Consider the following 72,089-nt stretch of genomic DNA (forward strand, 5'->3'; position numbering starts at 1 on the left):
TGTAGTTTCTACAACAATCAAGACTATCCTCCACCGATAACCCAAAGCAGTTATTTCTAAACAGATAATAAATTTACCAAATAGATAAATTATTACATTTTCCACCGATGAGTGATTTATCAATCCAACTATACCATTCAATCACAATTTCTTCCAATTTTAAGATTTTCAATCCAATTTCATATTTCCCCCCAATCTACCGAATTGATTATACAAATTAATTATTTAAATCCAATTAGGATGTTAATCCCCCTTTCTCAAATATTGCACCCGAGGCCCAATTTCATCAATTATATACACTTAACCCCTTTTTCAAGACCTTCCATACACAATGGAGCCAAGGGTAGAAACCCCTCTTTCAAACATTTCACATTTTAAACCCTAACTTCCCAAAATCTCCAAATCATACCATTTATACAAAATGACTAACATTTATGTTAAAGCTCATAGAAATAAGTAGTTTATCCATACCTCAAATGAAGAAGCTCAAAGGAGAAGGAAAAGAAAACTCAAGATGCTCCAAACTCAAATTTCTTCGGATCAAAATGAAGCCCACGCGATACTCTACCTTTCTTACAAATGGACTAGGGTAGAGAGACCCAAGCACAAGATGTATTTGTAGAGAGAGAGGGTGTGTAGAGAGAGAGACTGCCGGATTTAAGGTCTAGAGTGAAAAGGAGATGAAAAGGTGAAGGAGAAGATCGCTGCTGCGATCTGATATATGCGAGGCTCGCTCGAGCGAAGGAGTTGTCGCTCGAGCAACCAGACACAAAAGAACCTCGCTCGAGCGCAAGAAGCTTCGCTCGAGCGCACAATTCAAAGCTTCAGGTCTGCAACGTAGAAGCATGCTCGAGCGCAAGAGTTCTCACTCGAGCAAAGGAACACAAAACATAGAGCTCGCTTGCCCGAGCAAAGAATTCCAACCTTCAGGTCCAAAATAGACGCAGACGCACGCTCGAGCGCAAGAAGCATCGCTCGAGCACAAGAAAGCTCACTCGAGCGGAAGCTGCGTCTGAAGAAAAAATTGAGAACCCACAATCCTCGCTCGAGCGAAGAAGCAAATACCCAAAGCTCGCTCGATCGCAAAAAGCCTCGCTCGAGCGAAAAAGCCAAAACCTAGGCAGCAACCATTTGTTCAAACTCACAACCAACCTGTTCTAAACTTAACTAACACATCCCAAAACTCAAATACAAAGATCCAAAGGATGGAAATGAGATATAGACAACAACATACAACCATGGAACTCGAGTTCGGAATACAGTAATTGACAGCACCAAGGATCCTCTAGAGTATTTTTTTCCTAAAGTTTCCTAAAGTGGTATATTGTGTGGTTGAGATTTAATGCTGAAAAATTGATGTGACTTGTCATTCAATCTCAACCACACAATGCACCACTCTAGGAAACTTTAGGGAAAAAAAAACTCTAGAGGATCCTTGCTCAATTGACAGGGAAAGACCAGGATCGTTATAGTGCCGATCACATTAATGAAGTTGTGTCGGCCGGCTGTATTTTGATTCCAAAATTGTTCCGAAACAAAGCACATTTTTCATTTGAGCATCCAGCCTAACAGTCCCATGTAGATGGTAGGGTGAAAAAAGAATAAAAAATAAAATTATATTTTCTCACAATCATGTTTGGATGGGTGAAAAAACAAAACATGTAAAAAAAGACTTGAATAAAATTTCTTTGGAAAAATTACAAGAAAAACTCCAGAATTCGATTATTATAACAAAACAAACCTTAAGTTTTTAATTTAAACATCCTCAATATTTTGATTTAATTTCAATCCAAACCATTAACTTATTGTCATTAAGTAAAACTATTGAAAAAATAATAAGAAACTGCTATACGTAGATTTTGTACAAGCCAAGCTACACTAATACTACTAAGAGAAATCTTGTTTTTTATTATTTTTATTATTTATCTAATGATACGATTCTGCAGAAAGTAACAAAAACTTCCTTTAATCTAATGATATTACATCAAATGAAAACAATCAAAACCAGAAAGAACACGAGACATCAAAGTAAAAAATAAAAATCGACAGCCAACTCTAACATAATAATAATACTAAGCGCTCTCTCACTGTTACTATTACTGTCCTTTCCTTTTGGTTTTGGGCACATCCGGAATACACGATGACCAAAAGAGAGGCAAGAGCGTGCATGCTGCCTGTACAATAAAGCCACATGACAGGCCTGAGAAATCATTCCCTGTCACCCCAACATATGATGCAAGTGCAACACCCAAGTATCCACTCACTATAAATGCAAGAGCAATGGAAGATGTGAGAAATGCCATTAGACATCCCTCATAGCCTGGTGGGCAAAGTTGTGCCACAAGAACACTAAATGGTAGAATCTTGAAGAAACACACAACTTCTAGTAAGCCTGAGAAGACCAGAACATACACGGAATCCGGCATCCCCATCCTTCGATATATCCCTTTCACAAACAAAACATCCGATACCATGAAAACAGCCATAGTCAACTGAATGGCTGAGATTAGTTTCTTCGGCGGAACGGACATGAGGTGTTGATTATATGCGACACCCAGAGCAACATTGCTACCTGTTCAAACACCTTAGAGACCACCAATACAGAAGAGTCAATATCCAAATGTCGCGTCTGATAGAAAAACATGGTGCCTGTTAAGGCTGGAATTATGGCATGAGACGCTGCAAACCAGGTTATTGAGTGAGCAATTTCAGGTTTCCGCAATGCAACTAGGAGCTCTGAAAGCTGCTTTCTGATCCTGACATTTGATGGACTCTTGGGGAGATTAAGTGAACTTTCACGAATCAAAACTGTTATAAAAAACTGCATAGTAAGGATTACGCCAAACAAAAAGAACATTGCTTGGGGGGAGAATCGGTCAACAGCAACACCACCGAGCATGTTTCTGAGGACTCCACCAATGGAGGAGGCTATCCAAACAAAGGATTGCAGCTCACCTAATGAAGACATATGGGAGTTCTTGGAAGAGGCACTGGGCTGTTTTCCAGTCTCTGCAACAATAGCATCATTTGCAAACTCAACTATTAAAGCACCAAAGTTCCCAAGGAGGAGATATAGGATGATTTTAAAGAATGAGTTATTGGAAGAAGAGAGAATAGTAATGGCAATCCAGGACACTGCTTGTAAGAAAGCTGCACCAACATATGAATAGAATAAATTAGCAAAAAATAAAGTTAGATAGCAAGGGCTTGAGCAGAGCAGCATAAAACATTTTTTTTTTTTTTTCCTGTCAGACGTGCTTTTTCAGCATCAACTTTAGTTGTCAATACATGAGAAGACCATGCAGGATTCACAATGCAGTTCCAAAATCAACTAAACACTGTTTCAATAATGAAGATCCATTTATTGCCATCATTTTTTCAAGAAAGGAAGGCAATCAGAGATCTCAAACTCACATTTTTCGTTTCTTTTCTTTGGTAAGCAAATTATAGACAAATCAAACCTACAAAAGACCAAGGATGCCTGAGAAGTGGACTTCCTTTTGTGCTCCCATTTTAAGCCAATACAATATTGAAATTTTTTACTGCCCAACAAGACATTATTTTCAGAAGGCTGACCATAATAGCAAAACCAATGCCATATATAACCACTCTAGCATTTAGTTTTGTCATAAGTAACCTATTTTATTAAATTGGATAATTTGTTATTAGAGTACTATCATTTTGTTTGTGGGTATGATAAAAGTTTGAGATATATATGTAGTGAGTAAAATCCATTTTACACCTTGTTATAGCATCAGAGCACTTCACCCCCTCACACTTATGAGCTCCATTCTATGCAGGAGCATTTTAAATTTGATTTCTATATATCAATTCTTTGCACTTGGATATATACTTTATCATCAGAATCTTGCGATTTATCTATTCACAATTTATCAACAATCAATACGAATATATGGGTGAATATGTTTTTGGGATAGAAACTATGGTGAATCGAATGATTCACAATCGATTCGCGATTTGATTCACTTTTACGATTCATGCAAGTCTTAAAACTATTGTGTCTGATAGATTCTAGCATTTTTTTTATAGTGAAAATGACATAATATAACTTTGAAGAGTGTTTAATACAAAAATAAGTAATACTTGTGCATCATTTGTTGTTATTTTGGTAATCAGGGAGTTTTTCAGTAGTATTCAATTGGATCCCATCAAACCCAACATGATCTTATACTTTTTTCTCAATTTTTTTCTCCAACAAATGTCATAATACATCTTCTAAAGATGTTTAAGGTTAAGGTAACAAACATACATGAATTATCTATTGCTAATTTAATGAAATAAATATGGTTCAATATTATATGGGTCAGGACCGTCAATGATTTCACTCTTCTTTTTTTTTAATTAAAAAAAAAAGAAGGCATTTTTTGAACAACAACCACACACCCGTTTTAAAGTGTTTTGGTTAAAAAAAATAAACAATTTCATTTCATTCTTTCTTCATATTACACTCTATATAAGGTTTCTAGGTCCGTTTTTTGAATGTCAAGACAGATTATATTATGGTTGGTAAGATTTGGCATACATCTATCTCTTGATATGAAGTTAATGCCCTCCCAATTGGATGGTGTAATTATGTCTTTATATAAGAATTATTTTATAACATATGTCAAAATCAATTTATTTCATTCTTTTTCATATATACAATTGTTTAACAATCTTTTTTTATAGTTTCTATTGAATCTTAACGATTCTCAATTCACAATACGATTCTTGATTTGACAACTATAGATATATATATGTATATGAAAAAAATGCAAATAAGTTAAAAATGAAGGATATATAAGTATATGTATGACACATGAGAGAAAACGTGAAATAAGAGAAGGAAAAAGAAGACGACAGAGGACTATTAAGATCATTTCACATTTGTCAGTAGCGGTGTTAGTATTGCATTTTAGTCCAAAACTACATGAAACCTTTTTGGCTATTTATAAATGTTAGGGATGAAATGTTCCAGGGTCATGCCACAAGAGGGTAGAATGAATTTTGCCTTGAATTAAATTATGTGATGCTTAAGGGAAAATCATTAATTTAAATGGCACAATATATTCAAGTTAATTAACTTAATTAATTATTTTTAAAATAAAAAATTCCATATACTGAAATCTCTGAATGACAATCGGATTAGAACATACATAAATTTAACTTAAACTCCTACTATTGATATTGTGAGTAGTTCATTGATTGCAAATTCATGTCAATATATAATATGTTTAATTATGGTCATTTTAGCTTTCATAAAGTAACAAATCCTATGTTTGTGCACGTGGACGTACAGAGCATAGCATGCATGCATTCTTGCATACGTACATATGAGTCGGGGGTAATGACTTCAACATTTGAACCAACACTTTTACAGTGTAATTAGATCAATTGCACCTATTTCTTGTGACAAGTACATGGTTTTCGCATATACAAGTTTTGTTAGCAATGAAGATCGGACCACAATCAAAAACAATTGAAGAGGAAACATAATTAATTCTTTTCTATTTCATTCCATTTTCAGTCAATTTCAGTCTTACATGATGTTGACAACTTCTTGTTACAAAGGAGGAGCCACATCAAACAACATGGGAAATGTGACTTAGCCAAAAATTTTGAGAACAAGTAGATAAACAAGGGACAAATTTAATGAAAATTATTTTAAACAAAGGGGAAGGAATCATCAATGAGAAGTAAAAATCTAAGAAAGGATATTACCAAAAAAAAAAAAAAAGGTGTAAAAGTATTAGAGCACTTAGTAGCAGGAACTTCTACTTGAGTGGTGTTTCTTACTAAGAAATGCGATTCTGCCCTCGCAAGTAAGAAACTTGCTCCCGTTAAGAAAGAAACTCACTCCCATGTGAGATAGAAACCTCTCAAATATATAAATCTCATAGAAACAGAAGAAAAATAACTCAAACTTATTCTTTAAATTTTTTGTTTATATTATATCTATTTATACTTAATAAAAACAATTTGTACTTGACATGAATCTCTAATATTTATTCATATTTTAATACATATATTACAACTAAGAAGCAAAAAATAATTGTTAGAATATCTTTATATATTTAACAAATAAATATATACACGCTATCATAGGCGCTACCAACCTAAGAAACTTCTATATACCCTCGTTCCTCAGACCCCGCTCCTGCTTCCACTCCCATCCCGCCCCCAATTCATGCAACTAAGTTAGGGCACCTCCACCCATTGCTTCAAATCCAACGTGGCATACTAATAGTAACATTTGACATCAAATAAAAGCTCCACCCGGTGCTTCAAAGGTTGACATGGCTTTTGGCAGCAACACGTCTCAAAATTGACATGCTAATATGCTATAGAGTTCATGCATTTCTTTATTTTATTTATATAAATGAAGTCCAACAACAATATCGCTGAAATGAAGTCCAATTAATTACGATGCAAGAGATGATGAAGTTGGTAATGTTGCGGTGTCACACGACTACACAAGGAAATTGCATACCATTAGCTGATATACATCAGAATTCAAAGATTTCATTTAAAGTCACTCGAGCATTCACGATGGAGGATCACATTCTCAATTCCAAAAGGAATTGGTTGAACATCTGTGGCATTTTCAAGGGGACAATTGTAGCAAGTGATTTATTATGATATTTATGTATTGTTATTTTTTATTTAAATATGTGTTGTACTCTAATTTTACTTTTTTACCAAATAAACAAAGTATTTTATGCAGCAATGAATAAAAATTTTGAATTTTATTTAAAAAATTATTTTATAGCTATAGCACTTTTTTAGAAATAAAAATACTATTTAAATGGGGATCAAATCTCATTTAAAAAGAAATTCATTTTAATTAGTAAAATAAAAGAGTTCAAAAATTATTAATTAAAATGAATTTTTACTAATTAAAAAGAAATTTTTATTATTATAAAAGCTCATCATTTTTCAATAGAATAAAAGATTTGACATATCGAGTGGAGAGCTTTTATTTAGAAATGTCGAATTGGCATATGCTAATTTGTCAACCAAGCCTTAAAAAAAATAGGCATACCAAATTTTGAAGGTTTAGATGGAGATGCTCTTAGCACAATAGCTTTCCCAAAACTGATTAAGCGTACGTTTGTTTTAGCGGGTAATAACAAATTTGGAAAGAGATATGTCAACTTTTAATGGTGATCATAATGTTGTTGAGATACAAAATTGAAAAATGATGAGCTAGGTCAGTTCTTCCTAGGTTATGGAAACTTGAAATTTTGTAAAATGGAAGTTTCTTGTAATCATTTGAAAATGAAAAGGTTTAGTTCATCTTTCTAGAAGCATGACTACATTGATGATATTTGTCTAGAATGTTTGACTATACTCCTAGACACCAAATGAAGAGCACATGATCTGATCATTATGATCAATTATTAAGTTCATATGTTCATATTCATGTCCTTATGGGTCTGACATGGTTTTAGCTACCTAATACAACCACCAACCTTGATGTAGGCTGGGGACTAGTTGTATAAAGTTTAAGCAAGCATGAAGCACATACAAGACATATTATTATGACCAACTCCTTAGTGCTTGTTATTTCTTAAGAGGGGTTTTTTGTAACACAAGTTTACTAATTAAGAAAATCAACTAGTTGAAGTGGTAGAGAGACTGATGAAATGTTAGGATGATAATTAGATTTATTAGAGTTCCCTTGGCCATAGTTATATGGCATATATTTTACGCTATGTACACATGTGCCCACCAAAGGGACAGTAGGACCAGCCTCTTTTGCTTTTGTTTTAGCATTAGCATTTGTAAAAGCAAAAAGCAAAGAGAAACCTACCGACCTTCAACTTCAGAAGGGGATATTCTAGATGTCAGACAAATTGCCATGACCCAAACTACTAAAAACATAATTTCCATCATCGAAATTGTATGATAGCTTACAGAAACGAGTTTATCATATGTAAAGGGGTTCTGATTTTTGGGGAATAAAAAATGATGCTGATAAGATGAATTGAATTTACAAGAGAAAGTAGTCAAAAAGTAAATCATGTCCATAATATACTATTTTAATTAGACAAAATAAAAATAAATAAGAAGAAGTAAGTACCTCCAATGGCAATCTAAGAAATGCGATGTTGGGAGGCAATGTAAATAGAGTCGGAGAGGAGGCCATAAATGGGTTTGGCGACCATGGGGAGATTGGCGGAGTTCTGGAGAAGCTGGGGGGTGGAAGAGTCCACCTTGAGATTGTCCTTGAGGAAGAAGTTAAACCCCATCCACGGGAAGCACCTCATCGCCTGCACCCAGAACCCTAATCCCAGCAATACCTTTCGCATCCACATCGGCATCCTATTCTTATTCTCTTTAATATTATTATTATTATTATTATTATTATTATTATTAGTGTCATTACTAGTCGTCTTCGACTTGGATCTCGACCTCAATCCCGATCCCATTTCTTTACCAACACCACCCAATATTACTTTGAACTAGGGGGGGTCGCAGGTTGGTTATGGCCGTGGAACCTCCAATCCGCCATCCATCTACCGGATTGGCAGATTGGAGAAAATCAATCCGCATCCGTCCGCCAATCCGGCAGATGCAGATTGAGCGAATGGACGGATAGATGCGAATCGATTTAGCAGTTTAAAATTTTATAAATTTTTAACATAATTTAACATGTGCACTTCCTAAAAAAAATGTGCACTTCTTTCCTCAACCACCAACTATGTGCAATGCATACGTAAACACTGTGCAGTGGGCAAACACATAAACAACAAACAAACAATAGTATTGCAATCATACAAAAAACACTATGCGTGCATATACAACAAACAAGCAACCTAGGTAGTGGGCACAACAAACAACCTGGACAGACTTCCCCATAATTTCAAATGCTCTGTATTCCCTATAATTTCAAACAATATAACAGAATCAAATGCCCAAAATATTTTAACACTTACAGTTACATCTATTAAACATTGACAACACTCCACTCTGTACCTAATGTTCTTTAACTAAGTACACAAGCCATATCACATAACAAGCTGCAAAAGCTATTGTATCATGACTCTTGTGGTTATAACCAATTCCTACAAGTTCTGGTCATGTAATTCTCAAAAACATCTATTTCTGATATTTATCATCTATACCATTATATCCCAATTCTGATCCATGTAAATATCGAATCCATAAATATTGAATATCGAATCCATGCAAATATTGGATATCGAATCCATGTAAATATTGAAATATACCATTTATCATCTACAAGTTCTAATCATGTAAATATTGAAATATAAATATATAAGAAATACACCTTCAAAACCATTACTTGACAACACACTTATATTTCTAGAAAACACAGAGATCAAGACAAGAACTCACATTTCGTGAATTAATTGACAAAAAAATAATAATAATAATCTGGGCAAAAAATCATTAACACTTTTAATAAAAACCCATAGACAAACAAGCCTACAAATTGTCAGTTTCAAAGCTAGATAAAAAGATGAAAAACGTAATCCACAAAATCAAAATTCTCAAAATAAATGATAACACCCAAGATATGAGGAATCAAGACAAACCCACATCGGCCTTGTACTCGTGTTGCTCACTAGAGGTCTCTGGAGCATCTTCTTTTTCAGCAAAGCGGCCTCGCAGAGAAGCAGATCATTTGTCGCTCGCCGTAGATCGTGTAGATCGTCGTCGGTAGATGGATAAGGTTTTGGAGGAGAGAGAGAGAGAGAGAGAGAGAGAGCGTCTTAGAAGAATGGATAGGGTAGGCTTGAGGCTTCATTTGGAATGGATTGGTTTTTTGGCTTTTTTTTTTTTTTTTTTTTTTTTTTTTTTTTTTTTTTTTTTTTTTTAGCTATTTAGCTTAGGGTTAAAAAGTTTGGTTTAGAAAAAGCTTTTGGCTTTTTTGACTTTTTTGTGAGAGAAAGAATGTAATAATTATGGATTGGATGTGATGTTTTGTCTTATTAAAAAGTCTATTTTGTTTTTTGTGACTATTTTAGTCAAAAAAATCCTTAAACCCAACTTCCCAAACATAGGCTAAGTCTGATCAGAAAAGGAGAGGGGCTAGGGTTGAGTAGTCAAGACGTACAAAATATAATATTTTAAAAAAATGGACAGAGCAACAGGTGGGTCGGGCTAAGTGGGTGTTTTGGCAGATCAACCGCAATCTGGCCCGGACTCACGAAAATAAATAATTTGGGCCTGCACCCGCCCGCTACCTATCACGCATCTATCCAAAAATGATCGGATTGGACGGGTTTGGCGTGTTGGATGATCCGCTGCTTAGCCCTACTTTGAACCTTTTTTTTTAAGAGGAATCGAATACAGATTATATGTATATATAATAGATGGATTGACTTGAACTGAACCACGTCGATTATACTTCCTAATATTTAGAATAAATGAATCCCTGTGGTAATCGTCACTACTTCAGACAGAGAGAAGAGACAATAATACGATGTAAAGGAATAGGGAGAGAGAGACTGAGTGAGTGGTGTTGATTAAATGTTCGCAAGGACAAGGGGAGATGAATCTTTGCTGGCATCGGATGGACTAGACAAAAACGAGAGTAAGAGAGATGAATTTTTACTCGTGAGTGAGAGCTCGTAGGGGGAGAAAGTGGGAGGGAAAACCAGAGAGAGGGTTAAAGCAGCAAATCCAATTCGGATCCTCTACAATCCTTTCTCTGTACTTGTTCCTGCAATCCATAAAAACGGCGCTGTTTTGATTATTAAAAAAAAAAAGAGAGAAAGAAACCTGAAACAGAAGAAGAGGAGAAACAAGAGAGAGAGAGAGAGAAAGAGAAAGGATGGGGAAAAAGCTATAACAACAATATAAAACAAATGCTCCATCAAATGATCAAAACAATTGTATACTCTGTCTAAAACAAGAACAATAAAAATCTAAAATGAAATTATTAATCCATCAACATCAATAATATAAAACTATGAAATCAAAACCATAATTTTTCAAAGCTCCAAATCAACGTCCTAATTTTTTAATTTCAAATCTAGTTTATCAATCAAAATCCTAACTTTTCAATCTAGGTTTGAAATTAGATTTGAGAGTTTGGAGGATGAACTTGATTCAATCTATGGTGTGAGAGTGGACAACAATGGCTGAGTTTTGACATTCTTCTCAAAAGATTTCTTCTTCTCTCTTCGTTTTACACCGGCTTACAACATTGGCCGACAACGGTAGACGACGGAGGATGGTGCTTGCCGGTAAAGAACGCAGATGATGGTGATTGTGCTCAACGGAACACATGCACGTCTCCCTCTCCCTTTCTCTTCGTTTCTTTTCTGCTTCTGTTTCGCGTTTTCATTTTGTATTTTTTTAATGGGAAAAACGAATGCCCTCTTTAAGAGATTTATGTTAAGATCCTCTAGAGTGATTTCCTACTCTGATCTCTTATAGTGAAGGAGAGGAAGTCAGACACACGTCATAATCATCTTTCAAGGGCTGAGATTTAAACTCATCAAAACGACATCGTTTTGATAAGTAAATTGAAAAAAAAATTAAATTTAAATTTCTTTTGTTATGGGTTTCACTTTTCAATTCGTTCTTAGGAAGAGTTAGAGAGAAAGAGAGAAGGGCTAAGAGAGGGAGAAAAGAGGAAGAAGACGTTGCCGCCCCGGTCAGCTCCTTCTCACCCCTGACGTGCTGTCACTGCCGCTGCCACGCCGTCGACGCTGTGCCCGCCATACTCCAACAGATTCAAGAAAAAAAATCACAAGTTCATCCTCCAAACTTAAAATACTAAGGTTTTGATTCCAAAAATTTTCTTTGAATGGTAATGGTAATAGAAGATTGTTTAATGTGTTGATTGAGAGATTTTTACCTGATTTATTTCAAATATGTTCTCAGGGTTTTGATTTGGGACTTTTTACATGATTTATTTCAAATTTATTCTTAGAGGAGTCAATTTGAGACCTTTTACATGATTTCTTCCATGTTGATTCAGAGATACCTAATTTTTTTTATTAGTTTGTCAATATTGTCAATATTTAGAGATACCAAAAAGTTTTATTTATTTATTTATTTATTTGTTTTTAACAGTGCAACTCTTTCTAAGTGACGGCCAAATCCTGAAGCTTATGTCATTGATTAAGCTGGGATGAAAATGACAAAAACAAAGTACGTGCATATTGAATATGTTTTTGATTAGTGGGTCATCTGATTGAATATTAACATGGGTAAAGAAGGCTAATTTCATCTCACCTAGAATAAGTACAGACAATCTAAAGTTTTTACATCTATGTCTAAACTGTTGTTAAAAATGTACAATTAAACAAAATAAATAGATTCATGATTTGTTAGATTAAATAATAGAACAACAAGTAAATCCATATTACATTGTAGAGCATAATACAGAAATACATATCATATAATATACTGAAAGACGAGGAATCAAACCAAATTGTGTGATACCACAGTATCCTTAAAACAAATTAGCTGCCTCACCGTGGGTGCTAGAGGAACGTTGACTTCTGTCTCCCAGGATAAGATGGCCTAAACCGGCTAACGTAGAAGCACCTTCTGTTAGCTTGGCGAACCGACAATGGCAACACTCTCTCTCACACAGGAAGGATTATTATACTAGTAAGCAAACTGACTATATGATTGAAAGGCAAAAACTCCTGTACCAAACCAAGGGAGATGGGTCTCCTCTTATACACAATGGGGAAGAGAGGAGGAGTCTCCAGCCATCAAGGCTGGCCACTAATAGAGGCCATTATTACTGCAAAACTGCTGGAGTAATGCACAAAACTGATGGGAATTCAAAGTGTGAGTTACACACAATATACACATATGTATATATACATTTCTGCAACAGACTTGGGCCTGCACTAAACTTGGCCCAAAAAGAATAAGTTGGTGGACCACCAATTTGGCCCAGCCCAAACCTAACCCATTCCCTTAAGCCTCAAGACCAAGCCCAAGCCCAAGCCGCAGCCCTAGCCCCAGGATCCACAATCCACGACCCAGACCTGGCCTGGTTCGGGCAGGCGGACGGCACAAGCGCGAGCGCGTGTGGCAATTTTGCCATAACCAACTTGGACCATAGTCTTGGCCCAAGCCCGTTCTTGAAGCATCCATGCCTCCATTCCTTCAAAAAATTTGGATGCTCCAAAGAGCTCATGCCCTTCTCATAATCTTGAGGCTTAAATACCCATTAAAGTTTTCCTCCACAATCAATGTGGAATTGGTAGTTATACACAATTCTCAAAACCTCATTCATGAGGCCATCTTTATGAGACAATTTCTCATTCAATTCTCAATGGTTTTTGGTCATTCTTTTTGGGATGCAAAGACCTTGTTACAAAGAATCTAAACCCATTTAATCTCACATCAACCAATAGTTGTGACCTACTTTAATTTCACATTAAAGTTTACCAAAACTTATTTTTTCTAATAATCCTCCACATGAATAAAAATTGATCGAATAAGAAAAACGGACATCGTTTACAACAAAGATGCGGCAAGAGAGCACACAGACTAACCCTGCATCAGAAAAGGTAGTTATTGGCCTTGAACCTTTCGTAGTGACAGCCTATCGAATTTACTGGCTAACTAGTGAACATGATGTCTTGAACTATTCTGTCGTTTGTGTAAATTGAGACAATAGACCTCACACAGGAGTTAACTGTCACGCCTCAAAATTTAGACAATTAAATATTAAATTAGGACTAAACTCCAATCAATATTACATCATCCAAATCCTAGGGGTGAAACAAAAAAACGAAACGCCAACCAAACCATCCACCATAATCTCATAACTATCCAATATCTCTAACATTAAAGTAACAATACATAGTGAAAATAACTTAAATAATGTATGGTTATAAACCATGCCAAATTATCACAATAATAAAGTCATAAAAAAATAATAAATACATAAACTAATATCAATCCTAAGTTCAAGAAAACAAAAGAAATCTAAGAGACACATCCAATAACTATAGTTATTCCACATCATCACCGTAGCCCCAACTGATCCTACAAAGGAAGCTCGGCTGTGCTCAAACAGAATGCACTCGAGTTGCCAAGAGACAAAATGGGTCAGTATCACTACTACAAAAAATAGTTAAAGATCACACTTTGACAAAAAAAAAAATATCTCACTTTTATTGGAAGTGTGATAAAAAAAATTAAATTGATATTTTAATCACACTTAATTTGATTGAGTGTGATAATATTCATTTTTTATGTCACTTTTTAATTAAGTATGATTACATATATATTTTTTTAATCACGCATTCTAATTAAAGTGTGATTATATATATACTACTACTTTTTAATCACACTTTTTAAATAAGTGTGATTAGATATATATTTTTTAATCACACATTCTAATTAAAGTGTGATTATTTATATATTTTTTAATCACACCTCCTAATTAAAGTGTGATTATATATACACTACTACTTTTTAATCACACTTTTTAAATAAGTGTGATTATATATATATTTTTTAATCACACATTCTAATTAAAGTGTGATTATATATACATTAGTACTTTTTAATCACACTTTTTAAATAAGTGTAATTATATATATATTTAATCACACTCCACTACAAGAAAAAGCATCTTTGGCGACTAAAAAAGCACATTTGGTTGCTGAAAGTATAGGTTTTGGCGACTAAAAAAGCATTAGTAGCCAAAAGTATAGGTTTTAGTGACTAAAAATTTGTTTGGTTGCCCATATATGGCTTTTACTGACTAAAAAAATTTTAGTAGCCAAAAGTAAGGCTTTTTGGCGACTAAAAAAAAATTAGTAGCCAAAAGTGAAGTATTAGGTGACTAAAAAGATGTTTAGTCGCCAAAGTGAGGCTTTTACCAACTAAAAAGATTTTAGTAGCCAAAAGTGAGATTTTTTTGGCGACTAAAAAAAATTTAGTAGCCAAAACTAAGGTATTGGGCGACTAAAAAGATGTTTAGTAGCCAAAAGTGAGGCTTTTGATGACTAAAAAGAAGTTTAGTTGCCAAAAGTGGTAATTTTAGCCCGGGAATTAAATTTTTTTACATCCATCTGATGTATCTCTAGATCACGTAAAGCGGCTATCGCAATCACCATGCGAATGGATGTAATCCTTGTCACAAGTGAATATGTGTAGACACCCAATTTTTGACTGTCCTTAAAACTTGGGCGCCACTGATTGGATCATTTGATGGTGTAGGTTATGCAGTGCAAAGGTTCGATTTCTTTGGCAAGAAGAGAGAGTCAAATCCCAACCTTACACTCCTTTTTGGACCAAAGCCTTTTGACCAAATGATTTTTAGACCTTAAAATCCTCTTTTTCAAAATAGTGTTTGAAAGAGTTCCTACGATGTTCTGACACACTCATTTTGTTAAATGTTGCACTTTTCGGTAAACTAAGCAAGGACAAAGTGGAAATGAATGAAAGAGAGGTGAACTCATTGAAAAAATCTTTAAAACATCTTGTTTAGAGGTTTGGAGTTGAAAAAAAAAAGAGGAGAGGGAAGAAACCAAGTTGGAGAAGAAGATGGGCATAAATCGATAAGAGAGAGTTGAGCAGCCTTCACCAAATCAGGTCTATCCTTTTTTACCCTTGGATTTCAGCGATGAGGCCATCACTGTTGGAAATAAGACTTCCGGGGCTTCATTTTGCAACCAAGAATCTCCTCAAGCCGAGGCCAGATGAGGGAGATATGGATGGTCGAAGTTAGGTATCAATCTGGTTGGACCGAAACTGAGTAGTCTTCCCTAAAAGAGGGATATCTCTTAGCACACATGGAATTGTGATGTGAGACTACCACCATTGGAAATCTTACTTCCAGGGCTTCAATTTAGGCACAAGAATGACTTGAAAATGAGTCTGAATGAAGGTGTTATGCTTGCTTGAAATCGAGGACAGGGGCCAGTTTTTGCTGTCGGCCTCTGTGGGAGTGTGCCGGCCACAAATGGAGCTTCCTGGCCATATGCTGGCCGAAAAAGTAGCCAGTCAGCCACCACAAGTGGCTGGTCGGCCACAAATGTCCAGAAAGCTCAGAATTTGCAGATATTTTGCTCTAACTGTCTTCCAAATGCTCCAGTTGTCTCTATATTCAAATATTTCGACCAAGGCTCTCATGTTTGCTATATATGAAGGCAATATCTATCATTTTAGAAGGTTGGAAAGTTTGGGAGCTTCTCTCTCTAAAATCTCTCTCTCTCTCTCTATCTCTATAATTTTGTGAGCAAAATTTCAGCCTCTCTCTCTAGAAATCTTTCTCTCTTCCTATATTGTGTTTAGAAGTGAGAATTTCCTACACTCTTGCAAAGTGACCCTAGACCAAACACCTCTACCTTGTTGCTGAGGTTCTTAGAGGTCTTATTTGAGCTCTCAAAGCTAGTTTTAGCTCAGAGTTGAGGCTGTTTTGCTGCTGTGCTTCAAGGGTAAGGATTTACCCTTTTAAGCTTGTTTTTGTACACTAGTTTGGGCCACCTTTGCATGCTGTTTTGGCCTAGTTGTTAACTATAAAAACCTCTATTTTTAAGTGTTAAAAATGGTAGTTTGAGGCCTTTTTGGAGTTAGGGGTGGTCCACCCTCCTTTGTTGCTTATTTGCTAAGCTTTGTGCCATCTTTTAAATCCTGTCAAACAATCTTGTTTTGGCCTTTTGACCACTGAATTCCAGGAAATTTTCAATGGTAGAAAGTTTATTTTGAGGTCCAAAATGGGAGGGGATGGCCTCCCCTCCTTGTCTCTCTATGCCATGCCTTTTTAGCACTACAAAGTAGCATCTTTTTATGGCTTATGTTAGCTTAGTTCAAGCATGTTTTTGGCCATATGTCAAAATGTTTTAACTCTTTTCTTGGCTGGTTTGGGCACTTGTTGCTTGCATCTTGCACTTGTAGTGTAATCTTGCTTACTAGCTTAGCATGCCTAATGAGTTAGCCTATTATTCTAGCTTGTGTTAGCTTGACTCCAGCACATTTTAGCTACTGATTTGGCCTACTTTAGCTCTATTTTGGGCTGCTTTGATCATATGGCTCATGCTTTGTATAGCTATAGTGCAAATGCCTTCACTAGCTTTATGATTTAAGGCTTCCAACATGCTTTTCTTGGGTTGTTTGCATGCCATAGCATCATTTAGCATGTGATTTTAGAGCATATATCTCTGTCACACTCTTACATATATCGCTCTTTAATTGCTTTTGAGAGTTGTGCTTTGTGTCTTGTTTGTGAGCCAACATGCGAGCATGTTTTTCTTGCCTTTTGTGCCTAAGTTTCAGTGTGTTTAGGTTACTGATTTGGCATGATTAAGCTCTATTTTGAGCTGGTTTGGTCACATGAGCTTTGCTTTACATACTTGTAGTGCAATTGTGCTAAATTTCCTAGCATGTACTATTATTTTGGCCTCTTAATATAGCTATTCTTAGCTTATTTCAAGCATGTTTTAGAACTCAATTTAGGGTGTTTTAGGAATGTTTTGGACTATTGGTCCCTTTTAAGAATTGTATTGCATGCCTCTAGTGTTGTGTCATTCACTAGTTTCAATGCTTTATGCCTTTAACATGTTGTGCATGTATTGTTTGCATGTTGTTGTATTGTTTTTCATGCCACTTTAGCACTGAAATATTTGCCATCTCCCACATTTCTTCACTTTTGATTTGTTTTGAGGTTTGGTTTACATTGTGTTTGTGTTTAAGCTTGATAGAGTTTGTGCTTAAATGGCTTTAACCCTTTTATGAGGATTCCTCCTAGCCAAAGGCATGATCTCTCTCATCCTTTAAACCATTCTTTTGGTTAACCCCTCTCTCATTAGAGCACTTTCACATTGGACAAATCAAGTAAAGAATGGTTTGGTAATGTAAAATGAGTAAACAAGAAAATGACCAAGTAAAACATGCCAAGATAACATATGTGTGTTGCATTGCATGTGTTTGGATCGGACGTTAATCCAAACACAACAAATGTGGTGCGTTTCATACTCAAAGTGATGAAACGTGTCGTGTTTCTTGGTCATTGTCACCCTTGATCATGCATGATACGGTGATGACACTTTGAGTCTTATGTGCGCATTCACTAAGCTTGTACAAGCTTGGTTCTTCGGCCATCATGCATTGAGATGCTTAATTGGTGGCTTGAGAGCCAAGTACCAAACTCCTTTGAGCTTGAGACATGATGAGGAGGGTGGTAGTACACACATTTCTTGCCAAATACATTGTCTTGGCTCTGTTGCTCTCTGTTGCAGCAAAGGCAGAATTCTGGAAAGAAAAGTGGCCGGCCGACCACTTGCACTAGCCTACCGACCACTTGCACTGGCCGGCCGGCTAGTTGAGGTAGCCTACCGACCAGAATTCTGTAGGGAAAATTGTCCAAAATGTCCCTGTGTTAGGGCAGATGCAATCTGGAAGTTCACATGATGTTCTGAGATCACCGCGAGTGTAAACAGAGGCAACTCATGGCAAGGCAATGCATTTTCGGGCAAAGCAAACCGAGCATGCATGTCTCCCTCCCTCCCGAGGCCATTTTAATGCTTTATTTAGCTAGTTAATTTACCGGTTTTGTAATTAGTTAATGTGTTTGGCTAATTTAATTCAACTTTGTAATATTCTAATTAGCTTAGATTAGCTAGTTATTCAATTTCATTTGGTTTGTAATAATTAGCTTAGCTTAGCTTAGCTTAGTTAGCTTAGCTTATTTATTCAGACCCTCCTTCGTGAGGGCGCAATGTTGTAATAAGTGTGCGCGTGTGTGTGTGCGCATGTCTTCCAACCCTATGTCTTTCTCCCTTTTATTTATCCGCTTTCGATGGTTAGATTAGGGCACGTTTTGATTAGCATAACCTTATGCTTTGCATGTTTGCATCATTCATTTGTATTGCATGCACCGGGCTCGGCGCATCATTCAAACTGCATTGTATTTCCATACCTATTTGAATACATATATCAAATTGTTGCATTCATATGCCATCTTAGATAGCCGAGCCTATTTAGTTGCATTATTGCATATGTTGCATTAGGCATCTTAAACATAGTTAGGATCATGCATATTTCTAACTAGCTTTTGTTTTGGCTCGGAGTACACTGTAAGTGTTACGTTTTAGCATACTTGCATGAGTGTGAGTGTTGCCATGTTTAGCATGCTTGCCATGAGGCTATTTGCTTAATTGCTATAACTGCTTGAATGCCTGTGGGTGAAGGCTTGATTGCCTGAATTGGAATAACTCGATGATTGTGAGTTTTAAGCCCGCTTCGCGAAGTGGCAAAATCATGTTTTAAGCCCACTTGAGGGTGGCAAATCCACACTTTAGCCTACTTGCTTGTAGCACTTTCAAACCATTTTCAAAAACAAACATGAGTTGTTTTGTTCCAATTCTCGTGATTGAGTCTATACTTGTATGTTGTGCGCATCACATAGTAAGTTAGATTAATAACTGGAATAAGAACACATGGTTTATAAAACAACATATCATGCTTAGTAGAGGTCGATCCTTTGATCGGGCGAGCAGGGGTGCTTATTGCATAACCTTCCCCATCTCGTACCCAAGTTCCCGAGCCGAGGCAACTTTGGTGATGACGGACACGTGGCCTTTGGCACGAGTCAAGGTTTCCTAAATTTCCCAAAATAAAATATTTAGGTGGCGACTCTGTAATCTGTCAAAGCAGTCCATGTTTGGCGCCTTTTCGTTCAAAATTGATTTTCCAAAACCAATTGCCAGATTTGGACTCTTTGGTGTTTATCAGTCTCACATTGTACTTTGTGAGATTAGATTCAGAACCGTGACAGGAGTCCGAACTGTAGTAAGACCAATTCACGCCTTCTCCGAAAGGGGGATGCGCGAAGAAAGTCGGGTCTACAATATATATCAAAGTAATCCAGGCCTTTTCACTGCCTGTATCCTTTGATAGCTAGTCTAACTTTATATTTATCAATTGACCCATCAGCCTTCATCTTTCTTCTAAAGATCCATTTACTCCCCAAGGCCTTACTGCCTGGGGGTAGATCAGCCAACTCCCAAGTATGGTTCTGTAAGATGGAGTCAATTTCACTTTTAATAACTTTTTTCCATGAGGGACTTTCTGGTGAAGTCACAGCTTCATAGAAAGTTCGAGGTTTTTCCTCTAACATATAAGTCAAGAAGTCCGGGCCAAAGGACTTGGTAGTGCTAGCCCTCTTACTCCTTCTTGGCTCATCTACTTCCTCATCTTGATCATCTACTTGATCATCATCTTGATCATTATCTTCAAGTTCCTTCTCAGAACTTTGATCCTCTCCTCGGGGTTTGGCAAGAAAATGTGTCTTCAAAGAAAGACGCATTCCATGAATCAATTATGGTATTCTTGTGGATATTTGAAATATCAAACTTGTGCACAAGAAACCTATATGCACTACTATTCTGTGCATAACTAATGAATATACAATTCACGATTTTCGGACCTATCCTAACCCGCTTGGGTTTAGGTACCGCCACTTTTGCAAGACACCCCCACATTCGTAGGAAATTATAAGAAGGCTTCTGGCCTTTCCATAACTCATATGGAGTTTTGTTTACTTTCTTCCGAGGGATTCTATTTAGAATGTAATTCACAGAGAGAATTGCTTCCCCCCACAAGTTCTGTGGCAATCCAGAACTTAGCAACATTGCATTCATCATCTCCTTTAGCGTCCTATTCTTCCGTTCAACAATCCCATTTGACTGAGGAAAATAAGGCGTTGTGGTTTAGTGGATAATCCCATATTGAGCACAAATCTCAATAAACGGTGATTCATACTCACCACCATGATCACTTTTTAAAGCCTTAATCTTGCGGCCTAATTGATTCTCAACTTCATTTTTATAAAGAACAAATTTGTCAATAGCCTTATCTTTGCTTTTTAGGAAATAAACATAACAATACTTAGTGCAATCATTAACAAAAGTGATGAAGTACTTATTTCCACCACGTGATTGTATAAACTTTAAGTCACACACATCACTATGCACTAAGTCCAACAGCTCTGAACTTCTTTCAATAGAATGAAACGAAGATCTTGTCAACTTCGCTTCAACACAAGTCTCACACTTGTGTTTTGGATTAATCTTAAAAGAAGGTATGTGATCTAACTTGATTAATCTACGTAAAGATTCATAGTTCACATGTCCTAGTCTACCATGGCACAAATTGGAAGACTCAAGCATGTAAGCAGAAGAAGATTCATCTTTATTCATCTCTGGGATAACAGTCACTACATTGAGTTTAAACATACCCCCCAACATATAATCCTTACCCACATACACTCCGTTCTTGGTCAAAACAACCTTGTCGGACTCAAAGATCATGCGAAAACCATGTTTGCTGAGAAGAGACCCTGATACAAGATTCTTATGAATGTCCAGAACATACAGGATTTCGTTCAAGGTCAGCTCCTTTCCTGAAGTCAACTTCAAGACCACCTTTCCTTTTCCCTCAACAATCGAGGTAGCAGAGTTTCCCATAAACAAATTCTCACCATTTGTAACCGGCTCGAAAGTTGTAAATAGCTTCTTCTCGGAGCAGATGTGGCGTGTAGCCCCAGTATCAATCCACCATTATCTTGGGTTTGAACTCACCAAATTCACCTCAGAGACAACGGCAGATAAGTGCATGTCATCCTCCTCATGGGAGTGCTCTTGTATATCTGCCATGAGTGCGAGATTTGGTCTTGTATGGCTTCTTCTGCTTGCATCAATCACTAGCCCGATGCCCTCGCTACCATAGTTATAGCACTTCCCTAAGAACCGATAACCAGGTTCTTGCGGCTTGTATGCCGACTTCTTTGTAACGCCACCCCTTGGCCCTAGCTTTGAGCCCTTGTTCACATGAGGCTTCTTCCTCACCCCAGAAGATTTGCCATGCTCAATGACATTAGCCTTCACATAGGAGGTACTCCCTCATTTCTTTCTGTTATCCTTCTCAATTCGGAGCTGGACAATCAGTTCTTCAACGGACATTTCCTTGCTCTTATGCTTCAAGTAGTTCTTGAAGTCCTTCTAACCATTGGGAAGTTTCTCAATGATCACAGCAACTTTGAATGACTTGTTCAACAACATCCCCTCAACATGAATCTCATGCAAGATCACTTGGAACTCTTGGACTTGGCTTATCACAGTTTTTGAATCGATCATTTTAAAGTCCAGGAACCAGCCAACGACAAATTTCTTTGCTCTAGCGTCCTCAGTCCTGTATTTCTTATCCAGAGATTCCCATAACTCCTTTGCTGAGCTCTTGGCACGAAACACACTGTATAGTGAGTTTGCCAAGCTGTTGAACACATAGTTCCAGCAAAGATAGTATGTATGTTTCCATGTGTCAAGCGCCATGACTTTCTGCCTGTTTGGCTCATTCTCTACCACGGCTAGAGAATTCTCGCTTAAAACCTTTGCAAGGTTTAGCATGGTCAAGTAGAACATCATCTTTTGCTACCATCTCTTGAAGTTCACCCTAGCAAATTTCTTCGGGCGCTCATGGTGACTGAACGGTCCTCCCAGAACAGTCGGAGTAACGCCAGGGTTGACCATAGAGGTCATAGCAGTAGGAGTTGGCAACCTAGTTGCCCAGGGGTTCAGATCCCCACCAACGTTAGCAGTAGCAGCAGCATCAGTAACAGTTGCCATTTCCAAAAATTACACCAGAATATCACTTTCTGTGTTTTCAAAAATTAAACTTAACACTAGAAAATCTCATAGTTGAAAAGTTAATTCAAAATTAGTCTCACCACTAAACCTAGAATCGAACATGGTCAAAAATGTTCCCAGGAAGACTAGAGGGGTCACATCGGTCCCACTTAAAACCTAATTAACCTTTTGACAAAACTTTCAAGAGCATGTTGACTCCTAGTCTGTGAGAAACAATTTTTAGAATTAAGTTTTCTAAGGGATGACCTAGGTTAACACAAGCCAAGGTTCAACACTTACATCAATTTAAAAATTACTACAACAGTATAAGCAAATAAAACTTGCTTGTACAACTTGGTAAATAAGCCAAATAAATCTCAAACACAAAAATACTTAAATTATATAGTCCATAAATTTCGTTTGTGCAACCCAAATGTATTCATTTGGTTTTGGTTTTTGTTTTTCCATTTCCTTTCGCATTGGTATGCCTACAAAGAAAGTTAGTAGCAAACCACAAAATAATACAAAGGAACTAATTAAAAAAAAAAAAAAAACTTGTGCTTAACCCTCCTAGCACTATCATGAATAGCACAATTAAGTAAAATGAAAAAAAAAATGCAATGTAAGTTACACAAATAAAACTTAAAACTCCAAAACTAAATGTACAATTTTAAAAATAAAATTTGTAACTCCAAAATTAAATTCAAACTTTAAATTAAAATTTAATAGTCATGATTTATGAATGAAATTAATTCACAATAAACATTTAAACTTATAACTCCTAAATAAATTAAAACTAAATTAATTGACAAAAGTTATTGGAAATTATAACACAATAATCATGCACATAAATTTAGACAAAAAAATTAAATTAAAATCAATTGCCATGAATTATAAATGAATTTAAACATGTAAATAATTCTAGCAATTAAAATCATGTAACCTATACCACAATCTAGAAAATAAAGAACGTGCAAATTATAGGAAATAATAAGCATGTGAATTAAACTAAAATGCAGTAGATATTGAACATATTGTTTATAATAGAAACTAGAAACTAATTAGGAGCATGTAATTTTAGGAGGCAAGTTTCATGTAAATATTTCTAGGCAACTGTCAGCAATTTAACATGCAAATTATATTATAGAACTAGAATGTAACGCCCTCAAAATAACAATATTAAACCCATCTATATAGACATGCATTGATATATAAAAGTTCCACATTCTTCTATTCATCAGAGTTCCATTACCAAAAGTATTAGATGTTAATAACAAAAGCAAATGCCCTAAAGGCTTACAGCTTTCCAAGTTAACACTTGGTTACAACAAAAGAGTGCTAACTCATTTACACATTAAGCCCTTAGCTTGAGTATACATGTAATACATCAAAGAAATAAAACAACAAGAGTCTGCCTGCCTCTAGCCTCCCAAGCTACGTCCTTGGAGGTGGCATGCTACCTGTACCTGAAAATGATGTTCCCATATAGGGTGAGCCACAGCCCAGTAGAAATATACTAAACCAAATATGAACAATGACTAAAAGATTAGCAGTTGATAGATGGCCAACACTAATACTTTCCCTTATCACACTTTACGGTTTCATTACATACAAGTCCATATTACAGTCCATTTTCCAATTCTTTTCAATTCTCAATTTATAACCATGGCTCAGAACCTGGCCAAACAACTCATACGAGACAGTAACTCATATCAAGCACTTCCCCATTTCATAATAGATAAGCATACTAGCTATATCACATACCAGCAGATAAGCATACAAGCTATATCATCACTTCCACAGATATGCATAAGAGCACTATCACACTTTCAATGACAAGCACACGAGCTCTGTCAACACATTACTAGATAAGCATATGAGCTCTATCTATGGAGTCCATCCCTTATCTCCTCCCAACAACATCCGGTTTAAAGGTCCATCCCCTATCTTCCCCTAAACCGTGGAGTACATCCCCTATCTCCTCCAACACAACACAATGCATATAAACGATAATTATACACATCATCACACAACACATAAATTTAACGTGTTCTTTAAATCATCATACTCAATGACACATTCCAGTGATTAGTTTCCGTTTGCCTAATCATCATGCATTGTCTACAACAATCAAGACTATCCTCCACTGATAGCCCAAAGCAGTTATTTCTATACAGAAAATAAATGCAACAATGGATATATAATCAACATTTCAACTAGGTGAGTGATAAATAATCTAACTACACCCTTTAATCCCATATCTTCCCAAATCAATTCCTCATTTCTCATAATTAATTATGCAAATTAATTAACCAATGTAATTAGGGCATTTTCCATAATTTACATTACAACCCTTAGGTTCCATTTTCATTAATGTTTCAACATTAATTTCACATTTTCCATGCCAAACATGCATCTAGGTTTTATATAGCTAAAACCCAACTTTTGTAAATTTACGCAAAAGCCCCAAACTTTCACAAAATTACCAAACCAACCCCAACATCTCAAGATACTAAAATTTAAAGACAAAGCTCATAAAGAGGAGTAGGATATCCCTACCTCAGAGTTAGAGCTTGGATGGAGAAGAGACCAAAACCAAAGTGCTTCAAAGATCAAGATTTTCGGATCAAAATGACGCCCTCGACGATCAACACAACTTTTACAAAGGCCGAAGAGAAGGAGGACACTCTAACTAGATCAAACCCTAGAGAGAAGGGAGTTTCTAGAGAGAGAGGCTCTCAAAAAAGGTTTTTAGAAAAAGTAGGAGAGAGAAAGAAAAGCAAAACGTGATTTAAAATCACCCAGCGGACAACTCATATACGTATGACCCGCTCGAGCGGAGAACACAACGCTCGAGCGCCAAGAACAAAAATCTGGACACGCTCAAGCGCAATAAGGCCCGCTCGAGCGCTAGGACACAAGAATAAAACACTTCCGCTCGAGCACGAAAACCAGTCCGCTCAAGCGTAGATTTCCACCTTCCAGAACTCAAACCCAGAAAGTACTACCCGCTCGAGCGTCACCAGACCCGCTCGAGCGCTACCGCTCGAGCGTAAACAAACCCGCTCAAGCGTAAAAATCACATCTGCAGAAGTTTTGCAGAGACACGAAATACTGGAGGTGTGCAATCCCCGCTCGAGCGCAAGAAGACCCGCTCGAACGGATCGCCTAAAAACTAGGCAACAAGGAATTGAAACCAAGGCCTAACCAACCTGTAACAACCGTGCCCAAAACATCCTAAAACTCAATCAAGTGGAATTAAAGGACGACAACAAGATAGATACCACTACTAACTTCACGGAACCGAGTCCGGAATACAACAGAACAGTAAAGGGACAACCGGGATCGCTATATAGAAGCATGTAAATTATGATAAAGATCTAGAACTACAAGGTATGAAAAAATTATTTGTTTATTTAAATAACCTAAATAGTAGATTATAAATCAATTAGTGAATTATTAAATAAATGGACTTGCAACAGTAGCATACAAAAGAAGTGACATGTAAACCAATTGAATCTGAAACATACAGTTTGCATATACATAGAAAATTGGTTTTGGTGATATGGCAATCAGTATCATGCATCTATCTATATTTATATATTTTATTATAATTAAGGATTGACCCAAGCAACAACATATGTACACAAATATCTTGATCATGCATTCAACACCAACCACTCCAAGCATTATTCAACTATGACATCCTATTTTGATCAAAAACTCCAAAAGTTAAACATAATTCCTTTGTTTTCTTTAAAAATGCTCTTTTGGTCGCAAACCGGTAAAAAATTTAAAACCGATTGAGTCGGAGTCCGTTTTTGTTCAAATTTAAAACATAGCTCTTTCATAACCTTACAAACATATTCCAAGTTTACACTTTCACAATTTGGGCATCGGCTCTTTTTTTTTCTCAAAATTTCCCTCTTGAACAAATAAATCACAAAATTTCCAAAAATTCTAATCAAATTATAGACAACTCTAAGCTCTACAAAATCAAGTAAAAGTGCATCAAAAGTGTAGGAAAAGTCCCTACCTCAAGCCAAGAAGCTTTCAAATTTTTTTTTGGCAACAGAAATTAAATCTGTTCAGAGCTAAACGATGCCTTTTTCGCCCTCTACGTTTTGATCCAAAGCACTGGGGGTCAAAAATGACTTACACTAGATCAAACCCAAGGAAATGAGCTTTTTATGATTTTTATTATGAAATTATGAAGGAGTTATGGAGTTAGAGATGAAGTAGACAAAAGGAGAAGTTTATGTAACGAAGATGGAGAGAATTTACATTCCTAGACTATTTTATGGTACAGAAAATATTACGGTACTTCAAACCAATATCTATAATAGGATTGAATATGAAAATATTATTGAAATATTGGATTATTGGAGAAAATTATATAAAGACCCTGATTTAGGTATTGATGAAAGAAATATACTATTTAGATCAGATAAGAGAAACTTATTTAGAACATGAAGCCCTTTTTCAACACTTTAATTATGATATTAATATGTCAACTAATGATGATGACAACCAATCATCCTCATCTAAAGAAACATTAGATCAAGATATTTCACCAGAAATAAATAAAGGGAAAAGAAAGACAGAAAAGCCAATTGATCCCGAATTATTTGGCACATGGGGAGATGGAGAAAATTTTGACTTTATTTAAACAAATGAAGTTAGAAATGATACTAACACTGGAAGTACCTCCAATCCTACACCAGAGCCAGTAATATCTAGAAAAGATAATAATCATAAGTATCCAATAGCTCAAAATGGTACTTATTTAAACTTGTCTCATGTTCCATTTAAGGATCAAGAACAAGCAATTGATGATTGGGCACAATCCTTGTCCATCATTATTACCAATTATAAAAATAGTTGGTCAAAGAAAAAATTCCTTAATTATACTACAACAACTCTCCAGGGAGATGTGTTGCAATGGTTAAGACAGTGGGAAAAATCTGAAATTGGAAAAAGTAAAAAAACAGCTTTGTTGACAAATTTTCTCACACTTGACACAATTTTAGCTGAGTTTGCAAAAATCATAAAAAAAAAATCTATGTGGTTTTGTAAGAGATACTCATTTGCAAGCAGATGCAAATTATATTTTGACTAAATTAGAACTATGTAATATTTGTTTTTTTGAAGACTATGTTCAAACTTTTAAAAAATATTATTATCTTATTGATCCACCAGCAAATCAACCCTGGCTAGATCAATTTTTTCATGAACTCCATAATCCATGTGATGAGTTATGTATTAAAACATATCCTGAGTTTCTCAAAATAATGGGAAAGAAGAATATGATAATCTTGTTTTCCACATTAATTATGTTATATAACTGATAGCAGATCGGTGTCTAGAAGCAAAGGCAAAAAAATAAATAAATAATCAAATTTCCAACTCACAATACGATCAAAAATGTTGTGATAAAATTTTAAAAGAAAATTGAAAAATTGGTTGTAATACATTTCCTAAACGAAAAGGATTTTCCAAAAAATGTAGAAAATATAAATGGAAACCTTGGAAAAAGAACAAAACTTTTTCAAAAAAAAAAAAAAGTATATTCGAAAAAAGAAACCAACAAGTGTTTCAAAAAAAAAAAACTTGTAAATGTTACATTTGTAACGAGGAAAGTCACTATGCACCAGAATGCCCAAAAACAGAAAAAAGTGCAAAAAAAATGATCAAAATTCTTGAAGAACAAGATTTTGAATTAATATATGGTGAGGAAATTTCTGATGAAGAATAAATCTTATATGAAATTTCTAGTGATGAAGAAAGTTCAGATGAAGAACTAATCTTCATGATGACTAATATTAATAGTGAAGAAATATCTCAAGAAGCAGATAGTATATCTCAAGAAGAATTACAGGCAATTCGACTTGGAGATGTAATCTGAGACGAAAAAACTTTTACCGATGAAGAATTACCAAAATTCGAAAAAATACAAGAAGTTGTTGTTCTAGAAATTTATAAAGTTTCAAAATTCAACTTCTTTTCAGTAAGAGTGTTTGAACAATATAGTGGTAACACTCAAGCAAAATGGTTAAAAGAAGGAAATATTGATATTCTTTTTTTTTTTGATAAGAAAAAGGTTGCAAGATGAAAAAAGAAATATCCTAAAATTCAATAAATTCATATTGGATTAATTCAAATAACCATAACAACCTTATTTCGCCAAGGGATAGATACTCCTATTTTGGCAGTAATTGTTGATAAAAGGTTTTCCGACCCAATGAAAGTAATCATTCAAGGAATCCAATCTGATTTGGCTAATGGAGCAGTTTGGTTTAATGTTAAACCGAATTTCTTTATTTCCATAAATGATCCTAATCTTGAAGACACAGTTAGAATAAGAATCAAAACACAAGGATTAGGAATGAAATCAAATTCCCTTGATTTGGCTATTCGTTGGAAAACAATTCACAAATTAACCAAATTTCCTGAAACAAAAACAAGATCAAACGATAATAAAATCGTTGAAATCTTTGAACCAAGACCATTTGACACGGTAATACAACCTCGTCTAATGCATTGGAGCGATTTAGAAGTCCCTCGACAATGGTTAATCCATGACCTAGTGGCACAAGGAGAATCTTCTAAAACAAAAAATCCTGTACAATTACAAATACAAGCATCAGGAAAAAATTTATATATCGAAAATACAGTTCCAAAAATTAAAAGATCAACTTCTGTATTTGAAAAGATTTTCCTAACAAATCGATTTCAAAATTAAGCATTGGAGAATCGAGTAATAATTCTAATCAATGATCTATTACTTCAAACAATGTTCAGATTCCTATTTTCACAGGAACAAGAAGACAATTTCAATATATTAAGTCTGCATATATGTATCATTTTCAAACAAAAAATGATGATATTATTTTTTTTCCTAGCCAAGGAAAAAGAAGATATACATATGTATTGGAAACATTTAATTTTGCAGGTTATAAACCTTATAGCCTCAGTGTTCTCATAGATGCAGGAGCTACAGTCAGCTCATGTAAATGGAATGCCATACCAAAAGAAAAATTGGCATTAATAAAACATCCAATTTTGGTTACTGGAATTGATGGAAACCATACTTCCATACAATTCAAGGCTAAAAATATAACCATTTGGTTAAATGATAGCAAGTTCATTATACCAAAAATTCTATGTTTTCCTTATATGCATGGCGATTTCCTTCTTGGAAATAATTTTTTATATAAATATCTTCCAATGCAAATACAGGAAAAAGCCATTTCAATAAGCATAAACAATGTCTTAATTCATATTCCCTTGTTAGAACAACATAAATATATTTGTGATAAAGAGTTTGCGCTCATGCCGCTTGGTGATTTAACCCCCATTATTAAAACCATTGATGAAGCACACTGGATTTATAAAATTTTAGAAGAAAATTTTAGTAAACATTCATTAAAACTATGGCAACGTAGCCCACGCTATTGTAGTTTAAAATTGAAAGACCCGAATGTTATCATTAGAGTAAGACCAATGGTCTATACTAGACAAGATATAGATGAATTTGATATTCAACTTCAGGAACTTTTAGACAAAAAGTTAATTGAAGAAGCCCTCACTCTAGTCCAGCTTTTATGGTAAGAAACCATGCTGAAATTAAAAGAGGAAAAACCCGAATGGTAGTTAACTATAAATGGCTAAGTGAAAATTTAGAAGTTGATGGATATTTTTTTCCACGAAAAGATGTTTTGATTAACTTAACCAAAGGATCAAAAATATTTAGCAAATTTGATTACAAGAGTGGATTTTGGCAAATTCAATTAACTGAAGAGTCAAAAAAATTGACAGCTTTCAGTACACCTAGAGGACATTACCACTGGAATGTTATGTCTTTTGGGTTAAATATAGCACCATAGATATTTCAACGATGGATGGGTACAATTTTTAAAGATCTTAAAGATTGTTGTGTAGTTTATATTAATGATATACTTATCTTCTCTAAAACCAAGGAGGAGCATAAGAAACATTTAAAATTACTTTGTGAAAAATTCCAAAAACATGGAATTATTTTGTCTCCAAAAAAGATTGAACTAGAAAAAAATCAATTGAATTTTGGGGAATAATTTTAGACCAAAAAGGTTTAAAACTACAAGAACATATTTTGCCCAAAGTATAAGATTTTCCTGATACTCTTGGAAATATAACACAATTACATAGTTTATTAGGCCTTTTAAATTATTGATGAAATTTTACCAAAAATCTTTTAAAAATAGAAATTTCTTGGTTAACCAAATTAAGGAAAAATGTTATTTTTGAATGGACAACAGAAGATGTTGCTTTAATTAAACAAATTAAAGAAAATGTTAAAACTTTACCAGATGTTTATCTTCCTAAAACATGTGATAAATTAATTTTAAAAATAGATGCCTCAGAAGCATACTGGGGATGTGTTCTCAAAGCAATATCAAGCAATTTATGGCATGATAAAGAGATACCTTTATTAGAAAATGGGATTAGACTAAGAAAAAATCTCATACCCATAAAATTACAAAAAGAAGAATTAATTTGTAGATATAATCCTGGAACATTTAAACCAAATGAACAGAAATATATTATTTTTGAAAAAGAATTACTTATAATAAAATTGGCAATAAAAAGTTTTCATATTTATTTAGCCCTAGAAAATTTTATTGTACTCACTGATAATAAGGTAATAAGAGATTTTTTGATCAATAAAAAACCTATTGAGCAAGGAAGACAATTAGCCTGATATAATAAAATTTCTGAATATACTTTTGATGCAGAACATCGTAAAGGTACTAACAATTTTCTTGCAGATTTTCTTAGTAGAAATTGTTTTAGAAAATTAAATTACTAAACAAGTAATTTTAATTTTTGCAGAAGACCTTTAGACCAAGAGGAAACAATGGACAAGGGTAAACAGCCCGCTCAAGGAGATTAGGTGACAATTGCCAAAAAAGCAATTCCCAGACAGGAAAGGATTTATGTTGTATTCGTAGGAAAACAACTTGGAATTCACACAGACTGGAATGAATGCAATAAGCAAGTTTGCAGATTTCTAGGAGCCAGTCATAAATTATACGATAGCATGACCAAAGCTAAAAAAGCTTTTTACAGTGCACCAGCTATGCTTGTTTATCAAAAGAATTTTTGTCAAATGAGAACTAACTTAGTTCCAACTAATATTCAGACATCTAAACCAAATGAATTTGAAATAAAAGATTTTTTCAACCTTGGTGTATCCAGAGAAATTTATACAGAACTCAATGGAGTTTGGAAAACTCACATTGTAGACAACAAAGTGAAATTTCGAAAACACATGGGAGTTCTGGCCAACAAATTAGCTGAGCAAACAGCTAAATTAAAAGATTTGCAAAATCTTTGTTTCAATATCCTTAAGCAAATCAATTGGAATGAAGATTTTAATTTTGAAAAAATAAACAATTTTCTTCAGCTATCAGACCTCATATCAAATGAGTTTTCTGATCCAGTTTTTGAACAAATAAAAAGAATTTGTCTTTTGAAAAAGTAAGAACTTTGCTCCCAAAAGAAATTTTTCTGTTAATCAAAAATCGAGTTGAGGATCATTGTGATAAGATTAGACAAATCTTAGAACGATTTTATGAAAAATTAAATTTTAAAGATGGAATTCCCAAAATTACCATTGTCACGACCCAAACCCGCCCCTATAGGTTTAGTGTCGTAACCGACCAGTAATCCGCGATTACCAAAGGCCTAACTGAACAAAACAAATGAGCGGGGCTAGCAGGAGCTATTATATAAGAAAGTAAAACGTCCAACGAGCTGTGAACTTACATGAGATAAAACGTAGCTATATATTTATATATATGTATATATATGTATATCTAGTCATTACAAGTTTCTTATAAGACAACCAAAAGGGAAAAGTCATTCTCATCAATAACAAACATAATGCCAATGACAACCAACCAAGACAAGTGAGTGAGTTTCAAAAGAGTAATCACTAGGTCAGCTAGCGCTCCAACAGATGGGAACCTCGACGCGAGGCACAAAAGGTAGCATGACCAAAACGGAGGCAAGATCGTCGTTACTATATCTCCTCCTGAACTAGATTACCTACATATATAGATAAAAACGTGAGCTAAAGCCCAGTGAATAACAACTGAGTAAAGGGGTTCTGAATGATAATTTAAATGTAAAATAAAGTACATACTGAGCAAGTTCATATTACGTATGAGAAGCATAATATAACATGTGGAATATTCAAAAACAATAAATATAGGCGGTCTAGAAGACTGAACAGACGGTCATGAAGACCGAAGATTAGATATGATGGCCATCACTATGATAAACAGGAGTTCCATGGAATAGAACTGCCAGAGAACTCTGTAATATTTTTATTATGGAATTATGAAGGAATTATGGAGTTAGAGATGAAGTAGACAAAAGGAGAAGTTCAGGCAACGAAGATGGAGATAATTTACATTGTTTATTATGTTGGCTTGAAAGCTAATTTATAGAATACAACTCCATAAAAAAGCAAAACCAAAAAGTCTAGTCTAAAATTACTACCCACCTAATTGGTTGGACTATCAAATACATACGTCCAAATTTGCAAAACTTTCAAAAAGTCTATATTTTACTAGCCTAGACTTAGGCTTTGACAATTATACATGACTTTTGGACATATAGTTATGGAGGTTTTGACAAACTCCAACTATGCTACAATTATATACATGATACAAATATACATGCTATAATTATATACATGATTGTCTACCCTCCTCGGTTTTCAAAGGGATAGACTGAAACAGATAAGATTTGGTTGATCTTATTTATCGTGTAGAGTCAGTTGAAAGGATTTGTCTGACCGCTTTCTGCCTAATAATTTAGGTTGCTCCATGTGTCTTGGATAAGGTTGGAGTCGATCAGGAGACAGCTGCATGTGATAGTGGGGTCTACTATAATAACAAGGTAAAGGGGTTTTAGTGAATGATAACAAGGTAAAGGGGTTTTAGCGAATGATGTGGGAGCCCAGTGAATAATAACAAGGTAAAGGGGTTTTAGCGAATGATGTCCATCACAGAGTTAGAAATCAGAGTTTATATCAGAAACAAGGTCTTATACATATTCAAATTTTCAAATCAGAAATAGGATCATATACATGTTCATGCTCATAATCATATTCATATTTGGATCTTGCATAAAATCATATGTGGTACATCCATTAGCTATCATATCAACTTAGTCCTGAGGCTCACATGTATAGTCGGTACTGACAATCATAAAGGTCCATATCTTGCGCACAAGTAGCCATGGTATTGTTACCCCCAAGTGAGGGCCACGTGAATATAGGCCTTGGTATTGTTACCCCCGGGCAAGGGCCACGTGAATATAAGCCACAGTATTGTTACCCCTGGGCGAGGGCCATGTGCATATTGGCCACAGTATTGTTACCCCCGGGCAAGGGCCACGTGAACTAAGGATGCCACAAATACATTTCAGAAAAATGGACATTCATTTATAATTCATAAAATAGCATTTGAGAAAATAGATCGTATCATATCAGTTAGAAAATACTTGTAATTAAACATAGCTTTACAGAGTTATTACTCACAATTAACAAATGACTCCAAGTAGACGAGTAGAGTAGGTAATTTACTTAACCCGAGGCGCGTGACCTGCATTAACACATAACAAATGCACATTTGAAACACACGTTGGAATATATGTAACTCATTACGTTCCGTTCTTAGTGTCTCTACATTTTACCCTCATTACTATGTCTTAATCTTGGTTTAGGAATGCCTAGGATGCAATGAGGATACTAAAACACATTGGCAAACACTTGGTCAAATTTCTGAAAACAAGGTCCCCGCTCGAGCGTATATTCCCTCGCTCGAGCGGACATGCAATATGCAAGGTGATGCTAGAGCGCAACTTCCCACGGTCGAGCGTTCTGCAAATTTTGAAAAGTACTGGTTATGCAATTTTCGCGCTTGATGAACACTCGAGTGCAACTCTCGCCGCTCGAGCGGTCTATAAAAACATGAAACTTCTAGGAGCATGTGTTTCACGCTCGAGGGTACTTCAGGTCACTTGAGCAGAAATCCAAAAACAAAGGTTTCTGCTTGAGCGTAGAATCTCACGCTCAAGCGGAAGTGCAGAATTTGAAATTTCCAGATTGCACTCCTATGGTGCAAATTCAAATCCAAAGTTATAATTCACATCCTTTTGGGCCCAAAAGTTAAGATAACATATGTAAACATGTAAAATATGAAGATGTAAAAATCATTTCATGAAATCAAGGACCAAAAGTATGCCAATTGTGCAACATTCAACTTGAAATGTAAGAATATGATGTGATCATGTCATGCATGTGTAATTTGAGTTTATAGCTTCCCAAAACATGATCAAATGAAATATTCAACTAAAAAACATGGTGAATTCTTAGTCTACAACGAAAATATAAACATGCATGTGAGGATTCTTATGAAAACAACTTCAAAACTTCATAATATGGACATGCATGTATGATTTGAGTTACAATTCTTTAATCCTAGCCCATTCTCATGTTAGTCCACCTTTTTAACTTGAATTCTTACAAAAGCTAACTCAATTACACAACTATGGGTTAGATTCCTTACCTAGGCTTGTCAAGATGAGAGCTAGAAGCTTAATTTTAAGTCCCTAAGTCCGAATCCTTCAATTCTAGCAAATTCTTGCTCAATTCTTCAATCCTCTAGTTGAGATCCATCATCTCTCTCTCTCTCTCTCTCTCTCTCTCTCTCTCTCTCTCTCTCTCTCTCTCTCTCTCTCACGTTGAGTTCATAGATGAGGAAACAAGGGTGTTAAAAATATGTAGGAGTGATAGAAGTGGTCTTATATAGGCCCACTTAGTGATATTTAATTAATTTGGCTTAAGCTAAGCAAAGTGGCATTAATTAATCTAATTTAATTGTTCTAAATCGAATTTCAATTGAACCTACCATAAAATTCTAAAAATTCTAATTAACACATAAATCAAGTCAATTTCTGAATCGGATGCCGATGAGGCCTTCAATTCACAAACCGAAATGAAAACACGAACAAATCTTTCTACGCTAAACAAATATAAAGACAATATTGCACACACACACAAGCAATTTAATTCATAATGTCTCTTAATTACTGAGTAAGCTTATTTAACCACGAACTAACATAAATCAGAGGTCGGGGTTTATTACATCCCAAAACATCATTCATGAGGCCATCTTTATGAGACAATTTCTCATTCAATTCTCAATGGTTTTTTGTCATTCTTTTTGTGGTGTAAAGACCTTATTACAAAGAATCTAAACCCATTTAATCCCACCTCAACCAATGGTTGGGACCTACTTTAATTTCACATTAAAGTTTACCAAAATCCATTTTTTTCCAACATAAACATTGTTCATTCTATTACAATCTAAAGATTTTACATCTATGTCTGAATATTGTTCATTCTGTTAAAGTTTTCCATCCTTCTTCTGAGATACATTCACGTATAACTTCATAAGGGTCTACAATGTAATATTTAAAGTTGTATGTAGTTATGAAGGGAATATGTTGTCTTAAAAAGCTACCTTAAGCTATTCTAACACTTGAGTTCTTGGTACATAAATTAACTAGTCATCTTTTATGTATTCCTGCTTGCTGATTCTGAAGTTGCATGTGTACTTACATAAAGCTGTGTGCCATAGGTAAGTTTAATTCTAAGATTGTAGAAATATCATGTTCATTAGCAATTCTATTTGCTAATGAACATATTATTTAGTTTGGGTACTCAAATCTTCAAAACATATTATTTAGTTTTATTAATCATATTTAGAACCTTTATAATATGTTGTTATTTCAGGTAAAAAAATGTCAACATCAAATGCATCTATGAGTGATACTAGTGAAATTCAGTTTAGAAATTGAAAATGTCGTTACGGGGCAAGAGTGGCATTCAAAATTTCAAAGTCAAAGGAAAATCCAAGGATGGCATACTTTGCTTGCCCTTTCAACAACACCAATGGATGCGTCTTCTTTGAGTAGTGGATGCCTTTATATAAGCAGCGTCAATGGTTGAAGATGCTAAGGGAGGACGCGACAAAAATTGTAATATCAAGCCGTTGGTCCAAGAACTCATTGTATCCAATGGTGAGCTGAAAGAGATGGTTACAAAGTGTAGGAAAGAAAGTAAACAAATGGTTGTAGAGATCAGAGAACTTTGAGAAAAGTTGCACTACACCATTGTAATAATAATATTAGATAAATTTGGACTTCTTCTTTTGTTGGTTAAATATGAAGTGTAAATTAAGTTGGTTTTTGACTTGGACTGCTCTATTGTAAATTAAGTTGTGTTAGGAAAAAAATTGAAAACAAGAGAAAAACAACTAAACCTTGAAGCAAAGAAGAAGAAAAAAATTGCAGACTACAACATGCACAAAAAAGTCCTATTTGTCTGTTTCAAACATTCCACAGTTGTAGACACCCCATTTTTGACCGACCTTAAGACTCAGACGTCACCGATTGAGCGCTTGGTGATGTTGCATAATGTGCTTGTTCAGAAGTTTCAGAGTCACGGCCGTGAGCCCTGCCTCCGGACTTCCGAACCCTCTTTTGTACTTTGCCTCGGTTTGCGAACCAGGCTCGGTTTTCTTTGTTTCTTTTCCTGAGGGAAGGGAGAGGTCCCGTAGACCATCTCTCAGTGTCCGTAGGCTACATTTTGTGGCCGCAGGCCATTTCGCCCATTTCGGAGTCCGGTTCCCGGTTTTCGGAGCCGTCAGGCCGTGTGCCTCGGTTCGGGACCGCCTAACCATCTCCGTTTGTTCTGATTTTTGGCATACTTCCTTTCTACTCCCTTTTGAGGGACACTGGGGTCTGAGAAACCCACTTCGTGGTCGAATGCCATTTTCGGTGCTTAACAGCCCATTTTCGGGACCTCGAACTGCGCGTTTTGGCCCCCGAACTTTCGTTTTGCAACGGTTTTCGTTCATTTTTGGCAGGTACCTCTGTTTTATCACCGGAGAGGTCACTGAAGGGTGGGAGGCCAGCAATTGTTGCAGCAACTAGTTATACATCCTCCGACGTCCTCCGGCGCCCGTTTTTCGCACTTCCGGGCTAATGTTGAACACCTTGGGCCCATTTTCTCGAACTTTGAACCACATATTTGTGATGTACACACATGGGAGGACCCTAAAAAATGGTGGCCGGCCATTAATGTTACTTGACCCTTTTGACCCCCTCCTTCCGGGCTAATGTTGAACCCCTTGGACCATTTTTCTTGAACTTTGAAACACATATTTGTGATGTACACACATGAGAGGACCCTAAAAGTTGGTGGCCGGCCATTAATGCCACCTGACCCTTTTGAACCCCTCTTTCCAAGCTAATGTTGAACCCCTTGGACCCACTTTCTTGGACTTTTAACCACAGGGTTGTGTTGTACACACATAGGAGGACACCATCAGTTGGTGGCCGGCCACTAAATCTGATTGACCCTTTTGACCCCTAGCCGGCCGGCTAGGGGGTGTGGCCGGCTGGCCACCTGCAGCAAAAGTAATAGGCCGGCCGAGCTCCTTGCACTGTGCACTTTACAGCTGTGGAGCTTTATCCCCCAGAAAATATCTTTATCCGGGGGATATTTTGTGGGGGAAAGTTTGTCTCCTTTTCCCCCACCTTTACACCCCCTTTTTGGCCCTTATAACAAGCAAGCTATATCATTTGTTGAGGTTAGAAAAATTGGTCTTCAAGCTTCCATACACAAAGCCATCTCTATACCTCTCATTTCCTTGAAAATTCCTAAGTCCCTAATCACCATTTCTTCTACACCACCAAGCTCTACCACCACCACCTCATTTCCAGCAACAAGGAAGGCTTTTCAAAGGCTAAAGGAGCTGCAAATTGATCCAAGAAGCAACAAAAGCTTTGATCTTCAAGGGTGAGTAACACTTCTCCTCTTTTGACCCTTTTTCTTGATCCATTTGTAAGCCCCACTTGCTTTTTGTTTCAAGCTCCGGCCCTAACTGAAAGGGACCTTCTTTTGAGCTCATCTTCACTTTTCATTAAGGGCTCAACCCTGTTTGAGCCCTCCATGATGCACTTGCTTCATTGATCCTCTTATATGTCATAGTCTTGCATGCTATTTTTGGCCCATGAGTAATCTGTTTTTGAGCATGTTGTAAACTGATATTAGGCTTATTTTGAGTCCCTCTTCAACATTGAAGAAGGGCTCAACACCATTTGGGACTTCCATGTTGTACTTACCTTTATACTCCTCTTTTCTTCCCCATTCTTGCATGCAATGGCAGCCTACCATGCTTTTGTTTTTGGCCATTTTACAGTTCTGAAAAAGTGCTTATTTTGGTCCATTCTTCATATTTCATTTAGGTCCTTTCATGGTTTAGGACCTCCATATGCCACTTCATGTTATATCTCTCTTTTATTCCCCATTCTTGCATGTTTAGTTAACCTATCATGCTTTTGTTTTTGGCCATTTTACAGTTCTGGAAATAGTCCTATCTTGGCCCATTCTACATGTTTTATTAAGGGTCTTTGGCTGTTTGGTGAATATTTTGCATACCTCATGTTATAGCCACTTTTGAACCTCATTTTGCATCACATTTCTATCATGTTTGTATACTGATTTTGGGGCTTCCATATACTGTAAATATTCATATTTTTGGTCCCTCTTCAATGTTGTAGAAGGAAATTTTTCAGTTTGGGTTTTTCTTATATCACTTGCTTCATTACCCCTCTTTTGGCCCCTATTCTTGCATGCCATTTTTGCCATACCTATGCTTGCTGTTTGGCCATGTTTATAACTGTGAAAGTGCCTTTTTTGGGACTTTCTAGCTTCTGTATTTGCATTGCATGTCCATATTGTGCATGTTTGGCATAGCTATAGGCCATTTCGGGTGCCTAAATTTGCATTTCGGGACAATTCCATCCATTTGGTGTCATTTCGCCTCATTTCGGGACTGTTTTCCCCCATATTTTAGTGCTGAAATTCCATTAGAACGTTTGCATGCTATTTTCATGTCATTACATCGCATTCTGTCATCGCCTCGGTTTGCGTGCCCGTGTTCACGCATTTCGAGGCACTCCATTTTTATCCGACGGCATCCTATGTGAGTGTGGCTGAGACTCACTCATGTTGGTATAAGCCCATATCATGTTTTCATGTCATTGCATCGCATTCTGTCATCGCCTCGGTTTGCGTGCCCGTGTGCACGCATTTCGAGGCACTCCATTTTTATCCGCCGGCATCCTATGTGAGTGTGGCTGAGGCTCACTCATGTTGGTATAAGCCCATATCATGTTTTCATGTCATTACATCGCATTCTGTCATCGCCTCGGTTTGCGTGCCCGTGTACACGCATTTCGAGGCACTCCATTTTTATCCGACGGCATCCTATGTGAGTGTGGCTGAGGCTCACTCATGTTGGTATAAGCCCATATCATGTTTTCATGTCATTGCATCGCATTCTGCCAATGCCTCGGTTTGCGTGCCCGTGTGCACGCATTTCGAGGCACTCCATTTTCATCCGCCGGCATCTTATGTGAGTGTGGCTGAGGCTCACTCATGTTGGTATAAGCCCATATCATGTTTCCATGTCATTTGCATCGCATTCTGCCATCGCCTCGGTTTGCGTGCCCGTGTGCATGCATTTCGAGGCACTTCATTTTTATCCGCCGGCATCCTATGTGAGTGTGGCTGAGGCTCACTCATGTTGGTATAAGCCCATATCACATTTTCATGTCATTCGCATTGTGTATGCCATTTTCTCGGCTTGCGTGCCCGTGTGCACGCACTTCGAGGCATCTCATTTTCATAGCATAGTGCATACTAGGTTGTATCTTAGATCACATTCTGCCATTTTCTCGGTTTGCGTGCCTGCGTGCACGCATTTCTAGGCATGTCATTCCGTAGCATTGTGTATGTTAGGATTATATCTTAGTTGCATTTCATGCATATCATGCATATTGCATCGTGTCCGGAATAGGAGTTGGCCCGGGCACGGGAAACGAGGTGCGTTTCGTACTTCGAGTGACGGAACGTGTCTCAATTCCCCAGTCACCGACACTCCGGATTATCCATGATGGAGTTAGGTTTTAGCTGTAGTTTCATGTGCATTCATCCTATATTGAGTTGTGCATTTCGACTCCTCGGCCATCATGCCTCGGTATGCGTGATTGGTGGCACGAGGTTCGAGACATGCATATATCTGTGCAAATACATTGCTATGCCCCTTTCCTGCTCTCTGTTGCAGCAAAACGAAGAATCAGCAACTTTTTGGGGCTTGGCACGCATTTCAAGAACAGGTGTAAACAGAGGCTAATTGGGGCATTCCGGTGGATTTCCGCGCAAGACAACTCGGACATGCATCATCCATCAGAAGCAAGGCAGTCCCTGGCTTGCATGCCAGTTTTACCGCTTTCTTAGTTAATTCATTAATTAATTAGAAATTTGTACATTATTCGGACTGTAATATTTTGGACTGTAATATTCTTTTATTCGGGACTGTATATTTATTCGGACCCTCCGAGTGAGGGCACAACTGTAATAAGTGTGCGTGAGTGTGATGTATGTCTTCCAACCCCACGTCTTTCTCCCTTTTATTTATCCGCTTATGATGGTTAGATTAGGGCATATTTAAATTAGCATACAGTATGACAGCATGTTTGCATTCATTCATCTGTATTGCATGCACCGGGCTCGGCGCATCATACTAACTGCATTGTACTTTCAATTTCAAAGTTGAATACATGACAGTTGTAACATTTCATATGCCATCTTCGAATAGCCGAGCCTGCTATAATTGCATTTTGCATGTGTTGCATTAGGCATTTCTGTATAGTTAGGATCATGCATGATTTCTAATGAATTCCTATTTTGGCTTGGAGTACTCGGTAAGCTTTATGCTTTAGCATCCTTGCATGCGTGTGAGTGACTGCCATGAATAGCATGCTTACCATGAGGCTATGTGCTTATCTGATATAACTGCCTGAATGCCTGTGGGTGAAGGTTGGGTTACTTAAATTGGAATAAATCATCAAATGTTTTAAAGCCTACCTGCGGGTAGCAAACCATTTTCAAAAGCGAACATGAAATGTTTTGTTCCAATTCGGGCGACTCAGTCTATACTTGTATGCTGTGCGCATCACATAGTAACCTAGGCTAATAACCGGAATAAGAACTCACAATGTTTTCAAAAAATTGATATCATGGTTAGTAGAGGCCGGTCTATGACCGGGCGAGCGGGGGTGCTCACGAAGTGACCTTCCCCAATCGTACCCAAGTTCCCGAGCCGAGGCAACTTTGGTGATGACGGACACGTGGCCTTTGGCAACGAGTCAGGGTTTCCTAAATTTCCCAAAATAAAATATTTAGGTGGCGACTCTGTATCTGGCAAAGCAGTCCATGTTTGGCACTTCTTTCAAAAATCAGTTTTCTCAAAAATGATTTGCCGGATTTGGACTCTTTGGTTTAGATTAAGAACCGTGACTAACGAAAGTCGAGTCCGAGCTGTAGCGAGGTCTCCCGCGGGCTTGTCTACAGTTTCTGGCGACTCTGCTGGGGATTTAGAGAACTTGACTCGAACTCGTGATATCTGTTTTTGACTACACTTGTGTGTTTCTTTGCATTGCATTTGCATTGGTGCGCCTAGGACACCGTGTTTGCCATCTGCTATTCCTGAACGGTTTGCCGGAGGCTTGTCTTGTCAAGGCATGACCATAAGGCTGACCGGTTGTGGGCTCTGCCAGTATGGGAACACAAACCCCGGTTTTACCGGGGCACCCTCTTTGACCATTCGACCTAGTGCATATTCGGATCCATAGTGACCATTCCAAATTAGGACAGGTTGCTTACCCGTTTATAGGTTGTTTGAAACCGCTGCGTGCGTAATGAAACCCTAGCTCCTGACACAATAGGACAGGGAAACCCTACCCCAACATAGGGGTGTTTTGGCTCTCACTTATCTGTTATGTGCTTTAGAGTGCGTCTCTACAGGAATGCATGTATCAGTATATGAGTTTGGGCATCAGGCCTGGGGGCATCAGTTCAGTATTGTCAGTATCAGGCCTGCGGGCATCAGTTCAAGATCGTCAGTATCAGGCCTGCGGGCATCAGTTCAGTATTGTCGGTATCAGGCCTGCGGGCATCATTTCAGTATTATGGGTATCAGGCCTGCGGGCATTAGCCAGTATTTGAGAATTAGTTATCTGCGGATATCAGATTCTGTTTTAGGGGACAGTGATACAGGGATAATAATCAGTGTTTGAGGACAGTGTGTTTTCAGCTTATCAACTGTGTGTTGTTATGCCCGACTGTGTGTCATGCATTTTATTTTAAGCTGTTATGCTGTCCGTTTATCTGTTTATTTATTTCCATTTCGCTTTATTTATCTTTTGCTAGGTCAGTTTTAGCACAATTGCTTCCAACCCAGCAGGCATTCCCCAAGCACTTTGGACACGAGGTCGTCGACTCCATCGATCTGAGGATCTAATCGACGGACAGCCAGTGTTCCATTCTCTACCCCCTGTCACCAGAAGGAAGCAGAAAAAGCGCAGTGTATCTGAACAGAGATCACCAGAACAGTGGTTTCCCCCATCAGTGGACAGTTGGATTGAGATCCCCATTGAGACAGATCTGCCAGTAGTTCAGACAAATCGAAACAGTATGACGGCACCAACAGGAGTTGAGGAGATGATGCACCAAATGCAGGAAACCATGCGGGCCATGCAACAGGATGTCGTTCGCCGGGATGAACTCGCTAAGCAACAAGCTGAGATTATGACCCAGCAGGCTGAGCTGATTACCAGACTGCAACAACAGAATACAGCATCTGCTTCACACCAAATTCCTCCTCCGGCAGGGGCCCCATTACCTGAGCAGACACCTGTTGTTCAGAACGCTCCTCCAAACACCCAGAATACTGTGCCGACTATCCAAAATCTGCAAGAGGACACAAATCTTCCAACGGGGCCAGCTCCGCCCCCGCTTCCACCACAACTGTCCAAGGTCCATACATCCAATCACCCGGACTCTCCCTTCGAGGTCGAGGTTGATCATACAGCTCTGAAATTGAGCAAACTGGAGAAGCTCTTCAAGAAATCCCAAGGGGTCAAGGCTATGCCGGATATCGAAGATGGATATACCGAGGAGGCCGTAACACTCCCCGATAGGTTCAAAATGCCACAAATCGACCGCTTTGACGGGACCGGCGACCCCATGGTCCATATCCGACTGTTTGCAGACATCTTGCGGCCAATGGGCCTAACACGACCACAAAAGCTTTCATTATTCGGCCGAACCCTGTCGGGTGTGGCCTCCCATTGGTACGCAAAGTTACAAGATGAAGTGAAGAAGAATTGGGATGAAATGGCTGAGGCCTTTGTCGCGCAATATTCATACAACACTCAGATCGAGATCACAACCCGTGATCTTGAAACGACAAGGCAAGAGCCCAAGGAAACTTTCTCGGACTTTGTGATCTGATGGAGGGCAAAAGCGTCAATGATGACTTTAAGGCCCACTGACAAAGATCAAATCCGGATGATTGTGCGCAATCTCCACCCAAAGTTGATGCAGAGAATGATTATAGTCCCCTTCCCTACTTTCGCAGATTTACATGAGATGGGGGTGCAAATCGAAGATGCCATGAAACAAGGTCTGTTTGACCACGACAGGGAACAACCGAGGAGGACCTTCAACCGTAACAACAATGCGGGCCCGAGTGGCACTACAAATACGAGAGCCTCGGAAGTTAGTATGGTCACCACCACTCCCCCTCCCCCTCCAAGGCCCATGACTGCCACACCCTTCTCCGGCGCGTCCGGAAGCAACACACAAACCAACAGATTCCAACCGCGAGGCCAAAGAACCTTTACCCCACTATATATGCCCCTGACCAAGGTTCTGGGAATATTGATCAGGAAAAATCATTTGAAACCCCTAGAGCCAAAGCCATTACCGAATCCACTCCCCCCCTCTTATGACCCGTCAAAGTACTGCGCATATCACCAACAACACGGTCACGACACCGACCGTTGTTACAGATTGCGTCATGAGATCCAAGATCTTATTGACAAACAGGTGATCGCGCCTCCTGATAAACCCAATGTCACAACCAACCCTCTCCCACCACATAACCAACCTCCCCCTCCCAAAAGAATTAATTTTATCCAGACTAGGGTCGCATCTTACGATCCTAGCATCTATATTACGCCCACCCACCTACCCAAGCCGGAGGTGCTCCTCCCGACTGCACTGACTTCTTGTGCATGGTGGACATCTCCAAAACCCAACCAGAACCGATGGTGGTGACCGTCGAAGACGGGGCAGGGCAGATTTTGGGAGAGAATGAGATTGTTGAATCCGGGACTGGACAGAGTTTTGCTGGGGGAGCCTATGATCCAAGCAAGTACATCCTATCAACGAGCCGAATTGGGCTAAGTGTAGAATTGCCAGAGACAGGAGAGCTATGCATGATCCGGGGGGATGGATCTGGGCTATGGGCAGATGATCTGACAGCCGTAGAGGAGGACTTTGCTAACTTGCAATTTTTCGATGACCAAGAACTGGGGGATACGTCAATCAACTGGTACGATTATGAGGGATCAGCGGAGGCCACTGGATGGCTCGAAGATCAACCAGATGCAGTGGGGGAAGCCCAACCAGAACAGAGCCCGGCAGGGGCGGAAGTATCAGTTGTGGCCGGAATGGCCGAAAGTCAAGTTGTATCGCCGGAGAGCGCCGGTGCTAAGAATTCCGCTCGAGACATGGGCATTATGGATACGGGAATTGTTGAACAAACAGCGGTACTGATGCAGCTGGAACGAGAAAAGTTTGAGGAAGCCGAGAGAATCAAGAAAGCTAAAAGCCCTGAGGGGACTGAAAGTGCTGTGTGCACAAAGATAGAGAATGCTGCGAGCATGTGGACAGGGAATACTGTGAGTACAACTAAACCGGAGCCAGACAGGTGTCTGTTGGCTGCCGATGGAATGTGGTGGGAAGACGATGACTTATGTCTTGCCCACACGGATGAAGACTGGGGGAATAATCAACCGGATGACACTTGGTACCTCGATGAGGTTGACCACATGACGAGAAGTGGGCGGTACTTCAAACCCCCAGACCTGGACCAACCCGAGGCATCCGGGAAGGATAGAGAAGCGGAGAAACAGAAGGAGAAGCAGATTGAAGATGAAGCTGTGCTGAAACAGTTAAAAAAGATACAAGCAGACATCTCCATCTGGGGACTGCTAATGGCATCACGAGTACACAGAGAAGCTGTCCTATCTGCTATGGACAAGTCCAAACTCTCCATAGACACCACGCCTGAACAGCTGGTTGGGCTGGTTTTTCCGGGAGGAGGTTCCGCGGCATTAACCTTTTCGGACAAGGAGCTACCGCCTGAGGGAACAAGTCATAACAAACCTCTCTATATTTCTGTGGAATGTAGAGATAAGTGGATACCGGTGGTACTTGTTGATACCGGGTCTGCAATTAATGTCTGCCCAACCAGAACGGCATATGCAATCGGGTTGAAACCCGTGGACTTCGTCCCAACCACCCAAGTGATCAGAGCATACGACAATACCAGCAGAGAAGTGATGGGGACTGTTAAGATTCAAACCAAGGTTGGTCCAGGACAACACAGCATTGAATTTCACATCTTGGACGTTCCCGCAACCTTTAACCTACTTTTGGGGCGACCGTGGTTGCACCAGGTCAAAGCAGTCTCTTCCACTTTACATCAAATGCTAAAATACCCTCACGGGAAAGGGGTAGCGATCGTTTTTGGGAATTCATCAATCCATCCCCCGCCAGAAGTATCCACACCTGTTTTGGAGATCGAGCACGGCACGGAGGACGTGTTTTTGTCGGGGTTCACTTTAGCGGAGGCCCGAATTGTGCAGAATGTCATGGTTGTGAATGAGGGTATGTACGTTAGTGCTCAATCTATCTACCTCATGAACAAGCTAAAACATACTCCCGGGATGGGATTAGAGAGAAGCGGCCGGAATGGCGTCTCAGTGTTGGCCGAAGTGCCACACAACCCTCACGCCTTTGGACTGGGTTATCTGCCCACCAAGGAGGACTGGGTGAGGAAAGGAAAGGAAATGGCCGGAAGGGCCAGGGCAAAGAAGGCCGGGAAGCCATTTGAGTTAATGCACAGGCCCATCTGGGGTACCCTAAACGGACGTTTCGTCCGGGAGGGGGAAGATTTTCCATTCTGCGGCTTCCCGGAGCCATGGCAAAACGCGGAGGGGAAGCGCGTGCCTGGTTTTGAAATCTTCTTCGACATACAATTATCTGGGGATGACGTTGCCGAAGCACAGACAGACCCACCAACTGAGGTTGAGCAATGTGAAGCAGTGGATCCTGAGAGCACAGAGCTTGAAATGGGGGTAGCACTGGCGAGTCTACTATCAGATCCTCCGATCGGCCAAGAGTGCTTGGGGGATAACTCTTCGGTTTCTGTGATTGGAGATGAAATAGATGCGGGCTTTCCAGCGCCGATCTTGGATGCATCTATCGCACCTTCTCTCATCTGGCAATATGAAGAAGGCTTTTTATCTAGCAGCTCCGGGTCAGGTAGTGAGCCGGAATCTGATTCTACCGAATCTTGTGCGTCGGAATCAGATTCCAGCTCGACTAAGTCTGAGTCTGGTATTCCTGGGGGTGATAACCCGGATGCCACAGTCCTGTCTAGGTCGTCATTTTCATTTTCTTTTGAGTCTGTTGTAACAGAGGAATCTGACGGCTTGGAAATATTTAATGAGAATGATGTGGATGTGGTTTCTGAGTATTTTTCTGTGCCTTTGATTTATTGCTTAAATCAGGATTTTCAAAATTTTGATGAAAACAACGAGGGAGAAATTCTCCCAGTTTTGCAACGATTAATTGATCAAGAGCAGGAAAGATTTGTTAAACCTTTAATGGATGAAATCACTACTGTGAATGTTGGTACTGAGAAGGACCCGCGGCTGGTCCAGATCGGGTCCACGTTGTCTTCGGAGGAGCGCGAGCGCTTAGTAGCTTTATTAAAAGATTTCAAAGATGTTTTCGCGTGGTCCTACGAAGACATGCCTGGAATCGATCCTGAGATTGTATAGCACCGGATCCCTCTTGATCCCGAGGCCCGACCTGTCAAACAGAAACTCAGAAGGATTCGCCCGGACTGGGCTCTCAAAATTAAGGAAGAGGTCACCAAGCAAATTGACGCAGGGTTCCTACTGCTATCTGAATATCCAACTTGGTTGGCCAATATTGTTCCAGTGCCAAAGAAGGACGGCAGAATTCGAGTCTGTGTAGACTTCAGAGATTTGAACAGGGCCAGTCCGAAGGACGACTTCCCCTTGCCGCACATTGATGAATTGGTGGATTTCACGGCAGGACACGCCTTGCTTTCGTTTATGGATGGTTTCTCAGGCTATAATTAGATAGTAATGGCACCCGAAGACCGGGAGAAGACTGCGTTCACTACCCCGTGGGGGACATATTGTTATAGAGTAATGCCATTCGGGTTGAAAAATGCTGGAGCTACGTACCAACGGGCAGCAACTACAATATTGCATGATATGATCCATAAAGAGGTCGAGGTGTATGTGGACGACATGATTGTCAAGTCCAAAGATAGAGAGGGCCACTACACCGCCTTACAAAAATTCTTTCAAAGGATCAAAGAGTTTCGGCTGCGACTGAATCCCCAGAAATGCACGTTTGGTGTTACAGCAGGGAAGATGCTAGGGTTTCTGATTACACAAAGGGGCATCGAGGTCGACCCTTCCAAAATCAAGGCCATCTTAGAAATGCCACCACCAAGGACTGAAAAGGAGGTGCGAGGCTTTCTGGGTAAAGTGCAATTCATAAGACGGTTTATTTCTAAATTAACCTTGACTTGTGAACCACTTTTTGGCCTCCTGAAGAAAGGAAAGAAATTCCAATGGGACGGCCGATGTCAAGCAACTTTTGAGCAGATCAAAGAGTATCTACAGAACCCGCCCGTGTTGTCACCACCAGAGCCGGGGAGACCGTTGATATTGTACCTTTCGGTAACTGAGACTACCATGGGCTGCATGCTCGCGCAGGAGTCAGAAGACAAAGTGGAAAGGGCCATATACTATCTGAGCAAAAAGATGCTGGATTACGAGACCCGCTATACACCGCTGGAGAAAGCTTGTTTGGCCTTGGTATGGGCAACCAGGAAGCTGCGGCACTACCTGTTAGCCCACTCTGTAATGTTGGTTTCGCGTTTGGATCCCATCAAATATCTTTTCGAGAAACCAACACTTATGGGTAGGCTGGCTCGCTGGCTACTGTTGCTCTCCGAATTTGATTTGAAGTATGTAACGCGCAAGTCAGTAAAAGGGAGAGCGGTAGCGGAGTTCCTTGCCGACCACCCGGTTGAGGGGGATGAAGCGGTTGAGTATCTATTCCCAGATGAAGCCATTCTGCACGTCGAAGATGAAACTTGGACGATGTACTTTGACGGAGCGTCAAACCAGTATGGGTATGGGATAGGGGTGTTGCTGATAGCACCTGATGATTCCCGTATCCCTTTAGCATTCAAGCTCCGGTTCAAAGTTTCCAACAATGAAGCAGAGTATGAGGCATGTATTGCTGGCCTGGAAGCAGCCCTGGAACTAGGGGCAAGACGGTTGGACGTCATTGGGGACTCAAACCTTGTTGTGTCTCAAGCGAAAGGAGATTGGAAAGTCAAGGAGGAAAGGATGATAATTTACCACCAAACCTTGGATCTGCTAATTCCTCGGTTTGAGAAGGTAAATTTCACCCACCTCGTAAGAGAGAACAACAGGTTTGCAGATTCACTAGCAACTCTATCTTCTATGATAGACATCCCGTCCGGAGTCCGGATGCGTCCAGTCATTATTGATCAGAAGTTTGCGCCAGCATACGAGTCGATTTCCGCCATAGATGAGGTTCAAGACGGCAACCCCTGGTATTACGACATCTGGAACTTCTTGGAAAAAGAGACATATCCACCAGGGGCAAATGCCAAGGATAAGAGGGCCATCAGAAGAATGGCTGCTCAGTTTATCATCTGCGGGGGTAAGCTGTACAAAAGGGGTCATCTGGGAATGCATAAGCTCTATGTAGAAGCTGAAGAGTCGAAGCGCCTGATGGAAGCCATCCATGGGGGGGAGTGCGGTGCACACATGAATGGAGTAATGCTGGCCAGAAAGATCCTCAGACAGGACTACTACTGGTCAACCATGGAGGAGGATTGTATTAGTTTTGTTCGGCGATGCCACAAGTGTCAAATTCATGCAAACCGTATGAACATCCCGCCGTCAAAACTGTACAACATGACTTCGCCATGGCCTTTTTCAGTCTGGGGAATTGATGTGATCGGAGCTGTTACCTCGAAGGGGTCAAACGGGCATGAGTTTATCCTGGTAGCGATAGATTATTTCACAAAGTGGGTCGAGGCCCAATCATACGCGGTGTTGAAGGCGTCGCATGTCGCAAAGTTCATCAGGAACAACATCATCTGTCGCTACGGGGTGCCAAACGAGATAATTTCAGATAATGGTTCCCACTTCAAGGAAGAAGTGATAGACTTGTTGGAGAAATACAATGTGGCTTTCCATAAGTCATCTACATACCGGCCGCAGACCAACGGAGCGGTTGAGGCCGCCAACAAGAATATCAAGCATATACTGCAGAAGATGGTGGGAACCTATCGGGATTGGCCAGACAAGCTGCCATTTGCTCTGTGGGGCTACAGGACTTCAATCAGGACTTCTACTGGAGCAACTCCATATTCATTGGTCTATGGAATGGAGGCTGTTCTACCCATTGAGATTGAGGTTCCGTCGTTACGAGTGTTGGCCGAATGCCAGATAGCCGAAGCAGATTGGCAGCAAAGCAGATTCGAAGAACTCATGCTCTTTGATGAAAGAAGACTGAAAGCACTGTACCACATCCAAGGCTATCAACGCAGAATTGCCCGGGCTTTCAACAAGAAGGTTAAGTCCAGGAATCTGAAAGAGGGAGATTTGGTGCTCAAAGACAACCGAGCTCCCATCCATGACCCAAGGGGCAAGTTCAAACCCAATTGGACTGGTCCTTACATCATCAAAGCTATCTGGTCAGGTGGAGCTGTGGTTCTGATGGATCTAGATGGCTTAGAGTTCTCACAACCGATCAATATGGACAAGTTGAAGAAATACTATCCTTGAGAGGCTCGCTAGGCCGAAAACCCGAAAGGGCGACCTAGGCAAAATTCAGAGCACAAAAATTAGAAAATATAAAAAACTGAGCTCGCAAGGTTGAAAACCCGCAAAGGGCGGCCTTGGCAAAAGTTAGAGCGCAAAAGGAGAGTAAAAATACTCGAGTGAACCTGAGCCTGAACTACGTAAGGCTTGATTCCCATCTTTGGGATACGTAGGCAGCTTCACATCGAAGTTCAGCCATAAAATTTTCCCCGATCAACTCTGTCCATTTCGATCATCTCAGTCATCTTTATCCATCAGCATTTATCGCGATCTCCGGTACAGTGCTGTTCAAACTAAGGGCAACTTTCCGTTGCCGCGACGGTGCAAAGTTACTCAGACTAGGGGCAACTTTCTGTTGCTTTGCAGTGCCGCATTGTTCTTCAGACTAGGGGCAACTTCCCAGTTGCAGGGATCTGGGGTTGTGCATCTCAGTGACAGATCTTCGGCGTGTCCAGTTCTGATCCACATCGAAAATAGTTTTGAAAAGTTTTAATAAAAGTTGACTTTGTTCAAATCAATCTTTTTACGACTAAGACCATTTTTGGCCCAAAAAGCAGAAAATTTTCAGTACCATAACCTTCAATTTTATTGATTTCAAAACTGAGTTCTCCTGCTCTTGCATTACAATCGAGGTTGCTTTTTTAGTACATTCATAACGAAAACTTGAAAATGCTAAATAAGCAATAAATTTGGGGCATAGTTGAATCAAGTATCTCTGCGTCCCCTCCCAGAGCTGGACGAAGCATCTGATGCCAAGCTAGGCCCAACCCGTGCCTCCTCATTAAGCCAATCCAAGCACTCATCGGACAAAGTGCAACTGAAAGTTGAAGCAGGGGCCAGGAGCTCTCTAGTCCTCCATGCCGTGGCATATCGGGCAAGCTGTGCACCCCGGACCGGGAAAGCAGCTGGGTACTCAATCCCCTCCGGTGGACAGGTCTGATCATGACCAAACTGACGCAGGAACCGGAACGGAAAATAGAATACGCAGTGGGTTAGACCAATCAATTGGATCCCAATCAGCCGGGACATACTATAGCTCATTGCCGGGAGGTTGAGCCAAGGACAACGCCAAGCAATGCCGTCTGCGGACAAATTGCACATCCAATCGAACCACCACCTTTCGTCAAGAGCATTGACTAGGCACTGCCGAAAGAAGTAGCCTCGAGCTAAATAGGCCGGGCAAGAGTCCACAACCTGCAACTTGTCCATTAAACATACCTAGGGGAGGGATGGAAAATGAGAGAATAAAGAACAGAGAGATGTACGATGAGAGAAAAGTAAGACAAGGGTTTTGTGAGAAAAACGGAGCCTGAGGGTCGAGTGATGTGAGCAAATATATACGTGAGGTTGGGTGGGAAACATTACCTGCAACAGCAGTGGACTCCCGGCAAACCTAGTCGCCTCCCGGCGATAGACAGAATCTAAGCCCATCAGTGTCTCGGCCAAGGTCATGGCAATACAGCTCTTTCCTTCTCTCAAGCCTTGGGCGACTTCAATCAGGCGAACGCTAGCCCCGCCGAAGCCCGAGGAAAGCAGAAAGTGATACAACAAACACAAGCAGAGGGCGTGTTGCCGGAAACCCTGCCAATAATGGTTGCTGCGGTCACCAGCGTCGGAAAAACGATGGATCAAGCCGAGGATGTCCAATTCCCCACTGCAGATCAGAGATCGAGCATCATGCGCCGTGAGCCCACACATCCGCCCTAAAGCCTGGGCGTGGCCAAAACGGAGCTGAGGCAAGATCACTTCAGAGCATTCAGACTCCATCAAAACCTGAAAATCTTCGAAAGTGGGACATATCTCTTGGCCGCCAAAGCTAAAAACGTGCGTCACTGGATTCCAGAACCTTGCCGCGGCATGGAGAAAAGGGAGCTGTAGCGGAGTACGGCTCAGCGTGAATAGTGCATTCAAGCCGAAACCCCGGAAATTCAGCTTTTCCGAGCCATCTAGAGAAGAGATCCAAGATGTGACATTTTCTGCGAGAAACGCCTCCATCTTTGTCTAAAACTAAGATGAAATGAATGTTCCCGAAGTTGAGGCTTTTATAGAAGGAAAAACACTATTCACGGGGACACGTGTCAAAAACCAGGTGGCTGCAGGACTGAGTGGCCGGCCGGCCACCTTTTCTGGCTGGCCAGCCATTTACTTTTTACAAAACTGGCCGGCCAGCTGTCTCTCTCCACAAAAATGGCCGGCCGGCTCCCAAAGATGGCCGGCAATGCTGCAGTGTATCCTCTTGGCCCTGTTTTACCCTTCGAGGAAAGTTTCAAGCATTCCCATGCAACGGGAGAGTCAAAGGCCTTCATTTCGGATGCGTTCCGGTGCCCAGATCGTCCGAAGTACACTCTGTTGTCGTTTTGTTTATCGAGTTGTAGTTTTGATTATCGAGTTGTTGTTTTGCTTATCGAGTTGTTTGTCGAGCGGACGTGTTTCGTGTTTTTGAGTCATTGCGCTCTGTTTAAGCAATCTTTGTTTAAGTCTTGTTTATTTGCGTTGTCAACGTTGTTGCATTTTTCTTATCGAGTTGTAAACTTCCTAAGGTTCTGTTATATCTTAGTAAGTTGAGTTGCTTAGTTTGTTGCGTCGGTTCACTACCTGACTTGGTGATTACACAATGCACATTTCCATTCAATTTCTTTTTTGTGCGAAAAAAATTAATGCGATACGATGCTAAAAGTTTAAAATACAAACACCTTTTTCAAAAGCTATTTCATTCCATCATGCTTTACAACAAACAAAGGTACAAGTTTTTACAAAAAATATAACTGCCTAACAATGTGCAAAGTGCTACAAACTACTAGCAAAAAGAAAAATAAAGCAGGAAACAACAGCATCAAAGTCCTCGGGAACGGGAACGAGAAGCACTCCCCATCCTCTTCTGCGGCACAATCTCTGCACCATCATCATCATCTGAGTCAGTGCTGTTATCCTCAGGATCCCCCTCAGCCTCACCTCTGTTCCCCGAACCGAAACCGGAGCCCCCCTCCTCAGCAGATGTCTCTAACTGACGATCGGTAGCCTCCTCCTCCTCCTCAGCGTCCTCCTCCTCCTCATCAGGCTCCACCTCTACAACGTGAGCCCTGCGTCTGCGGACAGGCCCTCCTCGAGCTCCCCGAAAAGGTCTAGATGGCCCGGCTCCTCGGGAAGGCCGAGATGGCCCCGCCCCCTGAAAAGGCCCGGGTGACCCAACTCCCTGAAAAGGCCCAGATGGCCCGGCTCCCCAAGGAGGCCCAGGTGGCCTGGTCTGCGGCTGACCGGACCATGAAGGCATCTGAAAACAAAGAGTTCAATTCAAATACATCAGTCCAAATATATACATCAGATGCAGATACAAGCAAAGGCTACGTGAAGTGGGTGCGTGTAAATGCAATGTCCAAGAGAGGTGTGTGTCAGATGTGCTCTACACAAGTAGTCTATCGATGCAGTAGAAATCAGCATGTCATCAGAAGTATGATAAATGCCAGAAAACTGAAGGGTACCTGAATGCCCGCGACAGACAACTGTGCCTCCCTACGCAGGACCATGCCCTCGAGTGTGGCCACCAGTCCAACCACCTCCTCCATGTACCCTCGCGATGGCTGCAAATATGAGCTCATAATCATCAGTGAACAAAAGAATGTCTAAACATCTGAATAATGAATGAAAAATAATGGAGCATACCAGCGGTGAGTCAGGATCAATGGCGTATCGATCACTGGGCATCGGAGGCTCTAGCAGGATCGGGGTCAGAGAGATAGCCCCATACTGCCACGCCATCAACTCAGTCGGCATATCTGGCCATCTAGGATGAGGATAAGTCGACGGAATCGGAGGAACCGGTCTACTCCCACCTCTAGATGTACCAGCCCTGCTAGTAGAAGGGGCGTCTGCAGCCCGAGCCTGAGCCTGGCCCGAGGATGACATACCGGCAGGCCTCATCATCGGGATACGAGCTCCCGTCAATGGAGGCATCAAATATATGTGACGGTAAGTGGCGTAGTCCCCCTCTTCAACATATAATAAAGCATCGCTACCCAGCATAGCGCCGACTACCTCCGAGTAAGAGAGCCTGTCAGCAGTCCGCATACTGGCTGGGGTTACTGTGGGAGGATCCTGAGAAAGATACCCCCATACCTGGCGCAGAAAGCGTTCCCCCAGGAACCATGCCCTGCCAACCGGCCCTTCGAGCAGGACCCTATACTGGGAGATGTCCGACCCTCCGGTATACTGAAGTCGGAGACCATCACCCAGGGACGCCCAAGGCTGCCATGAGATCTGCGGATGATAAATACATAAACCAATCAGAAATCAGGAATATACAGAGCGAATCAAAGATGAAAATGAAAGGAACTGAAAGTTCTGAGGTACCTCTGAATGTCGCACAGTGTCAAAGTACTGTCGCAGGTAAAGGAGGGTCTCTCGAGGTCTCGGCCGGTGCGGGCCCTCAAACACCAGTGAGTATGGGGTCATGGGAACCCCTGCCACCTCCAACTCTGGGGCTAATGCTGGGAAGTATACATAGACCCATAGCTGAGAAAAGCAGTGCAGAATGTAAGTACGAAATACTGAGAGCAAAATACAGACTGTAAAAGTGTGCTGTGTGTGCAATGTACAAGTAATGAAGAGCAGAAATGTAAATCAAGAGGACAGAAAAGTACCTCCCAGGCTCTCCAGTAGCTGCCAAGTAAATCGCCCCGCCCGCGGGAGGTCGCGCTCATATAAAAGTAAAGGGTAGCCAGACCGGCGCCACCCCAGTCATATCGATGGACCTGTGATAGGTCAACCAGAGCACTCAGCAGGTATAACCCGACTGTGTTCCCTCTGTCGGCGAACAGGGTAGTCCCGAAGAGGAACATAAGGAAACCACGGGCGTACTGCTCCGTCTCCTCGGGAGTCTCAGGCACCATCTCCGCTCGCCGAAAGTGGGAAGAGAACCAAGTGTATCGGACTCTCCCAGAAACCCTGTCAACAGGCGGGCGAGCCCCCAATAGATACATCCAAGTGGCCTCCCACTCGCCCATATCCTCATCATAAGGGATGGACCAATCTCCTATGTCTAAGCCAGTCAACATAGCGAAGTCTAGAGGCGTCATGGTCATGTCCCCGGTAGCAGAGAAATGAAAGGAGTTGGTGGTGTCCCACCATCTCTCTACCAAGGCTGCCATCAGTGTCCTCCTAGCAGGACAACGTGACAACCCGACGCAGAAGGGCCCGAATCCTGCCAAATCTACCAAATCTCGGACACCCTCCGGCAGCTCAGCGTACCAGTCCCGCGCGATGGTGGAACCATACCCCCGCACACTGCGGGAACCAACCTGCATTCAGAATGAATACATGTGTCAATAATGAAATGAATGGGCTGTGTGCCAATGAGATGAATGGGCTGTGTGCCAATGAGATGAATGGGCTGTGTGCCAATGAGATGAAATGGGCTGTATGCCGATGAAGCGAAATAAGCTACATGCAAATTCTAATCTGGGCTGCGTGTTCAGAAAATTTAAAGTCTGGGCTGCGTGTTCAGAAAATTTGAAATTTGGGCTGCGTGTTCAACTTTCTATCAGTGTGGGCTGCGTGTTCACTATTTAATCTGGGCTGCGTGTTCAGAAAATTTAAAGTTTGGGCTGTGTGTTCAACTTTCTATCAGTGTGGGCTGCGTGTTCACTATTTAATCTGGGCTGCGTGTTCAGAAAATTTAAAGTTTGGGCTGCGTGTTCAACTTTCTATCAGTGTGGGCTGCGTGTTCACTATTTAATATGGGCTGCGTGTTCAGAAAATTTGAAGTTTGGGCTGCGTGTTCAACTTTCTATCAGTGTGGGCTGCGTGTTCACTATTTAATCTGGGCTGCGTGTTCAGAAAATTTGAAGTTTGGGCTGCGTGTTCAACTTTCTATCAGTGTGGGCTGCGTGTTCACTATTTAATCTGGGCTGTGTGTTCAGAAAATTTAAAGTTTGGGCTGCGTGTTCAACTTTCTATCAGTGTGGGCTGCGTGTTCACTATTTAATCTGGGCTGCGTGTTTAGAAAATTTAAAGTTTGGGCTGCGTGTTCAACTTTCTATCAGTGTGGGCTGCGTGTTCACTATTTAATCTGGGCTGCGTGTTCAGAAAATTTGAAGTTTGGGCTGTGTGTTCAACTTTCTATCAGTGTGGGCTGCGTGTTCACTATTTAATCTGGGCTGCGTCTTCAGAAAATTTAAAGTTTGGGCTGCGTGTTCAACTTTCAATCAGTGTGGGCTGCGTGTTCACTATTTAATCTGGGCTGCGTGTTCAGAAAATTTAAAGTTTGGGCTGCGTGTTCAACTTTCTATCAGTGTGGGCTGCGTGTTCACTATTTAATCTGGGCTGCGTGTTCAGAAAATTTAAAGTTTGGGCTGCGTGTTCAAATTTCAACTAGTGTGGGCTGCGTGTTCACTATCTAATCTGGGCTGCGTGTTCAGAAAATTTAAAGTGTGGGCTGTGTGTTCACTTTCGAATTCGGGCTGTGTGTTCGACAAATCAGTGTTTGAGCCGTGTGTTCGCCTCTTAACTAATGTGTACTGTGCGTTCACAATTAATTAATGAGCCGAGTGTTCAGAAATTCGAGTGTTGAAACTACATGTTCAGGATGCAAGCAAAGTACTATGTCATAAGCTAAAACTGCATGTTCAAGCATGGCAGAGGTGCGAAATGTACGAAAAATACAGAAAATGAAGTAAATACCTCTCGGGCCTCATGAGAGAGGTGATGCTCTGGCTCTCGGAGAAGCAGATCCCCGGGTGCTCGCTCGTCAAAGCTAGTAAAGTGACGGAAGACAGCACGAGGGAGGACATGTGCTGGCGGACGGTACCTCCCGGGAATAAAAGGTCGGGTCCTCGGGGGTAGAGTCATGGGATCAAAATCATCTCCGGCACTTGAAAAACCTCCGCCATGGGGAGAATTACCCGCCATTTTCAGAAGATCTGCAAAAGGGAGCAAAAATGAGCAAAATGAGCCAAAATTGGAAAAAGTCAACAAAAGTCAACTCTCGGGAAATAAAAAAGTCAACAAAAGTCAACTCCCGAGAAAATCTTCCAAATATTGAGACAAACTTACCTCAAGTGGCGAAAATGCGAAAAGAAGCTCCGAAACCGAAATTTAATCGCTTCAAAGTGTTTAAAACTGAATGTTTTTGCGAAAACAATTTGCGCGGGGCGTTGGGAAACGCGTGTGGAACTCAGATCTGAAGAAGAAAGTGGTATAGGAGGCAAGAAAGGGGAAGGTCTCGGCTGCCTTATATAGGCCCCAAGGTCTTGGATTGAAGGAGCATCAAAAAGGAGGTGAAAATACCAAAAAGCCCCCGGATTTGGGCATATGGCCGGCCGGCCCTCTTTTCTAGCCGGCCAGCCATCTGCTTTTTGGAAAACTGGCCGGCCAGCTATTTACTTTATGGAAAACCGGTTGGCCACCTCCCCTTGGGAAGATAAACGGCCAGCCATGTCCCCCACATGCCCACCTAGCTCCCTGCAAATTTTGAGGAAGATCGGAGTTCCCGGGACCTGAAAAAGTTCAAGAAAAGTACACTTCCGGTCGCGAAATTGCTCCGTCGGGACTTCGGCTTCGAGATCTGACATGTGTCTCATCATCATTCATCAAAATCAAAGTGTATCCTTTTTGAATGAGTTGTGGCCCTTCCAGGAAGTGGGTCGGAGGCCGTAATTGAGTTACCTTCGCCGAAACACGCGTTTCCGTACTCGTTGTTTCATGACAAACGGGCACCCTGATTCATGCGCGTTTCGCACTATCATGCGCATAACTTGCATTCTCATGAGCATACCTGCATTAACGTGCACATTTCTTGATATTGGCATATCTCTATACTTGGGCATGCGTTGTCACGCATGTTCCACTCTTGCATTGCGATGCATACACTTGCCGGCACTGCGTGTGTCGAACTTTCGGAATCACATTAAATATATGTTGGTAGCATATTGTACTTGTTGCAATTTCTCTCTTTTGCAGGCACGATATTGTATGTACGGTTCAATTGAGGCTGGTGCGACCAGACGAATCGCGCAGGTATCGCATCTTCTCCGTGTGAGATATGGCGGGGATTGAATAATCCTCCGCATTCTTAACTGCATGAAATGTAGTTGTTGCTTTGCATTCTTGCTTAAAACTGTTGCATCTATTTGCGAATACTTGCTTCATTACAGCTTGCTGCATTCGCATGATCATGAGTGATGACCGGCTTCGCGTAGCGTATAAGTCCAACTTTCAAAACCGGCTTCGCGTAGCGTATAAGTCCAACTTTCAAAACCGGCTTCGCGTAGCGTATAAGTCCAACTTTCAAAACCGGCTTCGCGTAGCGTATAAGTCCAACTTTCAAGACCGGCTTCGCGTAGCGTATAAGTCCAACTTTCAAAACAGGCTTCGCGTAGCGTATAAGTCCAATTTTCGAAATCTTCTTGCATTATCATTTGCATTTTGCCCCCTGCCTGCGGGCATGCCTGCGGGCACATCTCTGTTTATCTTGTACGTTTGTCTAAGTCTTCGGCCTTGTCAAAAATGGGTCGTCTCTGGGCTTTGACATTCACTCCCGTCACTTATGACTTCCGAGTTCTGTCAAAGAGGGGCAACTGTAGACACCCCATTTTTGACCGACCTTAAGACTCAGACGTCACCGATTGAGCGCTTGGTGATGTTGCATAATGTGCTTGTTCAGAAGTTTTAGAGTCACGGCCGTGAGCCCTGCCTCCGGACTTCCGAACCCTCTTTTGTACATTGCCTCGGTTTGCGAACCAGGCTCGGTTTTCTTTGTTTCTTTTCCTGAGGGAAGGGAGAGGTCCCGTAGACCATCTCTCAGTGGCCGCAGGCTACATTTTGTGGCCGCAGGCCATTTCACCCATTCCGGAGTCCGGTTCCTGGTTTTCGGAGCCGTCAGGCCGTGTGCCTCGGTTCGGGACCGCCTAACCATCTCCGTTTGTTCTGATTTTTGGCATACTTCCTTTCTACTCCCTTTTGAGGGACACTGGGGTCTAAGAAACCCACTTCGTGGTCGAATGCCATTTTCGGTGCTTAACAGCCCATTTTCGGGACCTCGAACTGCGCGTTTTGGCCCCCGAACTTTCGTTTTGCAACGGTTTTCGTTCATTTTTGGCAGGTACCTCTGTTTTATCACCGGAGAGGTCACTGAAGGGTGGGAGGCCAGCAATTGTTGCAGCAACCAGTTATACATCCTCCGACGTCCTCCGGCGCCCGTTTTTCGCACTTCCGGGCTAATGTTGAACACCTTGGGCCCATTTTCTCGAACTTTGAACCACATATTTGTGATGTACACACATGGGAGGACCCTAAAAAATGGTGGCCGGCCATTAATGTTACTTGACCCTTTTGACCCCCTCCTTCTGGGCTAATGTTGAACCCCTTGGACCCTTTTTCTTGAACTTTGAACCACATATTTGTGATGTACACACATGAGAGGACCCTAAAAGTTGGTGGCCGGCCATTAATGCCACCTGACCCTTTTGAACCCCTCTTTCCGAGCTAATGTTGAACCCCTTGGACCCACTTTCTTGGACTTTTAACCACAGGGTTGTGTTGTACACACATAGGAGGACACCATCAGTTGGTGGCCGGCCACTAAATCTGATTGACCCTTTTGACCCCTAGCCGTTGGCTAGGGGGTGTGGCCGGCCGGCCACCTGCAGCAAAAGTAATAGGCCGGCCGAGCTCCTTGCACTGTGCACTTTACAGCTGTGGAGCTTTATCTCCCAGAAAATATCTTTATCCGGGGGATATTTTGTGGGGGAAAGTTTGTCTCCTTTTCCCCCACCTTTACACCCCCTTTTTGGCCCTTATAACAAGCAAGCTATATCATTTGTTGAGGTTAGAAAAATTGGTCTTCAAGCTTCCATACACAAAGCCATCTCTATACCTCTCATTTCCTTGAAAATTCCTAAGTCCCTAATCACCATTTCTTCTACACCACCAAGCTCTACCACCACCACCTCATTTCCAGCAACAAGGAAGGCTTCTCAAAGGCTAAAGGAGCTGCAAATTGATCCAAGAAGCAACAAAAGCTTTGATCTTCAAGGGTGAGTAACACTTCTCCTCTTTTGACCCTTTTTCTTGATCCATTTGTAAGCCCCACTTTCTTGATCCATTTGTAAGCCCCACTGAAAGGGACCTTATTTTGTGCTCATCTTCACTTTTCATTAAGGGCTCAACCCTGTTTGAGCCCTCCATGATGCACTTGCTTCATTGATCCTCTTATATGTCATAGTCTTGCATGCTATTTTTGGCCCATGAGTAATCTGTTTTTGAGCATGTTGTAAACTGATATTAGGCTTATTTTGAGCCCCTCTTCAACATTGAAGAAGGGCTCAACACCATTTGGGACTTCCATGTTGTACTTACCTTTATACTCCTCTTTTCTTCCCCATTCTTGCATGCAATGGCAGCCTACCATGCTTTTGTTTTTGGCCATTTTACAGTTCTGAAAAAGTGCTTATTTTGGTCCATTCTTCATATTTCATTTAGGTCCTTTCATGGTTTAGGACCTCCATATGCCACTTCATGTTATATCTCTCTTTTATTCCCCATTCTTGCATGTTTAGTTAACCTATCATGCTTTTGTTTTTGGCCATTTTACAGTTCTGGAAATAGTCCTATCTTGGCCCATTATACATGTTTTATTAAGGGTCTTTGGCTGTTTGGTGAATATTTTGCATACCTCATGTTATAGCCACTTTTGAACCTCATTTTGCATCACATTTCTATCATGTTTGTATACTGATTTTGGGGCTGCCATATACTGTAAATATTCATATTTTTGGTCCCTCTTCAATGTTGTAGAAGGAAATTTTTCAGTTTGGGTTTTGCTTATATCACTTGCTTCATTACCCCTCTTTTGGCCCCTATTCTTGCATGCCATTTTTTCCATACCTATGCTTGCTGTTTGGCCATGTTTATAACTGTGAAAGTGCCTTTTTTGGGACTGTCTAGCTTCTGTCTTTGCATTGCATGTCCATATTGTGCATGTTTGGCATAGCTATAGGCCATTTCGGGTGCCTAAATTTGCATTTCGGGACAATTCCATGCATTTGGTGTCATTTCGCCTCATTTCGGGACTGTTTTCCCCCATATTTTAGTGCTGAAATTCCATTAGAATGTTTGCATGCTATTTTCATGTCATTGCATCGCATTCTGTCATCGCCTCGGTTTGCGTGCCCGTGTGCACGCATTTCAAGGCACTCCATTTTTATCCGACGGCATCCTACGTGAGTGTGGCTGAGACTCACTCATGTTGGTATAAGCCCATATCATGTTTTCATGTCATTGCATCGCATTCTGTCATCGCCTCAGTTTGCGTGCCCGTGTGCACGCATTTCGAGGCACTCCATTTTTATCCGACGGCATCCTATGTGAGTGTGGCTGAGGCTCACTCATGTTGGTATAAGCCCATATCATGTTTTCATGTCATTGCATCGCATTCTGCCAATGCCTCGGTTTGCGTGCCCGTGTGCACGCATTTCGAGGCACTTCATTTTCATCCGCCGGCATCTTATGTGAGTGTGGCTGAGGCTCACTCATGTTGGTATGAGCCCATATCATGTTTCCATGTCATTTGCATCGCATTCTGCCATCGCCTCGGTTTGCGTGCCCGTGTGCACGCATTTTGAGGCACTTCATTTTTATCTGCCGGCATCCTATGTGAGTGTGGCTGAGGCTCACTCATGTTGGTATAAGCCCATATCACATTTTCATGTCATTCGCATTGTGTATGCCATTTTCTCGGTTTGCGTGCCTGTGTGCACGCACTTCGAGGCATCTCATTTTCATAGCATAGTGCATACTAGGTTGTATCTTAGATCACATTCTGCCATTTTCTCGGTTTGCGTGCCTGCGTGCACGCATTTCTAGGCATGTCATTCCGTAGCATTGTGTATGTTAGGATTATATCTTAGTTGCATTTCATGCATATCATGCATATTGCATCGTGTCCGGAATAGGAGTTGGCCCGGGCACGGGAAACGAGGTGCGTTTCGTACTTCGAGTGACGGAACGTGTCTCAATTCCCCAGTCACCGACACTCCGGATTATCCATGATGGAGTTAGGTTTTAGCTGTAGTTTCATGTGCATTCATCCTATATTGAGTTGTGCATTTCGACTCCTCGGCCATCATGCCTCGGTATGCGTGATTGGGGCACGAGGTTCGAGACATGCATATATCTGTGCAAATACATTGCTATGCCCCTTTCCTGCTCTCTGTTGCAGCAAAACGAAGAATCAGCAACTTTTTGGGGCTTGGCACGCATTTCAAGAACAGGTGTAAACAGAGGCTAATTGGGGCATTCCGGTGGATTTCCGCGCAAGACAACCCGGACATGCATCATCCATCAGAAGCAAGGCAGTCCCTGGCTTGCATGCCAGTTTTACCGCTTTCTTAGTTAATTCATTAATTAATTAGAAATTTGTACATTATTCGGACTGTAATATTTTGGACTGTAATATTCTTTTATTCGGGACTGTATATTTATTCGGACCCTCCGAGTGAGGGCACAACTGTAATAAGTGTGCGTGAGTGTGATGTATGTCTTCCAACCCCACGTCTTTCTCCCTTTTATTTATCCGCTTATGATGGTTAGATTAGGGCATATTTAAATTAGCATACAGTATGACAGCATGTTTGCATTCATTCATCTGTATTGCATGCACCGGGCTCGGCGCATCATATTAACTGCATTGTACTTTCAATTTCAAAGTTGAATACATGACAGTTGTAACATTTCATATGCCATCTTAGAATAGCCGAGCCTGCTATAATTGCATTTTGCATGTGTTGCATTAGGCATTTCTGTATAGTTAGGATCATGCATGATTTCTAATGAATTCCTATTTTGGCTTGGAGTACTCGGTAAGCTTTATGCTTTAGCATCCTTGCATGCGTGTGAGTGACTGCCATGAATAGCATGCTTACCATGAGGCTATGTGCTTATCTGATATAACTGCCTGAATGCCTGTGGGTGAAGGTTGGGTTACTTAAATTGGAATAAATCATCAAATGTTTTAAAGCCTACCTGCGGGTAGCAAACCATTTTCAAAAGCGAACATGAAATGTTTTGTTCCAATTCGGGCGACTCAGTCTATACTTGTATGCTGTGTGCATCACATAGTAACCTAGGCTAATAACCGGAATAAGAACTCACAATGTTTTCAAAAAATTGATATCATGGTTAGTAGAGGCCGGTCTATGACCGGGCGAGCGGGGGTGCTCACGAAGTGACCTTCCCCAATCGTACCCAAGTTCCCGAGCCGAGGCAACTTTGGTGATGACGGACACGTGGCCTTTGGCAACGAGTCAGGGTTTCCTAAATTTTCCAAAATAAAATATTTAGGTGGCGACTCTGTATCTGGCAAAGCAGTCCATGTTTGGCACTTCTTTCAAAAATCAGTTTTCTCAAAAATGATTTGCCGGATTTGGACTCTTTGGTTCAGATTAAGAACCGTGACTAACGAAAGTCGAGTCCGAGCTGTAGCGAGGTCCCTCGCGGGCTTGTCTACAACAGTGTCACACAGAAAGAAGATGGAACCATAGAGAGAATGGACTTGACTTCAAAGAATAAATCACACAAAAGATACAATGAGAATAAGACAATGATCAAAGAACACAACAATTAAAATACACTTGTGTAGCATTCTCCATGCACACTAATCCAAAAACATCCACTGTTAACCCAACAACATCCACATGACATGTTTTCAATATTACATCCACGAATACCATATCCAACAAAAAAAGTTAAATTCTAAGACTTTGAAGTGTGATCCACATGATCATGCTTATGGCCACACCCCTTCAAATACTAAAGCCCAGTCTTCCTCCATAGGCATTGTAGAAATCATATGCTTTTTGTTCTATATCGAATGACATGCGAACTTTAGGCTTCCAATCACAATCACCCCCGTCATTCTCAACACTGTTTGGTTCCATTTCAATGTGCCAAGTAACTTAAAAAATAAATAGGTGGTCAATATTAGCATAACAACACTAAATTATGTTTCCAAAATAATACAAACTGAATAAAAACACTACAAGAGTTGACTTATAGCAATTAAATTACGTAGACCTAGTTCGGCTCTCCCTCTCCTAACCAACCCATCTTTTATGAATCTCATTTTTTTTCTTTTTTTCTTTTTTTTGTAAATTCTTCTACCTTTTTTCTTTATCATTATCCCCCATGGATAGAATCGAAATGGGCAAATTGATTAGGCCGAATCGTTGCATAGAAATATCATTATTTGATTGATCTAAGTTCATGAAATTTATTATTTATTAAAAATTTCTTTTGGTCAACCGTTGAATTGAATAAAATTCAACTGAAGGGGGTAATCATTCTATAGAACATACTTTTTTTATTTTTATTTAATCATACACCATAAACATATACCATAAGACTTCTTATTCAAATTATGACTCCTAATATTTAAGGATTGAGTGAACAATAGAAATAGAATATTCATTGAGGAGAGGTATGATATAAATAGACCAAATAGGAATTTTAGGGAAAATGAAGTTGCAATACTGATTTAAAAAACCCTAGAAAGCTTATGACATCCCCCAAAAGCAGAAATCTAGCAACCTGTAAAATCGACTAAGAAAAAACCTATTTAATGTCAAGATTTTTATAAATTAAAAAAATCATAGACCAAACAGCTTCATAAGAAAATCATAAACTAAAACAGCTTCCTAAATGGTACATATCCATCGAAAGATAAATCAATAAAAATAAAGTAAAATAAAGAAAAAGGGAAAAAATAGTAGAGATTAATCATAACATTAACAGTGATAGAAGCACACATCTGAGTGACACTACTCTGATACACACAAAACAAAATCAAAAACAAAAACAAAAAAAAAAATCAAAACCCTAAAAATAGATTCCAAAAAAATCATGTAAGAATCTCCTAATCAGCACATTCAACAACCAACAAACTTGTATTACCATTAACATTAAAAAAAATCCTAATTTTTCAAATCAAAACCCAAATATTGGAGAATTTTTGAAGGATGATGAACCTGTATTTTTCTTGAATCAACTGCGGAAGGGCGTCGGATGCAATGCATCGGGAGGTAGGAAGGGGGGCAGCATCGACATCGTCTCTCTTTTTCTCTCTCTCACTCTGTTTTTGTATGTGTGTATATACGCTACAGGCATACAGACTGATCTTAAGCCTACGAGGGAAATTTGAATTTTTTCCCCCTTCAATTTACTCACCAAAACGACATCGTTTTGGTGAGTTTAAATCTCAGCCCTTGAAGATTGAGTAGGACACGTGTCGGACTTCCTTTCCTTCACTGTAGGAGAACATTGTAGGAGATCACGCTAGAGGATCTTAACGCAAGAGGTGTGATTTAATTCCCTGTTGTGCACATACAAAGTGTTTTGTTCCTTTAGTTTTGAAGAGTTACTGATGTGGTAACTTCTTAATAGGTGCCATAAAACCCATCTTTCACGGCTCATCCATGAATAATTTTTTAGATCAAAAATGTTACCTGGTAGCAACATAGCAATGGTTTCGTTTGGGATGTGAGTTGATTTTTTGACTTTTTTGCTATTTGAGTCTGTGTTTAAATGTTTTGTTTGGGTTGGTTTTTTGAATTTTTTGACTTTATGAGAGAAAAAGTAAAGTGATTATGGTTTGGATGTGATATTTTGTCTTATTAACTTTTTAATCTTTTTTTTTTTTGTGTGTGACTATTTTAGCGTTTTAATCCCAAAAACCTTTAGGCCAAACGAGGGCGAAATCAAAAAATTACACTTTGTTCCAGCAAAATTAATAAATTACACTTTATCATTTTAAGTTGGGTAAATTACACTTACCTCCCCTGAGATTTACCTTAATTACAGATACCTCCCTTGTAGTTCCAAAAATTACACAGACCTCCCTTATTTTTAAAAATAATAGTCAAATTACCCCTTCTGTTAGAAGCACGCTACTAAAGTAACCAAAAGGAGTGACATCAGCCACAATAAACACACAAATGCCCAAAATACCCTTCACATCCTTTATAAAACAATACACCTCCTTCTAACCATTTCCCTCTAATTTTTCAGTACCTATTAACTTTCCCTCCAAACTCTCTCTCTCTCTCTCTCTCTCTCTCTCTCTCTCTCTCTATAACCTTGCTTGACATGGATAAAGATTTCATGTGAGCTCTCTCTCTCTCTCTTAGTTCTTTGTATTTATTATTTTTTTTTTTGGGTATGTCCATGCACAAGTACAATGATATGGCATCCTTAAATAATGGAACCAACATACTGAAATATAGAAGCAAAACATGTCTTTGTGGTCAAAAGGTAGCTATAAAGGTGACACAATCTGAAAGAAACAAAAACAAAAACAAAGGAAAGTTATATTATGTTTGTTTAGAAAGAAAATGCAAATTCTGAGATTGTTGCAAACCTGTTAACTCAACTGATGACGCTATTGATACTGTTGAAAGGCCAGTACCTCAAGGCAATTTCAAGGATGTGCATACAAGAGTTCAAGTACTTGAAGACAATCAAGAAAATATGAAGCTACTGATAATCATAAGTTTGGTCATAAGTTTGTTTGGCCTGTTTGTTGTCATTATGAAGTAACCTACTTATCATATATAAAAGTTTGTTCTATGGGTTATGTAATGCAAGTATATCTAAGTATGACAAACTTGTGGTAGTTTTTGTATAATGAAATATGTAAAGCCTGTTCTATTTAAGGCCTCATTTGTCAACTATATATTTTAGTCAAAAAGCTAAAAAGTCACTATAAGTTGTCACGTCATTCTCTCTACTTTTCTGCACATCTTTTCATAAAAAGTCAAAAAGTTACTAAAATAGCATGTTCCCAAACGAGGCCTAAGTGTAAGAAAACAAGCTTGTACTAGTTTTTGTGGAATCAAAGCATGTAAAATCCCAAAATATGAGTACTTCATATACATATATAAACAAGTTCAAATATCAGTGCTTTATAGTTAGTTCAAAAATGCTTCATAGTTATTTCACAGTTACATCCCAAAAAAGTGTATAAATGCGTCATAGTTACATCCCCAAAAAAGAAGCAATCATTACCTCACAGTTAAACAAAAAAATTGCCCATATCTCCATATCTTCATATACAAAAGTATGATCAAGATGCCCACAACAAAAAAACGAAAGTGGGTGCATCATCCTATAGCTCAGTAAAGCACAATGCACTATGTACTATATGTTCTGTACCTATTCATTGTCCAACATATGTACCATAAACCATCATTAAGTAGTCAAGTTATCTGATTCCAAGCCATGTAAATGCTTTCTTTGAGGTACCTTGAATGGTCTGCATAGCCTCATTATATGTCCTTTGATTCCAAGCCCTTGCTGCCTTTCAAAAGTTCTTCCTTAAGATCACTCTAGGAAATTTAGCCCTAAAGTTGTTAAACAAATGCATGCAACATCTTTTATGGCTAGCCTCTGGTAGGATTTTACTAACAATTTTGTCAAGACCCCATTGTCCATCAGACATGATGGTCCAAGGCTTAGTGGGCAATGCATCACCAAATATTGCTCTCAAGTGTTCTAGGAAAAATGTCTAGCTCTCCTTACATCCGCACTCAACTACTCTTAATGCTAGTGAAAACAACCTATTATTCCTATCTAGAGCAACTGCTGAAATTAGCACTCCACCATAAGGACCCTTCAAGTGACAACCATCTACCTCCTATGAAGGGTTTATATCCATTAATAAACCATGTTTTCATTGCCTCAAATAAAATGAATATTCTTTTAAACACTGGGTTAGAACTGATTGTACTCTCTTCATCTGGTGTGGGTTCATCCTCTGAGATTGGTTTGGGTAGGTAATCATAATTGATCTTCACAAAACTACCAGATTTTGTCTTCTTAATCTCTACAACATATGTTGGTAGTAGCACATATTAGCTACCATGATTACCCTCCATCTTAATCTCTACCTCTTTTTTTTAGCTCTATACAACTGCATCTTTGAAGCATCAACCACATACATCTTATTCAACTTGCCTTGCATCGTATCCAACCCCATGTTTGAATTTTCTTTGAAACTGTCACTCAATTTTTTTTCTGTCCAATTTGAAACTGCCTTATGTAGACACCCCATTTTTGACCGCCCTTAGGACTTGGGCGCTATTGATTACTTATTTGGTGATGAAAGTTGTGCAGTGCAAAGGTTCGATTTCTTTGGCAAGGAGAGAGTCAAATCCCAAACCTCACACCCATTTTTGGACCAAGACTTTTTGAATAAAGTCTTTAGACCTTAAAACCCTCTCTTTCAAAATATTTTTGAAAGAAGTTTCTACGATGTTCTGAGGCTCGCATTTCGTTAAATGTTGCGTTGTTCGGTAAATCGAGCAAGGACAAAGTGAAAATGGATGAAAGAGAGGTGAACTCTTTGAAAATCTTTCAAAACATCTTCGTTAGAGGTTTGGAGTTAAATAAAATTGGAGGAGAGGGAAGAAACCAAGTCAGGGAAGAAGTTGGGCATGAATCGTTAAGAGAGAGTCGAGCAGCCCTCGCTAAATCAGGCCAATCCATTTGTACACTTGGATTTCAGCTATGAGGCCACCACCGTTGGAAAGTGGACTTCTGGGGCTTTATTTTACACTCAAGAATCTTTCCAAGCTGAGGCCAGATGAGGGTGATATAGCTGGTTGAAGTTAGGCATTAATCCGGTTGGACCGAAACTGAGCAGTCTTCACTAAAAAAGAGATATCTCCTAGCACACTTGTAATTTTGATGTAAGGCTTCCACCATTGGAAAGAAGACTTATGGAGCTTCAATTTAGGTTCAAGAATGACCTGAAAAGGAGTCCAGATGAAGGAGATATGCCTGATTGAAGTTAGGGCCATAACCAGTTTTTGCTGTCGACCTTTGGGGAAGTGTGCCGGCCACAAATGGAGCTTACCGGCCATAGGTCGGCCAAAAGTGATCCTTGTCGGCCACCATTAGTGGCCAATTGGCCACAAATGTCCAGAAAGCCCAGAATTTGCAGATATTTCTCCTTCAGCGGTCCTATACTGCTCCAGGTATTTCTATCTTGATATTTTCGACCAAGGCTTGCATTTTTGCTATATATGGAGGTTATATCTCTCATATTGGAAGGTTAGAAATTTTGGGAGCCTCTCTCTCTAAAATCTCTCTCTTTCTATAATCCTCTCTCTCTAGACTTCTCTCTCTCTTGCCTTATGTACATACAAGTAGAGAAACACCTCTCCTTTGCCTAGACATCCTTGATGAAAGTGGTTCATCTTTGGGCTGAGGTTGCCTGAAGCTCTCTTGGAGCTTCCTTTGAGCTCTAGAAGGTGGTTTAAGCTCAGATTGTTGCTTAAGTTGTGTCTTCCCATCAAAGAGGTATAAGACTCACCTCTTTAAGCTTGTTTTGCATGCTTGTTTTGCCACCTTTTCAAACTGTTTTTGGCCTGGTTTTCAACTACAAAAACCTCTATTTTTCAGTCCTAAAAATGGTGGTTTAAATTCATTTTGTGTAAAGGGGTTGTCTCCCCTTCTTATTGCTTATTTGCATAAGTCATTGCATCATCTTTCAAGGCTGTCAAACCAAACTTTTTGGCCCTTTAAACCACTGAAATTCAGAGTTATTTGAGTGGTAGAAAACACAAGGTTGGCCTCCCAATGTAAACACCCCATTTTTGACCGACCTTAAGACTCAGACATCATCAATTGAGCGCTCGGTGATTGTGCATATTGTGCTCGTTTCGAGGTCTCGGAGTTTTGGCTGAGAGCCTTGCCCTCGGGCCTCTGAACTCTTTGTGTTTCAGCTCGGTTTGTGGACCAAGCCCTGTTTTCCTTGCCTGAGGGAGGGAGTGGTCTGGTAGACCATCTCTTTATAGTCGTAGATCACTTTTGTGGCCGTAGGCCACTTTTCCTGTTTGGAGGCTAGTTTTCGATTTTCGAAGCCTTCGGTCGCGTGCCTTGTCTCGGGACCGCTTAACATTCTCCGTTTGGCATGTTTTTTGAACCACACCTTGTTTCCTTGGCCCTAGAGGGCCACTGTGGTTTGGGAGACCACTTTTGTGGTCGTGAACCACTTTTGGTGCTTGTCAGCTAGTTTTCGAGGCTCCCAGCTACGCGCTTTGCCTCCTGGACTTTCGACTTGCATCTGTTTTGCTTTGTTTTTTGTGCAAACCTTATTTTCCTTCTTTGGAAGGTGGTCTAAGGGTGGGAGACCAGTTTTTTTTCCTTGGAGACCACTTTTCTTCCCGCCAGCCAATTTTCTGATTTGACAACTGGTCTCCTAGGTCTTTGAGCCATCTTTTATGGTCGATCACCCCACCCCTAGCTTGTTTTTAGTATGTTGATCATCTCCCACCATGGCCGACCACTTGTTGTCTTGGGAGACCACTTGTGGTGGTCGGCCGACCACTTGAAGTAGCTAGTCGACCACTTCAAGTGGTCAGCTGCTTTTTGCCACCTTTTTGGAGATATTTTCCTCCAGCTGTGCCAGCTAGAGGGCACTGAAGCTATCCTCCATAGTGTATGGAGGGATTTCCTTGGACCTTAGCTTCTCCAGGAAGCTTTGCTTTTGGTTCTCTATAAGAGAGAACCATCTCATCCCTCCTCTAGGTTTAGAAAAAAGTGCCTTGAGTGATACATATAGTCTTGTATCTATATCTTCTTGTTGCTTTATTTTTGTGCTTCAAAAGTGTAGTTTTGTCTTAGTTTAACACACAAACACACATTCAAACACCATCCTTGGGTTGCTGAGGTGCTAAGGGGTTGTTTTTGGTGTTCTTGGACTGGTTTAAGCTCAAAAAATCTGCTGGAGTTGCAGCCTTGAGGAAGTTCATCAAGGGTGAGTCTTTAGCCCTTAAATCCCCCATTCTTGCTTAAGCTTTAGAACCTTTTTGCATGCTATTTTGAGCCTAACTCTTAACTGGAAAAAGTTCTTTTTTTGTGTGCTTTAGATCTTTGTTTAAGGTCACTTTTGTGTTTGGGCTTGTTTATCCCCTCTTAGGCCTTGTTTGGCCTTGTTCTTGTGCATTCTTTTTAAGCTTTGGGATCACCTTGTTTTGGCCTTCTCACCACTAAAATCTAGAGGGATTTTAGTGGTGGGGATGGTGTTTTAAGGTCGCAAATAGGAGAGGGTCATCCCCTCTCCTTGTATTTTCAATACTTGCCATATATGCCTCATGTTTGAGCACCTTTGTTAAGCTTGTGTTGGCTTGTTCTTAGTATGTATTTAGGGTTTTTTTTGTTGTGGCATGCCACTGTTTTTGGTGGTCTTGATCATCCCTTGCATGGTTAATACACTTGTAGTGTAAATCA

At 40.0% G+C, this 72,089-nt stretch overlaps 1 protein-coding gene and 1 pseudogene across 2 annotated transcripts; both read right to left on the minus strand.

Moving 5' to 3' along the window:
• Window positions 1–1,888: 1,888 nt before the first annotated feature.
• LOC114262241 (putative folate-biopterin transporter 7) lies at window positions 1,889–9,750 on the minus strand (annotated as a pseudogene). Its single transcript, XR_014337303.1, has 2 exons — window positions 8,084–9,750; window positions 1,889–3,150 (listed from the first exon to the last, which is right to left on the minus strand). The product of XR_014337303.1 is annotated as a putative folate-biopterin transporter 7 (transcript).
• Window positions 9,751–27,248: 17,498 nt separating this feature from the next.
• On the minus strand, window positions 27,249–55,066 carry LOC145797461 (uncharacterized). The gene is made up of 4 exons (XM_082884606.1): window positions 54,474–55,066; window positions 54,293–54,391; window positions 53,664–54,084; window positions 27,249–27,319 (listed from the first exon to the last, which is right to left on the minus strand). Exons 1-4 carry the CDS (start codon window positions 54,876–54,878, stop codon window positions 27,249–27,251), a joined length of 996 nt encoding a protein of 331 aa, XP_082740732.1. The 5' UTR covers window positions 54,879–55,066.
• Between the last annotated feature and the right edge of the window lie 17,023 nt (window positions 55,067–72,089).

This window comes from Camellia sinensis, chromosome 8 (genome assembly GCF_055761805.1).
Source record: "Camellia sinensis isolate YWXY chromosome 8, ASM5576180v1, whole genome shotgun sequence".
Lineage (NCBI taxonomy): Eukaryota > Viridiplantae > Streptophyta > Magnoliopsida > Ericales > Theaceae > Camellia > Camellia sinensis.

Coding starts and splice junctions, on each gene's coding strand:
- LOC145797461 (XM_082884606.1), bottom strand. CDS start 54,878: ATGCGGACTGCTGACAGGCTCTCTTACTCGGAGGTAGTCGGCGCTATG. Junction 54,085..54,292: donor TGTCTGTCGCGGGCATTCAG/GTACCCTTCAGT, acceptor CTTTGTTTTCAG/ATGCCTTCATGGTCCGGTCA. Junction 27,320..53,663: donor GGGGAGTGCTTCTCGTTCCC/GTTCCCGAGGAC, acceptor TATCTTTTCTAG/ATATTACTGGCTCTGGTGTA.